At 44.8% G+C, this 72,089-nt stretch overlaps 1 protein-coding gene across 3 annotated transcripts; it reads right to left on the bottom strand.

The window, feature by feature from the left end:
• Window positions 1–39,907: 39,907 nt before the first annotated feature.
• LOC121578391 (RNA-binding protein 5) lies at window positions 39,908–58,485 on the bottom strand. Of its 3 annotated transcripts, none has more exons than XM_045223920.1 (21): window positions 58,421–58,485; window positions 57,546–57,621; window positions 54,415–56,071; window positions 54,161–54,250; window positions 53,960–54,029; window positions 52,716–52,789; window positions 48,151–48,225; window positions 47,584–47,899; window positions 47,268–47,425; window positions 47,013–47,113; window positions 46,843–46,912; window positions 46,685–46,751; window positions 46,415–46,497; window positions 45,838–45,958; window positions 45,608–45,705; window positions 45,133–45,507; window positions 44,868–45,023; window positions 43,026–43,088; window positions 42,555–42,854; window positions 41,200–41,340; window positions 39,908–40,904 (listed from the first exon to the last, which is right to left on the bottom strand). In XM_045223920.1, the coding sequence occupies exons 2-21, from the start codon at window positions 57,590–57,592 to the stop codon at window positions 40,812–40,814; spliced, it is 4,155 nt and encodes a 1,384-aa protein (XP_045079855.1). In that variant the 5' UTR covers window positions 57,593–57,621; window positions 58,421–58,485; the 3' UTR covers window positions 39,908–40,811. The 3 variants fall into 3 exon arrangements, with proteins under 3 accessions (XP_045079855.1, XP_045079856.1, XP_045079857.1); XM_045223921.1 differs by having other exon boundaries at window positions 42,555–42,851; XM_045223922.1 differs by lacking the exons at window positions 52,716–52,789; window positions 54,415–56,071; window positions 57,546–57,621; window positions 58,421–58,485.
• Between the last annotated feature and the right edge of the window lie 13,604 nt (window positions 58,486–72,089).

Genomic DNA, 72,089 nt, shown 5'->3' with positions numbered 1-72,089 from the left:
ACGACCCTACCTTACACAGGAAGCGGCACAGGTCCTAATCCAGGCACTTGTCATCTCCCGTCTGGATTACTGCAACTCGCTGTTGGCTGGGCTCCCTGCCAGTGCCAATAAACCCCTACAACTCATCCAGAACGCTGCAGCTCGTCTGGTGTTCAACCTTCCCAAGTTATCTCACGTCACCCCGCTCCTCCATACACTCCACTGGCTTCCAGTTGAAGCTCGCATCTGCTACAATACCATGGTGCTTGCCTACGGAGCTGTGAGGGGAACGGCACCTCCTTACCTTCAGGCTCTGATCAGTCCCTACACCCAAACGAGGGCATTGCGTTCTTCCACCTCTGGCCTGCTGGTCCCCCTACCTCTGCGGAAGCACAGTTCCCGCTCAGCCCAGTCAAAACTGTTCGCTGCTCTGGCACCCCAATGGTGGAACAAGCTCCCTCACAACGCCAGGACAGTGGAGTCACTGACCACCTTACGGAGACACTTTAAACCCTACCTCTTTAAGGAATAACTGGGATAGTATAAAATTAATCCTTCTACCCCACCCTCACCCCACCCCCCAAAAAAACAACAAAAAAATGTATAATTATAAAAATTATATAAAAAATAATAAAAATTGTAAAGTGCTTGTCCCACTGGCTATCATAAGGTGAATGCACCAATTTTTAAGTCGCTCTGGATAAGAGCGTCTGCTAAATGACGTAAATGTAAAAATGTAAATTCATATGTGCAAAGGCTTAAACATGTATACAAAGACACGCATCGCACCTTTACAGCTTTACTACCATTTTCTGAGACCTCCCAAGAGAGTTAGTAGTGTGTTTAAGTAGCCAGCTGTACATGTGAAAGCTGTCAGCCTCCCATCACCATGTGTACTTCCACATGTAGAGATTGAGAACAACAAATCACTCACACTGAAACGCTCAGAGCTGCCTCTCACACGCACACACAGGTGCACATCTTCAGTCCATCTAACAAAATGGTGTGTTCCACACACAATCACTTCTTCCCTTACTAAATTGACATTTTAGTAATATAGCAGACACTCTTATCCAGAGTGATTTATGGTAGTGAGTGCATACATTTTAGTACTATCACAGACATCTTAAAAATGTCCTATCCCATAGAGAACTGGGGGGCAGTATCAAAGGAAATCAGGACAGGAAATGTATTTAGAGGAAAGCTGAGCTTATCTAGAGGCCTGGACAGACACCTCATTACAATCGTCCCATAGCATGTGGCACCTGGGAACCACACCAGGGAGACATTACAGGAAACCACTCAACTGGCCACATTCCAATATAAAAAATATGCTCATGTAAAAACAATCACTATTGAAACATTGGCTAATTATCAGTATTTAAAGTGTTTATGAAATGATCATTCCCTTTAGTGAAGACACAATAATTATAAGGATATATACTGTTGTCCATTAGCTCAAGTCCCAGTGACCATTCAGCATGAACTCAGTCCTGCAACACCTCACCAGGTTCACTCCAGCTCCTTCACATTAGCCATGCCTCTCTATGTAATGGCCCCTTTGGGACCACTCGGTACCCCTGTACCACCAGCACTGTCTCCTTGTCCTCTCTCCTGCATCCAGATGTTTCTAGTGCCAGCAAGTAGGTCTCAGTCTCAGCTGAGGAGGATGCAAATGGCTTTGCCAGACTCTCCTTTCAGTGCAGGAAATCAGGCCTCTCTGAGTCGACTGGTGTTCTCTCTCTCGCCCAATGGGTTACAGCTCTGTGACCCCTGATCTGTGTGGAACGTCTGGAGACAGATCCAGGTGTGCTGTGAACGTACGTAAAATCAGCAATTTTTTTGGTTTTCAAATTAGGACCCACTATTTAATGCATGCAAACATCCAACATGTCTGCATGCAGCTACTTCTTGAAGTAATCAGAGAAAAGACACAAAACTGTCAACAGCTAACACAGCTGGGGAGCCGTGCGGTGCTCTGGTTGAGTGAGGTATGACGGATGCAGAGGGGAAATGGTTACAGACACATTTCACACGGGAAAGGAACACACCGCCCAATGGTCTGGCTCGGCCTACCTCTCTGCTTTCCTCTTTCTCTCCTCTCCCCGGTCTGAGAGACTGTGAGGCCAGAAAGTGATAGAAAACACTCACCTGTGAGATAGCATCCATTAAAGCACTGATAGATAGACAGGGTCCATAGGGGGAGAGGAGTGTGAGGGGAGAGGAGACGAGGGCCAGATGTTGCTCCCTATCATCTCACTTCAAAAAATAAACCAGGAGACTTTCAACCATACTATTATGCTGGGGGTTTTCTTAGTGTAAAATTGTGGGTTAAAATTAGAAATGATTGTGTGTGTGCTTCAGAGGGAGGAGACAGTGTGAGGCTGTGAGAATACCCTGTCAACAAGTCTTACATTTTTGGACACACTTACACAATATCAGAACTTTCACTGTATCATCGACATGAAATGTAAGACAGCCAGAGACAAACGAGCAGACACTCTGCAGCTTGAGATCCATCACAAACATAGATTCCTCACATTTGAAACTGTGGAATTGGCCTCAACCTTCGACAACACGAAAAATAGCCTATTTCCCTTGGAACCAAACAATGTTGTTGATTTATGGGTATCAGATAACCTTGATAGATAGCTATCTCTGACAGTATGAGAGCTCCAGTAAACTGGGTCTCAGATTGTTTTTGATCAATTTAGTGATCAGTCCTTTCTCCTTTGCCCTGACAAATCTGAATTCTCTTCATCCAAGTTTGCGTCTAAAGACTGTGGCCAATGTGCAATGCTAAGAAAGGAATCCAAAGTTTTGGTAGTAAAACTCTCCCAGGTTTTGGTATTGTAGTATTAGTTGAGTCCTATTGGGATGGTAACTTAACTTATGTCCAGCCATGTAACGGTGTAGATGTAGAGCTGCAGCCAGCGGCTGGCTACTCATTAGCATGGGTCCTGCTCCACGGCTTCAGGGCTGTCTGGGGTGCTGCCTGAAGGGATTCAGTAACAAGCACAAGGACCTTTACTAGGTTCTTAAACTCTCCTGCAGAGTGGCATATGGATGGTTATGACAGGGCGTGCCCAGGGGGTCCTACTGGCCAGGCTGGCTTCATTAGCGTGTAAAGTAGATTAACTGCCTCCTACATGCACTGCTGTGCCCTCAAGTCTGTTATAGCTGAGGGGCTTTGGAACAAGCATTGTGTCAGACACACAGAGAGCAGAAGCAGCTAGGGCACAGCTAGCTGAGTGGCAGACAGACAGAGTCCCGCTGGGCAGCAGCTAAACTTGACTAAACTACAGGAACTAAGTGCCTTTGTTTCAAATAAAACTTTTTCCTGGTTGTTTGTATCGTGTGTGATTATTATTTTGAAACCACAATCAGCCTGCTTAAAATCCATTATTATACACAAGTATTGAATGAAAGGACTTGGGTAGACAAGTTTGCAGTTTAGCAAGTGCATCATTGAAGGCTAAAAAATACATTGGAAAGTCTCTTGGACAATGTCACACTGTGGGGGAAAAAACACAATAGTTGTCCCATGTCATAGGCCTATGTGATATGTTAAAGAACCCAGATGCCCCTGCTCCATCCTGCTCTGGTTCAAATATCCTAAAAGACTAGAGTTTCAGTCTCTAATGTGGGAAGTATGGGATGTTCTGAAACTAAATGAAAGAAGCTGTGGAATTTGTCAACATCGAAGTGCACGTATGTCAGGCCTGGTCTCAATCAGATGGCTTTCAGAGTCTTGTGTCAGGAACAATCCTGACTGACTGGCAACAGACTTCTTTCTCTCCACATCAAACTACAGCAAGGAAACTCCAGCTCTCTCTGGGATTATTTGTTTACATTAGTTGTACATGCCAGCCGTAAAGACACCAACATCTGGGGGACCCATAACATTGTGTGTAGCAGCCACATGGCTTTAGGATCCACCCATGCTCATCTAGATAACCTTAGGTGTAAGTAAGGAGGGAGGCCTTGTGTGCAGCCTGCTCACCTAGGTGTCACACTTTTACCTTCTTCATTTCCTCCCCAGCGTGCCCCTTGTCCTTTGTCAGACTCCTTCACGCTGTGCCCCTTGCCCCCCTCCACTAGCGAGAGACCTGATGAGGTCCAGATGTGGTCCAAATGGGGCTAATTTCCGAGGCATGTCACAGAGAGGAACCATAGACTCTAGGAGGGGGGCTCCATCAAACTGCCATTGGTTCTGCTCACTCACAACTATCCGGTCAGGACAGGGGTCTCTACCTCATTAAGGCCTGGGGATGAACACAATAAATCTCCCTGGACACAGACACAGGGGAGAAGCACCTCTTCCATCATTTCAACCATATTTTAATGTTACAGTATATTTACATAGAAATATGAAATATTAAGGAAATTGATAATTGCATGAGGTGGAGGGCAGTAGTGATGCTAACTTAGCCATATGCTACATTTGTCAGGATTTGTCAGGACACCCTCACAAGCAGCCAACCTTCCGTCAAGCAGACCAGAATTCCTCTCACAGAAGTCCATACTTATCCAATCAAAGGGCAGTGAGGGTGTTCCACCACCATAAACTGGTATACAGAGAGTCAGAAGGTTGGCTATTTTTGTCCTTTTCCAAGGAACTCATCTGGTCACCCAAATGTAGACCACAAATCCACAGACCTTAGCCTCTTAAACCCAATTATATCTTTATGCCATGTGGTCTAAACAACTTACTGTGATGATGTAAACCAACCACATAGTTCTATGGAGTGGGGCACGCACTCTCCATTGTATTGTGCTAGTCAGTGATTGACAGTGAGTGGATGGCAGCTGGGTCCAAAGAGAGCAGACATATTTAGGTCATATTAGCCCCTATGACACGGCACATGACATGTCAGCTCATGTGTGCACATGTGACACTTGGAGGATGGGGAGGATGGGTGGGTTGGGTGACCAGTTGGTTTCAGAGCGTTACTGTCACTGTTGTGATCGGACTGTGTGAATACTGAACTGAGGCATGCTGCAGTCCAGGAAAATAGTGCGCTGGGAGGACTCACCATGGCATCAACAGCTGCAGACAGTTGTCAGGTGTTAATTAGAGGTCGAACAGATGTGATGTTTTCAAGGTTGTTGGAGATTAATTATGTGGTACGGTGGATACACAGAGAGGGAGAGGAGAGGAATGTCTAGTGTGGTTTGGCAGGAAGAGGAGCTCCAGCTGGCCTTCCAGTCTTCCAGAGGAGATAAGGATGTAAAAACACAATGACACAGCCAGCAGAATTACAATCACCACTGAGGATCAAATGACTAGATAATCTGAAGAAAGGAGTGAAAAAATGTAAATAGTTCCTGTCATTAAATAAAGAGTTAAGAAGAATCAGAAAAGAAATATCTGCTATGTGCAAGAAGCTTTGCTGAGCCTACTTTGTCTGACCTGCCTGGTAGATATCGGGTGTGATGGGTTCATCTATCAAAGTACATTAAGCTCATTCGTGGGTGAATACAGTATCCACCTCATTTCCCTGGATTCAATAGCCTATGTTTTGGGCTGAGGTCCTGTCTGCTCCATAACACCTCAGGAAGTGCACACACACCGGGGTCTCTCTGCGCGTGGTGTTAATTCAACTTTACCGGGAAATAACCGAGGATGTCATTTTCCTTAGGAAAAAGTCAGAGGGTAAGAATTTTCGGAAATAAGTAGAGCCCATCTCGGGGCCATGTGAGATCCATGGCTTAGGCCTCAGTATCCCGGAGGACTCCAGAACGGAGAAGCGCCATGCAGAAGGACCACGGAACTGGTTTAGTTTGGCACCTTGTCTGATGAATCAGAGGGACAGAGATATGGCTTTCTGCTCACTATTCAACTGTCCTGTCATTCTCACTCTCCAGTGTATATTTCTCAGCTGCAAAAGCTCTCAGCTGCAAAGTCCCATTAGGGAGAGAGACAAGTAGAGAATGAATGTTGCTAAGGGAATTTGTTTGACCAAATATAGACATTATGAGTCAGCTAGAACGTTTTGACTACGCAACTATCAAGGCACATCTAATAATGAAAGTTTTCATTTCATTTAGCAAAGATGTGTCATGATTACAAGTGATTCATATGGCACAAAGTCACTAAAATGTAGTATGATATCGAACTGGCGGTTTCCCAGACCCAGATCAAACCTATCCCTGAACTAAAAAACACGTTCATTGAAGAATCTCCATTGAGCATGCTTTTTGGTCCAAGAGTATACTCCTATAGGCTTTTCTGGGTCTGGGAAACTGTCCCCCAGACCATCAACATATGGTGGATGAACTACCAAAGCATACTTTTACATATATTCTGACTATTATTAATGCGAAACAATGACTGAAGAGCGGATGGATCATGAAAATAGACCAGCAACTTTATGGGAACCAGAAGACAAATCACAAGATTGAATCATCACATGTAAGCTTGCCACAATTATGTTTTAAGCATGATGTTAGAGGCTGTCGGTGAACAGAGACTGCTCTGGATCCATGTTTCCATCCAGTCTCTGAACTGCATGACCTTCACCGGACTATGGGGTGACACACACAGCCCTCCTCAGCCCAGCAGGTGGGTTACTGTTGGACCAGCGCTCTGCGTCGTAGCCAATCTGTCAGCAAGAGGTCTGATGAACATCCCAGTCACCCCCCACTCCCGACCGCCCTCACACCTGGGACTAACATCCCTGTAAACGAGAAAGCAATTACAGCGCTGAGAGAGCTGTCCCTCCCCCCGTGCCCGGCATCGCTGCCAGGTCAGTCTGTCTGTTCACAGCCCCAAATCGTTTTTTGGGCCAGCTAGGGAAGATTAATTAATCTGAAGTGTCCCATGCTCTGTAATAGGATTCTGTTATCTGTTGGTATGGGTAGAAAGTTACCATGCTCCCACAGCACAGACCTTAAGCCTAATCAAGAGTACAGGTATTGTACTGTATCTGCAATGGTTTTCCCACAAGGTGCTATCTAGAACCTAAAATGGTTATTTTGCTGTCCCCATAGGAGAACCCTTTTAAGAACCCTTTTTGGTTCCAGGTAGAACTCTTTAAGGTTCCACGAAGAACCCTTTCCACAGAGGGCTCTACATGGAGCCCAAAAGGGTTCTACCTGCAACCAAAAAGTGTTCTCCTATGGGGACTACCGAAGAACCCTTTTTTAACCCTTTTTTGTTAGAGTGTACAGTATCAACTCTCCAGTGATGTTTAATTCTTGACATCTCTGTTATGGTAACATGAGTCAGCTTTCTAAACTGCTATTGCTCCAGGCGGGGGCCAGATAGACAGACTGATAGATGATAGACAGACGGCGAAGAGAGGAGATGGGGAAGGGGGGTGAAGAAGGAGAGTTGCTCAGACAAAGAATTTGTTTTTCTTATCATTATCTCAATTAATGGAGAATTTCCCTCCAGTGAGCGGGATGAGAGAGAAGTGAGAAGAGAGGTGTTTTCAGATGGAGGAGTCTCCATAGGGATGTTTTCTTTGGAGAGCTCTACTATGAATGTGTCTGTCATTCCTGTGTGCCATCAGCAACTTACTGTTTCAGGCGTTGGCTTGTTCCAACTCATTTTAGATTCCATCTGCCGTCTGTCTGGTACATCTCACTGTAAAGATAAAGAGGCCAGAAAACCGCTTTTCTAATGATCCTCCAGGGGGAGCAAACAGGCATTGTAGAGATTGAGATGCACTGTAGTTGCAAAGAACGGCTAACCAACAGACTGTTTTTTTTAACAGAGATTATTTCACATGATATTAGTTTACGGTAGTGTATGTGACATGTTAAAGAACTCCATTCAGTTGTTGATGCATGTGTGAGTATGGACTGTGCGTGCCTCCTGTATCCACAGCCTAACATCAACTTAGTTGTAATTGTATGGGTTGGGCCAATGTGGTGTCTCTAGGTTGGCTCAACTTTGTTGTGGTTGGCACCGACTCCACAGTTCAACTGAAACATAGTCCTGAGCTATTCTTTTATTTGGCTTGAGGAACAGAAAATTACCTATTCCCTTCAGGGCGAAACTCCTTGGAAACAGGTCTACACCATTGTATTAACAGCCTGTAGGAGATCCATTTGAGGCAGTAATTCATTCAACAACGGCCACAACTACATCCATATGCCTTATTAACGGTACCTCAAAGAGGGTCAAATGTCTCTGCATCTTTCACAGATTTTCAATGAGCCCCTTTCAATTCACATATCAGTGTACACTGTACATGTACCAGTCTATACTGACATATCTGTCAGTATCTATATGAAGGACAAAATCTTTATTTGTGACAACGTTTGTTCATAAACTGAACTGGAAGAAAGTCCAGACAGGAGTTCTAAGCTAGGAGGATGGGGGAAAAAAGAGGCAACTCATGATAATGATAATAAATACCTGTCACGGGACACGGGGCGGCAGCAGGACGATGACAGTTGATACATGAATTGCTGTGAAGTGCATGCAGTGTAATTTCAGACAGTTGGCGGCAACCTCACATGCAAGAGCAGGTCCCCTCTTGTAGAGCCTGACAGATGAGATTCACATATGAGCTGGGGCCAGGGAGATTAGACTTCCATTGTTGAACCCATCTTTATATGTCAAGGACAGAGAGACTAGCCTGGCTCAGAGCCTGTTGGTTGATTCTCCTCAGGATAGCCTGTAACCTCATGTAGCTGTCTCATTTCTGTGTCGGGGAGCCAGTGCAGAAAACGGATGGATGTGTTATTTAGTGACAGTGTCTCAACAGAAAGCTGTGAATCACAGAATAAAGCTTGCATCAGGTGGCTAAATGATTGTACTCCAGAAAGGCGACTGACTGTCTAATCTCAGACAGACTTAGGCCCATATAAATACTTTTGGACATGTCAAACAATAGCCATTGATGTTTTGACAGGAAGAGTATACGAGTGAAGACACTTTTAGTGAGAGAGGTTCCCCCCCCCCCCCAAACCCAGGTAACATTTGATTGATAAGTGAATCTGTGTGTAACAAACTGTTTGTGTCAGACAAAGACTCCAAATTCATTACTGAGGGCATTCATGGGCACCAGGAGTAGAGTATGTGCACCATGCTCGCCTGATCGAGTTTCTGAGTGTGATTTATACTGGAGCAGCTGCAGTGGTAGTGTGCCCACCACAAATCGGAATGCATTCACCACAAAGGTGGGCGAGCTGGGCTCTAACTGTGTAACACAATCCTGCCCTCCTGGACGACCCCAGTTATGATTCATGGAGGTGATTGAGCTCACATCAAGAGGAAGACATGCTGGGTCCTCACTGGAGATGGATCAAACCCAAGGATACTGTCTACGTGGCCTATTTGTTCACATTGTTGGCCAATAGCACAGCATGACTGATGGAATGTGCACTACCAGTCAAAAGTTTTAGAACATCTACTTTTTCAAGGGTTTTTCTTTATTTGTACTATTTTCTACATTGTAGAATAATAGTGAAGACATCAAAACTATGAAATAACACACATGGAATCATGTAGTAATCAAAAAAGTGTTCAACAAATCAGAATATATTTTATATTTGAGATTCTTAAAATAGCCACCCTTTGCCTTGATGACAGATTTGCACGCTCTTGGCATTCTCTCAGCCACCTTCACCTGGAAGGAGGTCCCACATATGCTGAGCACTTATTGGCTGCTTTTCCTCCACTCTGCGGTCCGACTCATCCCAAACCATCTCAATTTGGTTTAGGTTGGGGGATAGTGGAGGCCAGGTCATCTGATGCAGCACTCCATCACTCTCCTTCTTGGTAAAATAGTCCTTACACAGCCTGGAGGTGTGTTGGGTCATTGTCCTGTTGAAAAACAAATGATAGTCCCACTAAGCCCAAACCAGATGGGATGGCGTATCGCTGCAGAATGCTATGGTAGACATGCTGGTTAAGTGAATTCTAAATAAATCACAGACAGTGTCACCAGTAAAGCACCCCCACACCATCACACCTCCTCCTCCATGTTTTACGGTGGGAAATACACATGCAGAGATCATCCGTTCACCCACACGCGTCTCACAAAGACACTGCGGTTGGAACCAAAAATCTCACATTTGGAATCTAGACCAAACGACAGATTTCCACCGGTCTAATGTTGATTGCTCGTGTTTCTTGGCCCAAGCAAGTCTCTTCTTATTATTGGTGTCCTTTAGTAGTGGTTTCTTTGCAGCAATTCGACCATGAAGGCCTGATTCACACAGTCCCCTCTGAACAGTTGATGTTGAGATGTGTCTGTTACTTGAACTCTGTGAAGCATTTATTTGGGCTGCAATTTCTGAGGCTGGTAACCCATAGTTATCCTCTGCAGCAGAGATAACTCTGGGTCTTCCATTCCTGTGGCGGTCCTCATGAGAGCAAGTTTCATCATAGCACTAGAAAAAACGTTCAAAGTTCTTGAAATTTTCCGTATTGACTGACCTTCATGTCTTAAAGTAATGATGTACTGTCATTTCTCTTTGCTTATTTGAGCTGTTCTTGCCATAACATGGACTTGGTCTTTTACGAAATAGGGCTATCTTCCGTATACTACCTTGTCACAACACAACTGATTGGCTCAAACGCATTAAGAAGGAAAGAAATTCCACAAATTAACTTTTAAGAAGACACACCTGTTAATTGAAATGCATTCCAGGTGACTACCTCATGAAGCTGGTTGAGAGAATGCCAAGAGTGTGCAAAGCTGTCATCAAGGCAAAGGGTGGCTATTTGAAGAATCTCAAATATAAAATATATTTGTTTAACACTTTTTTGGTTACTACATGATTCCATATGTGTTATTTCATAGTTTTGATGTCTTCACTATTATTTTACAATGTAGAAAATAGTAAAAATAAAGAAAAACCCTTGAATCAGTAGGTGTTCTAAAACTTTTGATCGGTAGTGTACATCAATGGCTTGATGGAAGTTTCATTTCCTTTCCATTTCCTATAAGCCATATCTAGAGATTTCAAATTGAAAGCTTACCTAAAAACTCAGTCAGATATCCATTGCAGTGCAATACTAATCCATAAATCTCATCATGTGACTGGCACGTTCTCGGACACATAGTAATCACATATCACATATCTGGGGCCCACACTCAAACATGCATTCTTATCACGCATAAAACAATGTGATATGCCATGTAGGTCTATAAAGAGGTGGTCGATTAGCGAGAAATACTTAGGTCACAGCCACACGCATGGTCACTTTGAACCAAAACACAAGAGTTAAGACCATGACATGCCTGGTGCAAAGGGCACCATCTATCTATCCATTCGCCCCCTCTCCAGGTCTCCCTAGCCCCAAACACAGGGTAGCTTTCCTGCGCCTGGAAAACAAACAACTGCCAGACAACCAGAGACTGGTGACCCCCAACCCCAAGGGTCCACTTACTCTCACTGTTATCCCACAAAGCCCAGGTCTGGTTACACCACCCTGGGAGACCTCGGCCATGGCCAGGAAAAGTGGTGCCATTACTGTCCTCATTACCAACCCGACCCCGCCTGCCTCCATCACTCAGACCCTGCTGACAGCTCCCATTCACCAAGCAGGACCAGGGACCATGGATAGCAGCCATGCCTGCCCAGGCCCAGTGGACAGGAGAGGGTGGGTGTTGGCCCTGACAGGACCCCCCCATTGTGACCTCCATCAGCTCTGTGTGATTTACTGTTGCCTCGGTTGTGGGGAAATAGACACGTGGCCTCTGTTGTTTGTCTAGTAGATGTACTTTAGACAAGCCCTAGGGGATCACCCACACTGTGTGTTGAAGCTAGATGTATAGATATTTCGGAAAATACTCTCCTTTTGTGTTATTTCAAAGTAAAAAGAGTTACCTCTTTTTGACAGGGAGAGGAACAGAGAAAGAAGGTAAGAGAGGAAGACTTACTGTGTTGACACTAATTGCCAGGAGAAAACTGGAGCTGAAATAGACAGGATTGAAACAGTCTGGCATTTCAAAGGTAAACTTCACACTTCTGCCTTTAGAAATGGTGAAAAAAAGGTATTCACTGATGGACAGGAAGGGGAAACTTCAGTGACAGCACCCTTGAAAAAGGTTCTTATCTCAGCAGATTCCTCTTTGGTTTATTCTTTCTGCTTTTAAACATAAGAAGTGAAGGATCGCTTAATAACTTAAAAACAAGGGGAAAGCAGTTAGCACAGAGCTAACCAGAGCCTTTCAGTAACCAGGGAAAAACCACAATAAGGAAATCGATTTATTTGAACCAATATAAAGTATTGCAAAGATACGCAAGGACATACAGTACATCTATCACATTGAAGAGTTAATCAATCCAGTGAGTAGAAACCCAGAGCCCAACTTGAGCGGTAAACCTCAACACTCTCTAATAATATAGCATTCATTAAGGTTCTAATTACAGTAGAAGTCGGAAGTTTACATACACCTTAGCCAAATACATTTAAACTCAGTTTTTCACAATTCCTGACATTTAATACTAGTAAAAATTCCCTGTCTTAGGTCAGTTAGGATCATCACTTTATTTTAAGAATGTGAAATGTCAGAATAATAGTAGAGAGAATTATTGATTTCAGCTTTTATTTATTTCATCACATTCCCAGTGGGTCAGAAGTTTACATACACTCAATTAGTATTTGGTAGCATTGCCTTTCAATTGTTTAACTTGGGTCAAACGTTTCAGGTAGCCTGCCACAAGCTTCCCACAATAAGTTGGGTGAATTTTGGCCCATTCCTCCTGACAGAGCTGGTGTAACTGAGTCAGGTTTGTAGGCCTCCTTGCTCCCACACGCTCCTGCAGCAAAGCACCCCCACGGCATGATACTGCCACCCCCGTTCTTCACGGTTGGGATGGTGTTCTTCGGCTTGCGAGCATTCCCCTTTTTCCTACAAACATAACGATAGTCATTATGGCCAAACAGTTCTATTTTTGTTTCATCAGACCAGAGGACATTTCTCCAAATAGTAAGATCTTTGTCCCCATGTGCAGTTGCAAACCGTAGTCTGGCTTTTTTATGGTGGTTTTGGAGCAGTGGCTTCTTCTTGCTGAGCGGCCTTTCAGGTTATGTCGATATAGGACTCGTTTTACTGTGGGTATAGATACTTTTGTACCTGTTTCCTCCAGAATCTTCACAAGGTCCTTTGCTGTTGTTCTGGGATTGATTTGCACTTTTCGCACCAAAGTACGTCCATCTCTAGGAGACAGAACGCGTCTCCTTCCTGAGCGGTATGACGGCTGCGTGGTCCCATGGTGTTTATACTTGCATACTATTGTTTGCACAGATGAACATGGTACCTTCAGGCGTTTGGAAATTGCTCCCAAGGATGAACCAGACTTGTGGAGGTCTACCATTTCTTTGGCTGATTTCTTTAGATTTTCGCATGATGTCAAGCAAAGAGGCACTGAGTTTGAAGGTAGGCCTTGAAATACATCCACAGGTACACCTCCAATTGACTCAAATGATGTCAATCAGCCTATCAGAAGCTTCTAAATCCATGACATCATTTTCTGGAATTGTCCAAGCTGTTTAAAGGCATGCCTTTGTGCAGGGGTCAGCTTGGGCAGCTACTGCAAGCCTCTGTAGTTCTTTACACCCCCCATGTTTATAGGACATATCTCTCTACACAAAATAAGACTCTCCCTGTCAGCACCATGGAAAAGTCTGGAATTTTCCCACACCAGTTTTCGACTTGGCCACAACTTACAGTTCAACTAAGTCCTGTAATGTTTTTTGTGGCGGATTTCTATCATCCTCGTGAGGTTCTTTTGGTGGGTAGGTCCTGACAGACATGATTGGGGTTACCACAGTGGTCAGTGCTGCTCAGGGAAGAGTGCGCTGGGAAAGAAGCAGCCACTGTAGAATATGGGACAGGTGTCGGAGCCAAGCCTCCAGCAGTTGGGGGATGATAACATATTTACAGCTCCCAGTGCTACTCACATGTAGTCAGTAAGACCAGTGGAGACATGGCTTGATGGACAGACATGCGCTGTGGGTGGCAGACTGGAAAATACAGTAGGATGGGTATGTGAGGGGGTCGTGTGAGGAAACCCTTGCTATACTTCCTCAATGATGAAAGTATCACTCAATTAAATTTGCTATATGTTTATGAAACTATTTGAGATCTTCGAGTATTAGAAAATGGAGCATACTGTCAATGCAGGATCTTATAAATGATCAACTTAAGGATTTATTTTCAGTATGTTGGACCTGTTCCAATGTTTTAATAAATCATGAAGTGAGATTATAGGCATGTCTGTCTGATGTATCCAACAGAAAACTAGGATTTGCCACACAGGAATGCTTTCACAGTTTGAAGTTCTTTTTGTGTGAGCAGGCAACAAAAGTGCCTAAATTCTTGTCCTGACAGTTTTGCTTTAGAACTAGTTCAAAATGTCAAACGTTATAAGACTAACTCTTAAGGGTGTTTGAACAACCAACCAACCATTCACAGCTGTCCAATAACAGTGGATATCTACGGTGTGAATGTTTTCTTTTTCAATTCAAAGTCTGGTATTAGATAAACATTTATTTGGATGTGTTGCAAATTTGGCCTGTATTACAAAAGAATCCCAGAAATCAGCTCAGCACAAAGGCTTTATTTGACAAGGCTTCATTTTATGGCTCTTTAATACAAGGGACTCTGCTTCATTTAGCGCAGAGAATAGGCTGATTGATTGACCTGACGTCATTTGTTTTGTTTCAGCACAGTTGATTTCACAATGATGATGTGTTTCGATTGCTGCATTTTTTCATTTTGGTTTGATTACAGACTTATAGGCCTAACATTTGCCCTAAATTCTCAATGTGTTTAGTGCCTTATCAAAACCCCAGTTGTGAGATATTCTTCAGTTTGTGTTTTAAAGAGTCATCTGCTAACTCACTTAAAATAAAACTATTTAGAAACCCATCAACCTGTATCCTGTTGCCTGTTGTGGGCGGGAAAGGACAATCGTTTCGACATATTGACCAATAGGTCAGGTCAGGCGTGACATGGTTTAGGAAGTGGTCAGTGTGAAGACCAGGGTGTATACGGGTCAATGAGTCTCCATCATCGCTGATGACCAGAGGAACCCATTGACCTAGGAGAGAGGAGTGCCACATTACTGGCCAGTCTGCCCTACCCCATAGGTTAGGGGCACATTCCCTAAGAGGACACACACACACACACACACGATGCAAGCGCAAGCACACATACCTCTCTTCATACCTCGGTGGATGCTAGATCCTTCAATTCCCTCAAATACTGTGATGGAAAACATGACTCCTACCACCTTGCACAGACCTGGGCTAACCTATTTCTATGACTGACAGCCATAATGCAGGTCAAATGTGCATCAGTTCTCCTCCACCTCCTAGTCTAGACATAAGTCCTATTAGCCCTGACAGAGCACAGGGCAGGTTAGGGCAGCCAGGTTTAAAAGTAATCATCCACTCTGATGAGCCGAGCAGACAGTGTTATTGAAACACTGAGCATAATATAGAGGTGATGAGACCATCATGTCAATGTCATCAGGTTCATCTGGCTTAATATTGACTCTGCTTTGAAAGGCATGAGAGCAAGTTGCCAGTATTATAATGTAATACTAATGCAAAAGTACTGTATGTTTCAAAAACAAAATTGGAAAATAATTGCCAAGAGTACCAGGATATAAAAACAGAGGTAACACCTATGGACATGCCTCTTAGCATTAGAATAGTTAACAGCCTAAGGCTCCCAAACAGTGTTATTCCTTTGTTGAAAGACAAGCTGAATATTTAAAGAGATACGATAGTTAATCTTGTCCTGGGGTGAAGGTGGGCCTAAAACACCTTTCAACTAGGTAATGGAAACCCAAGAATATGTCAGAGAAGATTTTCTCTGTGTATGAAAGATGGAGAGCTGAAAGAATAATGCATGCACGTACGCACGCACGCACATCACCATGTGCACACACACATACAGACACAGGAACACATGGGCTGAAGAACACACATGTATTATGCCTCTGCCCTTCTCACACACACCGAGCACTCAAGGAGTGACTGTTCTTCTGATGACGGGCTGTCACCAACACTCTTATCCCCAGAGAGAGGAGTCTATCTCTGGTTAAGGATTACTCAGTAACATGAGTGTGGCATTGCTGTCTTTACAACGTTACAATTGTAAACCCGCTCAATCACTCAAACTTACGAGCTGACATAATTTGAAGCTCTGTGCTGCCGTGTGTAAACGTCTTCAATTGCTGTCTTTCTGCTGGTTTCCTATCTGTGTTTAGGTCTCTTTTAAGACAACCGATTTGAGTGATTTATGACCTCCATGTGTCACCCGTGGGGCATCTAGCCCTTCAACTGAAGACAAATGACACTAACTAGACACAGAGACCCCACTGTCTGGATCCCAAAGGCCAACATACAGCTATGGTTGTGGAAGACAAGGTGTTTTTATTGCAGGCGCTCCTATCTCCATCTAAGATGGCAATTGTGCCATTTTGCAACTGTCAAGTTAAGTTGCAAGCAATGGTTTTTCTTTACTAATGGAAGAGCAAAGGTGTAGCACTGAGGATATTATATTTGTCTCCTTCCACACACAAAAAAAAATCATTAAATCTGCCTGGTTTTCCAAACCCATTACATAGATTATCATCGGTAGAAAAAAACAAAAAAACAATGCAATCTGTCATGACAGTCACTGACAATTAAGGAGAGTGGATGGGAATTGTAGTGTACAAGAAAATAAGATGGCAACATTTGCATGTTTCATCCTGTTAGCATCCATTTTCATGTGTAAATCAATCTACATAAAACATTGCTGTAATACTTCAGAGGGAATGACAAATGAAAGATGAAAGGGAAGTCTACATAAGATTTCCTACATTCAATGTTGAATGTTCATCATTCAAGAAGAGGAAACGGTTAATATCTCGATAATAATTATTTTTGTTCAACTGAGGAAGATTCGCTCAATGATTCTCAATCAGAGCTAATAGAACTTCCACTGTTGAAGACACAGCCCCCCAGACTCTGATCATCCAACCGTCTGTTTTGACCGATAACTTAACAGTTGTTTACAGCCTGTAAACATGGATGACACCCCTGGCAGGGAGAGAGACTACAGAGACAACTGGATGAGATATGGTTTGTTTGCCACGTGTAGGCCTACCATAATATAGATCAAATTCATACATTAACACTCCCATGCTATCTGTTTAACATAAGTCCTTCTCTACTTTCCCTCCCCACAACTTGTGGTCCTCTGTAGCTCAGCTGGTAGAGCACAGCGCTTGTAACGCCAAGGTAGTGGGTTCGATCACCGGGACCACCCATACACAAAAATGTATGCACGCATGACTGTAAGTCGCTTTGGATAAAAGCGTCTGCTAAATGGCATATTATTATTATCTTCAGTGATACAATTACAGGGCATTCAGAAAGTATTCGGACCCCTTGACTTTTTCAACATTTTGTTACGTTACAGCCCTATTCTAAAATGGATTAAATAAATAAATGTCCTCATCAATCTACACACAATACCCCATAATGACAAAGCGAAAACAGGCTGTAGAAATGTTTCAAATGTTAAAAATATAAAATAAGTATTCAGACCCTTTGCTCTGAGACTCAAATCAAATCAAATTGTATTTGTCACATGCGCCAAGTCAATGTGCAGGGGCACTGGTTGGTCGAGGTAATTGAGGTAATATGTACATGTAGGTAGAGTTATTAAAGTGACTATGCATAGATAATAAACATTAACATTTTACATTTTAGTCATTTAGCAGATGCTCTTATCCAGAGCGACTTACAGTTAGTGAGTGCAGCTATTTAAAAGGTGTGTGTGGGGGGGGTAGACGCTGTTTAGAAGTCTTATGGCTTGGGGGTAGACGCTGTTTAGAAGCCTCTTGGACCTAGACTTGGCGCTCCGGTACCGCTTGCGTGCGGTAGCAGAGGGAACAGTCTATGACTAGGGTGGCTGGAGTCTTTGACAATTTTTAGGGCCTTCCTCTGACACTGCCTGGTATAGAGGTCCTGGATGAGAGGAAGCTTGGCCCCAGTGATGTACTGGGCCGTACGCACTACCCTCTGTAGTGCCTTGCGGTCGGAGGCCGAGCAGTTGCCATACCAGGCAGTGATGCAACCAGTCAGGATGCTCTCGATGGTGCAGCTGTAGAACCTTTTGAGGATCTGAGGACCAATGCCAAATCTTTTCAGTCTCCTTAGGGGAATAGGTTTTGTTGTGCCCTTTTCACGACTGTCTTGGTGTGCTTGGGCCATGTTAGTTTGTTGGTGATGTCGACACCAAGGAACTTGAAGCTCAACCTGCTCCACTACAGCCCTGTCGATGAGAATGGGGGCGTGCTCGGTCCTCTTCTTTTTCCTGTAGTCCACAATCATCTCCTTTGTCTTGATCACGTTGAGGGAGAGGTTGTTGTCCTGGCACCACACAGCCAGGCTGTCTCGTCGTTGTCGGTGATCAGGCCTACCACTGTTGTGTCATTGGCAAACTTAATCAATCAAATTGTATTTATAAAGCAGATGTCACAAAGTGCAATACAGAAACCCAGCCTAAAACCCCAAACAGCAAGCAATGCAGATGTAGAAGCACGGTGGCCAGGAACAACTCCCTAGAAAGGCAGAAATCTAGGAAGAAACATAGAGAGGAACTAGGCTGTGCTGGGTGGAGATTATAACAGTACATGGCCATTAAGGCCAGATTTTTCTCCAAGATGTTTAAATGTTCATAGATGACCAGCAGGGTCAAATAATAATCACAGTGGTTGTAGAGGTTGCAACAGGTCAGTACATCAGGAGTAAATGTCACTTGGCTATTTATTCATAGCTGGGCATTTAGAGGTTGAAATAGCAGGTGCGGTAGAGAGAGAGAGTTGAAAGCAGCAGGTCTGGGACAAGGTAGCACGTCCGGTGAACAGGTCAGGATTCCATAGCCGCAGGCAGAAGAGTGGAAACTGGAGCAGCAGCACGACCAGGTGGACTGGGGACAGCAAGGAATCATCAGGCCAGGTAGTCCTGAGGCATGGTCCTAGGGCTCAGGTCCTCTGGGATGGGAGAGAGAGAGGGAATTAGAATTAGAGAGAGAATACTTAAATTCACACAGGACACTATTGTAGCATAGATACTGGAGGCTGAGATGGAAAAAAACTGTCCTTGAAATATTATTGATATGTTCGTCAATGAGAGATCAGGGTCCAGAGTAAAGCTGAGGTCCCTCACAGCTGTTTATTTTTATTTTGGTGTTGGGGTCGTGCCTGGCCATGCAGTCATGAGTGAACAGGAAGTACAGGAGGGGACTGAGCACGCACCCCTGAGGGGTCCCCGTGTTGAGGATAAGCGTGGTGGATGTGTTGTTACCTACCCTTACCACCTGGGGGCGGCCCGTCAGGAAGTCCAGGATCCAATTGCAGAGGGAGGTGTATAGTCCTTAGCTTAGTGATGAAATTGAGCTCAATTGAGCACAGGTGCATCCTGTTCCCATTGATCATCCTTGAGATGTTTCTACAACTTGGAGTCCACCTGTGGTAAATTCAATTGATTGGACATGATTTGGAAAGGCACACACCTGTCTACTTAAGGTCCCACAGTTGACAGTGCATGTCAGAGCAAAAACCAAGCCATGAGGTCGAAGGAATTGTCCGTAGAGCTCCGAGACATGATTGTGTCGAGGCACAGATCTGGGGAAGGGTACCCAAAAATGTATGCAGCATTGAAGGTCCCCAAGAACACAGTGGCCTCCATCATTCTTAAATGGAAGAAGTTTGGAACCACCAAGACTCTTCATAGAGCTGGCCGCCCGGCCAAACTGAGCAATCAGGGGAGAAGGGCCTTGGTCAGGGAGGTGACCAAGAACCCGATGGTCACTCTGACAGAGCTCCAGAGTTCCTCTGTGGAGATGGGAGAAACTTCCAGAAGGACAACCATCTCTGTAGTATCCACCAATCAGGCCTTTATGGTAGAGTGGCCAGACAGAAGCCACTCCTCAGTAAAAGGCACATGACAGTCTGCTTGGAGTTTGCCAAAGGGTACCTAAAGGACTTTCAGACCATGAGAAACAAGATTCTCTGGTCTGATGAAACCAAGATTAAACTCTTTGGCCTGAATACCAAGAGTCACGCCTGGAGGAAACCTTGCACCATCCCAATGGTGAAGCATGGTGGTGGCAGCAACATGCAGTGGGCATGTTTTTCAGTGGCAGAGACTGAGGGACTAGTCAGGATCGAGGGAAAGATGAACGGAGCAAAGTACAGAGAGATCCTTGATGATGTCGTAGAAATATTTGACTCAAAAGTAGTCAACTCAAAAATATCTCTCAAGAGACTGGAGCTTGTGAATCCAAAAATTAGACTTTATTATTTGCATAACAAAGCTGAGCTTGCTCCATGGAGCAACTGCTTGCCCTGAACCGGAGCTCTCCTTTTATATAGACACAAATGCATAGTCAACATACATAGTTACTCCTCTTTATGTGAATGAATAACATCTTTCAGTATCACATGTTGGCTAATCACAGGAGCTACTTGCGCTTCTCTAAATGGGGATTCTGTATCTTATTAGTGGCGTGACTCAAAAAATTATGTACATACAGTGGGGAGAACAAGTATTTGATACACTGCCGATTTTGCAGGTTTTCCTACTTACAAAGCATGTAGAGGTCTGTAATTTTTATCATATGTACACTTCAACTGTGAGAGACGGAATTTAAAACAAAAATCCAGAAAATCACATTGTATGATTTTTTAAGTAATTAATTTGCATTTTATTGCATGCAGAATCAGAAAAGCAGAACTTAATATTTGGTACAGAAACCTTTGTTTGCAATTACAGAGATCATATGTTTCCTGTAGGTCTTGACCAGGTTTGCACACACTGCAGCAGGGATTTTTGCCCACTCCTCCATACAGACCTTCTACAGATCCTTCAGGTTTCGGGGCTGTCGCTGGGCAATACGGACTTTCAGCTCCCTCCAAAGATTTTCTATTGGGTTCAGGTCTGGAGACTGGCTAGGCCACTCCAGGACCTTGAGATGCTTCTTACGGAGCCACTCCTTAGTTGCCCTGGCTGTGTGTTTCGGGTCGTTGTCATGCTGGAAGACCCAGACACGACCCATCTTCAATGCTCATACTGAGGGAAGGAGGTTGTTGGCCAAGATCTCGCGATACATGGCCCCATCCATCCTCCCCTCAATATGGTGCAGTCGTCCTGTCCCCTTTGCAGAAAAGCATAGCCAAAGAATGACGTTTCCACCTCCATGCTTCATGGTTGGGATGGTGTTCTTGGGGTTGTACTCATCCTTCTTCTTCCTCCAAACACGTCGAGTGGAGTTTAGACCAAAAAGCTATATTTTTGTCTCATCAGACCACATTACCTTCTCCCATTCCTCCTCTGGATCATCCAGATGGTCATTGGCAAACTTCAGATGGGCCTGGACATGCACTGGCTTGAGCAGGGGGGCCTTGTGTAGTGTGTTACTAATGGTTTTCTTTGAGACTGTGGTCCCAACTCTCTTCAGGTCATTGACCAGGTCCTGCCATGTAGTTCTGGGCTGATCCATCACCTTCCTCATGATCATTGATGCCTCACGAGGTCAGATCTTGCATGGAGCCCCAGACCGAGAGTGATTGACCGTCATCTTGAACTTCTTCCATTTTCAAATAATTGCGCCAACAGTTGTTGCCTTCTCACCAAGCTGCTTGTCTATTGTCCTGTAGCCCATCCCAGCCTTGTGCAGGTCTACAATTTTATCCCTGATGTCCTTACACAGCTCTCTGGTCTTGGCCATTGTGGACAGGTTGGAGTCTGTTTGATTGAGTGTGTGGACAGGTGTCTTTTATACAGGTAACGAGTTCAAACAGGTGCAGTTAATACAGGTAATGACTGGAGAACAGGAGGGCTTCTTAAAGAAAAACTAACAGGTCTGTGAGAGCCGGAATTCTTACTGGTTGGTAGGTGATCAAATACTTATGTCATGCAATAAAATGCTAATTAATTACTTAAAAATCATACAATGTGATTTTCTGGATTTTGGAAAACTCAGCAGTGTATCAAATACTTGTTCTCCCCACTGTACGTACGTTAAAGAACAATCACACTCTGTATTGACTATATTCACTATCCAGACATATCTGGAGTACAACGTATCAATCATGTTCATTCTGTTTTACCTTTATCATTTCATAGCACATTATAAAACATATCATTTAATACTTAAAGATGGTTTAAACATGTCATCCGTAACCCATTCTCAACCACATACATTTAAGCATTTATCATTTACCATCCTCCCTGGCCCTTGAGATTATGTGCATGTGGCTATGTGTCAGGTCATAAGCACAAACAAATGATAACACTAGTTCCATTGTTACTCCAATCTCCACACAGCCACCATGAGGAGTTGTATCTCCATCACGTCATTGACATACCCAGACCAGCTGCATGGAGTTTATGAAAAGCACAGAAATGTCTCTGCTCTGTCTCAACCCTTCAACTGGTTCTCAATCCATAAGCATTTAAGGTATATAGGTGTTTCATTCTACCATAATGAAAACCTGCTCCAGAGCGCTCAGGACCTCAGACTGGGGCAAAGGTTCACCTTCCAACCTTCCAACAGGACAACGACCCTAAGCACACGGCCAAGACAACGCAGGAGTGGCTTCGGGACAAGTCTCTGAATGTCCTTGAGTGGCCAAGCCAGAGCCCGGACTTGAACGCGATCGAACATCTCTGGAGAGACCTGAAAATAGCTGTGCAGCGACGCTCCCCATCCAACCTGACAGAGCTTGAGAGGATCTGCAGAGAAGAATGGGAGAAACTCCCCAAAAACAGGTGTGCCAAGCTTGTAGCGTCATACCCAAGAAGACTCAAGGCTGTAATCGCTGCTAAATGTGCTTCAACAAAGTACTGAGTAAAGGGTCTGAATACTTATGTAAATTTGATATCAGTTTTTTATTATTATACATTTGCAAAACAATATATAAACCTGTTTTTGCTTTGTCATTATGGGGTATTGTGTGTATATTGATGATGGAAAAAAACGATTTAATCAATTTTAGAATAAGGCTGTAAAGTAACAAAATGTGGAAAAAGTCAAGGGGTCTGAATACTTTCCGAATGCACTGTAGGTGTCTATGCTGGTCATATATTTCTTTTCAAACGAGAGGTTAATCCTGCTGGCTGATTCAGGCCTTTGTTTTCAAGACTGGACACCTTTTACTATATATGCGATGGAAACAATCCATGCAGTGCTACAAAGCAGAGAGAATTTACATTTCTTAACCAAGGAAGATGACCAACAGAAAATGTTGTTTTCTTTTACATTTATGGAATGGCCCATTGAAGTCCCATAAAATATTATGAAGTTGCATGAAATGCTGACCTAATTGTGGTTAGTTTTATTGATTAGATGAGTCACATTCAAATGCCACTCCCAAATCATGAGGCTGGCTGTGTATGCTGTCACTTCTCCATGACAATGAATTCATAGCTTTTATGTGCTTATTTTCACACTCAGAGAAAATGCTGTAATTATGTGTAGTTAGGAACAACTGGCAGGACAATCCTAGGCCTGATATAGCTTCAAATAGACCTTACAAACACAGGAAGAAAAACATGGAATATCTGACTCTTTGCACATCAACCACTTGCTCGGTTTTACTGAATCCAGTGCCCCTGCTTGGTTCCATGACATATTTGCAGTCAGCAAATACTATTTATCACACTGTGTTAATTGTAAAGATAACAAGTAATATAAATAATTACAAAACCTATAGAAATATATACTGCTATGTTTCGGATGGAAACATTGTCAATAAAGAGGTGAATTGGGACCTTTAACAGTGTGCGGGCCTTCTTGTCCTACACTCATACTGCAACAGTACCAACTTTGCACAATCATTTCACAAAGCATGAGGTAGGGGACTGACATTGTCCCTAATAGGTCAACTAACAGATAATCAGTTCTCTTTAAATGGAAGGAGGGTAGGAGAGGGAAAATACAGTAAAAAAGAAATCTGTTTCACAATGCTGTGTGATGATAGGTTTATCTGCTGAGGAAAACATGTACTGTAAACGGCTGATTGTGAAACCAACCATGTGTTCTATGGTGTCAGAGTCACGGAGGAGAGGCCTAGGAGCAGAGAGCAGAGCAGGACTGGGAGAAATAGCTAGTGTTGTAAGCACCTTTCAACACCCCCCTGATTCAGTGCACATTTAGAGGGCTCGCTACACAGGTACTGCCCTATGAGCAGCATGAGACGGGCCAAAGGCATAGCCATTATTCTATCATCACAGGTTTATAATGCGGTTTACCAGCTGTTACTGTACTGTAGAAAACGCTTTATCAAGATCTACCCTCCCGGGTTTGACCTCCCAAACTTTCTAACACACCAGACACTTAACATGGACTCCACTCAACACCAATGGCTATAAGTGCTTCTCAGGCAATGAGAAAATGATGTGTATGGATCCCAAGACCACAGATCCACTACATGGCCAAAATGTTGTGTTAGATATTACTGCACAGTTGGAGCTAGGAACACAAGCATTTCTCTATATGCACAATAACATTTGCTAAATATGTGTATGCAACCAATACAATTTGATTTGATCTGTCCGTCGAACATCGCATTCCAAAATCATGGGCATTGATTTTGTTTGTCGGGAGCGTCATGAAATGGGTTTCCATGGCCGAGCAGCCGCACACCAGCATAAGATCACCATGTGCAATGCCAAGCATGGCTGGAGTGGTCTAAAGCTTGCCACCATTGGACTCTGGAGCAGTGGAAACGCATTCTCTGGAGTGATGAATCACGCTTCACCATCTGGCAGTCCGACAGACGAATCTGGGTTTGGCGGATGCCAGGAGAACGCTACCTGCCCCAATGCATAGTGCCAACTGTAAAGTTTGGTGGAGGAGGAATAATGTTCTGGGGCTGTATTTCATGGTTCAGACTAGGCCAATTAGTTCGAGTGAAGGGAAATCTTAATGCTACAGCATACAATGACATTCTAGACAATTCTGTGCTTCCAACTTTATGGCAACAGTTTGGGGAAGGCCCTTTCCTGTTTCAGCCTGACAATGCCCCCGTGCACAAAGTGAGGTTAATACAGAAATGGTTTGTCGAAATCGGTGTGGAAGAACTTGACTGGCCTGCACAGAGCCCTGACCTCAACCCCATCGAACACCTTTGGGATGAATTGGAACGCCGACGATGAGCCAGGCCTAATTGCCCAACATCAGTGCCGTAGCTCACTAATGCTCGTGGCTGATTGGAAGCAAGTCCCTGCAGCAATGTTCCAACATCTAGTGGAAAGCCTTCCCAGAAGAGTGGAGACTGTTATAGCAGCAAAGGTGGGGACGAACTCCATATTAATGCCCATGATTTTGGAATGAGATGTTCGATGAGCAGGTGTCTACATACCTTTGAATGTAGTGTAGTGTATGTAAAATAAAGAGCATGAGTGGAGAGAGAGTACAACAGGCTGTATAACATTATTCCGGCATTGCTCTCTGTGCCCTCTTATCCACTCCCAAGGTGCATATGTTCCCACACAGAAACCTGGCAGCTGGACAAAACCAGGAAAGACCAGATACTACAGAGAAGGATCTGCCTCTGGGCCTGCCAGGCATAGATCATCCTTCCCTGAACATAGACTCATCCTCCACCCTACCTACCTGCTGCTGCCCCAGGGTCCGAGAGAGGGCTGACATAAATCTCCTGTGGTGAGAGATTACAGTATATTAGGAGAAGTCAAGTCAGGTTAACCAGAGGCCTGAACCTCAGGAGGATTTAGATGCTGCTGAGATAGAGTCTTCGGTCTTTGTGGACGCATGCAGCTTTATCTTCCAGGGTAGATCCTACATCTGACACATTGAACAGGCCTGGTGATGACCACAGATTGATATTCAATCCCCATCCTTTTTAACCTTCCACAGATTCTTAGACAAACACATAATTTCATCAGGTAATTTAGGAAAATATATGTTTATTTCTATAAATGTCCATCAAAGCATAATGCCATGGAAAATCCAGAATATAAGTATTACACCCAATAAATTAAGAGCTAAGAATGCAAGGCACGTTTAGGATCAACTAGTTCTAACGGGAGTCGGGCACCACCTTACAGACTGGGGATGGATAGAGAGCACACGGTAGGGGTTGGGTATTTCCTGATCTAATGGGGAGTCTGTGCACTGTGCTCAATAACGGCAAACCCTCACTAAGAATTAAAACACTCATGTGGAATTTGCCTATACAGTGAGGGAAAAAAGTATTTGATCCCCTGCGGATTTTGCACGTTTGCCCACTGACAAAGAAATTATCAGTCTATAATTGTAATGGTAGGTTTATTTGAACAGTGAGAGACAGAATAACAACAAAAATATCCAGAAATATGCATGTCAAAAATGTTACCAAAGAGCTCTCCAAGGATGTCAGGGACAAGATTGTAGACCTACACAAGGCTGGAATGGGCTACAAGACCATCGCCAAGCAGCTTGGTGAGAAGGTGACAACAGTTGGTGCGATTATTCGCAGATGGAAGAAACACAAAATAAATGTCAATCTCCCTCGGCCTGGGTCTCCATGCAAGATCTCACCTTGTGGAGTTGCAATGATCATGAGAATGGTGAGGAATCAGCCCAGAACTACACGGGAGGATCTTGTCAATGATCTCAAGGCAGCTGGGACCATAGTCACCAAGAAAACAATTGGTAACACACTACGCTGTGAAGGACTGAAATCCTGCAGCGCCCGCAAGGTCCCCCTGCTCAAGAAAGCACATATACAGGCCCGTCTGAAGTTTGCCAATGAACATCTGAATGATTCAGAGGAGAACTGGGTGAAAGTGTTGTGGTCAGATGAGACCAAAATGGAGCTCTTTGGCATCAACTCACTCTCGCCGTGTTTGGAGGAGGAGGAATGCTGCCTATGACCCCAAGAACACCATCCCCACCATCAAACATGGAGGTGGAAACATTATGGTTTGGGGGTGTTTTTCTGCTAAGGGGACAGGACAACTTCACTGCATCAAAGGGACGATGGACGGGGCCATGTATCGTCAAATCTTGGGTGAGAACCTCCTTCCCTCAGCCAGGGCATTGAAAATGGGTCGTGGATGGGTATTCCAGCACGACAATGACCAAAAACACACGGCCAAGGCAACAAAGGAGTGGCTCAAGAAGAAGCACATTAAGGTCCTGGAGTGGCCTAGCCAGTCTCCATACCTTTAATCCCATAGAAAATCTGTGGAGGGAGCTGAAGGTTCGAGTTGCCAAACGTCAGCCTCGAAACCTTAATGACTTGGAGAAGATCTGCAAAGAGGAGTGGGACAAAATCCCTCCTGAGATGTGTGCAAACCTGGTAGCCAACTACAAGAAACATCTGACCTCTGTGATTGCCAACAAGGGTTTTGCTACCAAGTACTAAGTCATGTTTTGCAGAGGGGTCAAATACTTATTTCCCTCATTAAAATGCAAATCAATTTATAACATTCTTGACATGCGTTTTTCTGGATTTTTTTTTCGTTATTCTGTCTCTCACTGTTAAAAATAAACCTACCATTAAAATTATAGACTGATCATTTCTTTGTCAGTGGGCAAACGTACAAAATCAGCAGGGGATCAAATAATTTTTTCCCTCACTGTATGAAGAGAAAAGTGTGCAACAAAATCAGAGAAAAGGAGAGAGAGAAGTGAGGCTGTGGGTGATAGAGCGCACTATTATTTATTTTTTGAAAGAAATAAAAAGAGTGGAAGAATGGGAGGGAGGAAGACTGAAAGATATACAAATAACTAAGGACAAACTGGGATGGTTAGAATAAGAGAGAGGTGGAATAGTGGTCAGGTAGCCTAGCGGTTAAGCACGTTGGGCCAGTAACCGAAAGGTCGCTGGTTCGAATCCCAGAGCCGACTAAGTGAAAAATATGTTGTTGTGCCCTTAAGCAAGGTGCTTAATCTAACTGCTCCTGCATGTCGCTCTGGATAAGAGCGTCAACTAAAATGTAAAAATGCCAGACCATGACTGAGGTGGAATCTATTCACTCACATGACCTGGTCATAACTCAGTATCAGTCAAGGCCAAATACAATTAGAGAGTGGAAACAAACATAAGAGTAATTATCTTATTACCTCAAGCTAATAGGTATGCTAATACAACATAGAAGCACCCTGGTACACACGAACACAACAACCCTGTTGCATTCATCCCATCAAACCATAATTGCTGTGGTCTCTCTTCACAGTTGCCATGGAGGCACTTTGTTGTTGTCATGCTTCTCCCTCCCTTGATGATGGAGGGGAGCTGGTAAATAACACCATCAGATAAGTAGTGGCTGTACAGTAGCCTAGCCTAGGTAGTCTAAACGCAGTGGCTATCCCATAGTTCCTGGCCTTTGTGAAACCTGCTCTCAGCTCCTGCAATGGAAGCATGGCTAATATGTAAATTGTTCAGAAGATAATGATTTATGGAGCGTTAAAAAATGTCTAGCTTCATGACAGCTGACATTAATATTATCAATTACAAAAATATGAACTTTCTGGCGTCTGGATGCAGTATATGATAGGATCTGTAATGAAGCATAGGTTCAGGTGACGTTTCGTAAATCACCGATATGGAGCTTGAGGAGCCGTTTTGTACAGTATGTTTAGAGAGGCGTTGTGAAATGAGTGATGAATGTGAACGAGATCAGTGAACGGTCACTCATAACCTCCTCCCAGTGTCAGACACTCACCTCTGTGACGCTAAGAAAACACAGACAGAAGAGGCCAAGGCCAACACTTCACAGAACCACACTTCACCTCTCCTTGAGCTACAACCCCAACGTACAGAGAACGGAGTGGTGGCTTGACAGCAAAATTATGATCCAAGCGGCTTGCTTCAAAATAACTTTTAGAGAAGTTAAAATCCTTTTTTTGTCTCTCTATTTCTTTCTTGAAAGTTCTCTTCATCAACTATTTGAGAGTGTGCGCTGGAGAGCTCAATCAGCAAAGGAAATGGTTCCAAACTCCTGTTTTACATATTTGTTCAAGGCTGTCACTCCTGTCTTTTCTCATGTCTGAGCTGAGGCGAAGACCCATGACATCACCATCTCCAAGCATCCCCATCGTTTATAATGTTCTCAGTGACAGTCCAGACAACGGATCCAGTCCTGCTATACCAGCCACTGGCACTGTCTCTGGAATCAAAGCTGCCCTTTGAAGCCCGGTCCCTTTGACAACCAGGACATTTTTAAGATGTCATATGGATAAGATCAATGGTACACTCAATCATTTTTTTTACTTACACTTGAAAGGAAAAACACCAGGGAGATTATGTAGAGACAAGCATGGTCAGGCTTTTCTCTTTGTCCGGTTGCTAGACATTCAGTACTCTGTTTGCACGGACAGACTACAAAAAACACATGCTACTATTTAAGGTGAATCGTTTACATGAGGCGTACATGTGACCATCAGTCATAAAACAAAATAGATTGACATTTGTGGTTTAGTTACATACTTGAATTCCTGAAGTAAATCCAGTATGTCCTCTGGAATACTGTATAAATGGATTTTCGCTTGCATCAATTTTGCAGTGAGGAAATCTGAAACTCTGAAAGTGGACATGAAAAGTAGAATTTACCCTAGGCCGTTTAAGGCAAACTACTCTATACACTAATATTCCAATAATTATTTGGGAGTACTGAAGGAAGGCGGAAGGCCCTCAAAATTGTCAAAGACTCCAGTCACCCTAGTCATAGACTGTTCTCTCTGCTACCGCACGGCAAGCGGTACCGGAGTGCCAAGTCTAGGTCCAAAAGACTTCTCAACAGCTTCTACCCCCAAGCCATAAGACTCCTGAACAGCTAATCATGGCTACCCGGACTATTTGCACTGCCCCCCCACCCCATACTTTTTACGCTGCTGCTACTCTGTTAAGTATTTATGCATAGTCACTTTAACTCTACCCACATGTACATATTACCTCAACTACCTCAACTAGCCGGTGCCCCCGCACATTGACTATGCAACGGTACCCCCCTGTATATATAGCCTCCCTACTGTCACTTTATTCTATTGTATATATAGCCTCCCTACTGTCACTTTATTTTTTACTTCTGCTCTTTTTTTCTCTCAACACTTTTTTGTTGTTGTTTTATTCTTACTTTTTTTGTTTAAAATAAATGCACTGTTGGTTAAGGGCTGTAAGTAAGCATTTCACTGTAATGTCTGCACCTGTTGTATTCGGCGCATGTGACCAATAAAATTTGATTTGATTTGATTTGATTTGATTTGAAGGGCAGAAAATGGCTAATGAAGACCACATTTACAGTGACTTCAGGCCTACTAAAAAACCATATACTGTAGTTACACCCAGCACTATTCACAAGGAGCCACATAGCTGTTTGTCACATGAATAAAAACATGGAGTGCTCACATCATTTATACTTCTCATTGGACATTTTAATTAGTTTTGCACATAATGTGCTGCATGGTTGCCTATCTGGAACTGCTGCAGTTTCAAAACCTGAATTCATGGTGATCAAAAGAGTCTCTTCCCGCCTCTCGCTGCTTTGCAGACTGACAAAACATCTAAATATCCGAGGGTCCTGCTCCCTCTCCTCCCGCTCCACCCATCTGCTGTCCGACTGGGATAATTGGGCCCCCTGAGCAACATCCCTGCCACCCCTGATGCCTAAAAGCTCCCACAGCACGTGAATGGATTACAAAATGGTGACTCGCCAACCTTGGACCCCACCACCTCTATGTTTGGTCCCTCATCAAGTCGCTCTCGCATTCATTTTATATCAAATCAACTGTGACACTATGGCACTGGCCGTCGGTCAGTAATGATGACATCTGTCACACCGGGGGCTTGTGACAGACGGGAGATAAAGAGGAATGGAAATCAGACCATGAATCACAAAGGAAACCGTGAGATGCCCCTTTTCAAAGCCATCTAATGCAAGATAGTAAATTAATGGATTCTGACTGGGTTTAATTGAGAGATATCTGCATAATACAAACCCCTTAGACGAACAACAAGTTGATAAATAATATATGTCATGTTGTCAAATTGCAAACAATTATGACCTCTCATTGCAAGCCACAGCTCCAAATAACTATTTCCTTGGTATTATGCTTTTTTAATCTGTAAATGAAATAAGAGCTCATAAACTAAGGGCTCACAATCTAATGCCCCCTAGAAGGAGTCATACATAATATGCTATTATTTATTCATCAGCATAAGATGTCCCAAGAGCAGTGGCGGTCAGTGCCATTTAAGATGAGGGAGGATTATTCCTTTTTTTTATGAGCATGGCCTTATTTCTATCACAGAATATTGGATGACTGTCATTCATATTCCATTCACCCAGCTCAATCTAACATCGATAGGTTTAGGCTACTACATGATACTCAAAATGTCCCTGTACCCATCATGAGGTTTCTACAACCTAGCCTATGAATGAAAGTTTACAATGTAGAGAATTTTGAGTAATCAAGGTGACAGACAGTGACACAGTCAATACTGCATTGCACACTCTAGCCTGCATCTAGCTGATCTAGGGTGTAGTCATTCGTCCAACAGTCGCAAATGAGAGTTCTATTGGACAAATTCAGGTATATTTATCCCCTTTTCATTTTGTTTTCTTCTGTTTAAGAAACGTTTTAACAGAATCAGCAGAATTAATACACCCCTGATCACGCGCAAACACTTTCACTTTCATAGCAGCCACATAAAAACAGCATGATCACTTTGCTCGTTGTATATGTAATTCCTTCTTGCCGCTATCTACGCACTCTCCTCCTCTCACCTTATCCCTTCACTTGTGGACTTCAGTGCACATCACATCAGCTGTATGTGACCAAGCAAAAGAAAACGTTCCAAGCAAACCTTCATATCATGACCGCTAACTGCTACACACAGCCTACATCGTTGTCAACTCATAGTCAACATAGCTACTAGAACTAACGCGTTAGTAAACCCGCTACAATCATGCAGTACAGTGTACAGTCAGAAAGCAGTTCAGCAGTTACACCGGTGGGCCCCGGTGGCAATAAATTAATAAAACCAAAAATGTACCTTGACTTGGAAGAGTTCCAGTGTTGGATAGCCATAGCCAGCTAGCTAACATAGCATCCCTGCTCTGTTTGAGCCGGGTGTTTGAGTAGGCTAAACTAGCCAGCTGCATTTGCTAGCTATTTTTTTTTTTTTTTAAATACAACGAAATTTAGCTAGCTCTTTCGCTCTCGCTTCTCCTTAATTTTGGAAGAAATTGATTTGTTCAAAACTGTTAAAACTATTGTCTTTCTTTGAGTCAACCACATTTTATGCACTGCAGTGCTAGCTAGCTGCTGTAGCTTATGCTTTCAGTACTAGATTCATTCTCTGATCCTTTGATTGGGTGGACAACATGTCAGTTAATGCTGCAAGAGCTCTGATAGGTTGGAAGACGTCCCCCAGAAGTTTCTGTAAAAGTCTATGGAAGGGGGTGAGAACCATGAGCCTCTTAGGTTTTGTATTGAAGTCAATGTACCCAGAACATGACAGAAGCTAGCTGTTCTCCCAGTACACCATGGTGCTAGGCTACTGTAGACCAACACTGCAAAACAGTGTGTTTTAATCAATTACTTGGTGATGTGAATATATTTATTATAGTTCTAAGGATAACTTTAATGTTTCACCATTTTTATGAAATTCACTGAGGATGGTCCTCCCCTTCCTCCTCTGAGGAGCTTCCACTGCCCAAGATGCATTTTCAACAGCAATGTATTTTAAAGGACAGTCTATTAGTATGCGCACCTTCTCGTCTTATAGCACTAACAACATTTGTGCTTTAGCTTAAAGCTTGCTGTATTGCCATTGTCCAACTATAACACCATTCATACACAGATCTTCCAGACAATTACACTTTCGTTCTAGACGTCTCTTTATTGATCCTTCAGTTCAGAGTCCAAGTCATACCTTATTCAAGAAAATGATCAATTCTCAATCTACATGCAAATAGAGATGAAAATAAATGAATACAAGTGTGGCATTGACAATATTCATTTGATCAGTGCCACTGGTTACATACATTTCTCAATGGAAATATGCCTATGTGCAGATTGATTCATGGGGGAATCTACAGGGATGAACAACATGGGTGAATCAAAGAACCTGCCCTTGAGAAGATCAAACCTTTGCAATAGAGAAATAACATCAGGACACCTCAGTATAATCCTTTCAATGTCCATCTGGAAACAAAGCTCGTATTAAAAGGAGGATGGGATCTACCCAAATAATTTGGGTTCCTGGACCCTTTCACAGCATTATAAGGCTGCGTTGAGACAATGACTTATCAATGACCCAAGCCCAGCTCATTTAATCCCTACCATTGTGTCGCTGAGATGTCATAATGCTTCACCAAATGTACATTATCTCAGGGGCGTTGGAAGACACAATGTAAGTAACCTAATTTTCTAGTAACAGATGACATTCATATTCTGACTATCTCTGACTCACTTAGATGATACAGTGGTTGCAATACATGGTTATAACATAGACCTGAAAATAGCTGTGCAGCGACGCGCCCCATCCAACCTGACAGAGCTTGAGAGGATCTGCAGAGAAGAATGGGAGAAACTCCACAAATACAGGTGTGCCAAGCTTGTAGCGTCATACCCAAGAAGACTCAAGGCTGTAATCGCTGCCGAAGGTGCTTCAAGAAACTACTGAGTAAAAGGTATGAATACTTATGTAAATGTGATATCCGTTATTTGTAATACATTTGCAAAAAAATCTAAAAACCAGTTTTTGCTTTGTCATTATGGGGTATTGTGTGTAGATTGATGAGGAAAAAAACAATTTAATCAATTTTAGAATAAGGCTGTAACGTAACAAAATGTGGAAAAAGTCAAGGGGTCTGAATTCTTTCCGAATGCACTATATGTAACCTAAGAAACAAGGTTCATGAAGTCAATAACTTGCTTGTAACAGATTACATTAATATTCTGACTATCTCTGAAACTCACCTTTGATGATACAGTGGTAGCAATACATGGTTATAACATCTCCCGAAAAGACATAAATGCCAACGGGGTGGTGTTGCGGTCTATATTCAGAACCATATTCCTGTAAAGCTTAGAGAGGATCTCATGTTAAATACTGTTGAAGTAATATGGCCTCAGGTTCATCTGCCTCACCTAAAGCCCATTTTGGTGGGAAGTTGCTATAGACCAAGTGCTAACAGTCAGTATCTGGATTACATGTGTGAAATGCTTGATAATGTATGTGATCAACAGAGGTATATTTTCTGGGTGATTTAAATATTGACTGGCTTTCATCAGGCAGCCCACTCAAGAAAAAGCTTCAAACTGTAACTAGTGCCTGCAACCTGGTTGAGGTTGGTCAACCTACCAGGGTAATTACAAACAGCAGAGGAATTAAATCATCAACATGTATTGATCACATCTTTATTAATGCTGCAGAAATTTGCTTTAAAGCAGTATCCAAATCCATCGGATGTAGTGATCACAATATAGTAGCCATATCTAGGAAAACCAAAGTTCCAAAGGCTGGGCCGAATATAGTGTATAAGCGGTCATACAATACGTTTTGTAGTGATTCCTATGTTGTTGATGTAAAGAATATTTGTTGGTGTAATATTTGTGGTGTATAATTAAAAGCAACCAGATGCTGCACTTGACACATTTATGAAGTTGCTTATCCCAGTCACTAATAAGCATGGACCAATTAAGAAAATGACTGTAAAAACTGTTAAATCCCTGTGGATTGATGAGGAATTGAAAAATGGTATAGTTGAGAGGGATGAGGCTAAACAAATGGAAAATAAGTCTGGCTGCACAACCGATTGGCAAACGTACTGCAAATTGAGAAATCATGTGACTAAACTGAATAAAAAGGAAGAAACTACACAATGAAACAAAGATAAATGACAAAGAATTATTGTAAAATTCTTTAGAGCGCCTTAAATGAAATTTTCGGCAAAAAGGCAAACACAGCTCCATCATTCATCACAAAAATCCACTGATTCTACCAATTACTTTAATTATTTTTTCATTGGCAAGATTAGCAAACTTAGGCATGACATGCCAGCAACAAACGCTGGCACTACACATCCAAGTATATCTGACCAAATTATGAAAGACAAGCATTGTAATTTTGAATTCCGTAAAGTGAGTGTGGAAGAGGTGAAAAAATGGTTGTCTATCAACAATGACAAGCCACTGGGGTCTGACAACTTGGATGGAAAATTATTGAGGATAATAGCGGACGATATTGCCACTCCTATTTGCCATATCTTCAATTTAAGCCTACTAGAATGTGTGTGCTCTCAGGCCTGGAGGGAAGCAAAAGTCATTCCGCTACCTTAGAATAGTAAAGCCCCCTTTACTGGCTCACATAGCCGACCAATCAGCCTGTTACCAACCCTTAGTAAACTATTGAAAAAAAAATTGTGTTTGACCAGATACAATGCTATTTCACAGTAAACTAATTGACAACAAACTTTCAGCATGCTTATAGGAAAGGACATTCAACAAGCACAGCACTTACACAAATGACTGATGATTGGCTGAGAGAAATTGATGATCAAAAAATTGTGGGGGCTGTTTTGTTAGTCTTCAGCGTGGCTTTGAGTAAAGCCAGTGTGTCTATGTATACGGATGCCTCAACAGTATACACGTCAGCTACTACAGCGATTGAAATGACTGCAACACTTAAAGAGCTACAGTTAGTTTCAGAATAAGTTAGTCCTAAATAATTTTTTTTACTAAAAGCATTGTATTTGGGACAAATCATTCACTAAACCTCAACTAAATCTTGTAATGAATAATGTGGAATTTGAGCAAGTTGAGGTGACTAAACTGCTTGGAGTAACCCTGGATTGTAAACTGTCATGGTCAAAACATATTGATTCAACAGTAGCTAAGATGGGGAGAAGTCTGTCCATAATAAAGCGCCGCTCTGCCTTCTTAACAGCACTATCAACAAGGCAGGTCCTACAGGCCCTAGTTTTGTTGCACCTGGACTACTGTTCAGTCGTGGGGTCAGGTGCCACAAAGAGGGCCTTAGAAAATTGCACACAAAGAGGGACTTAGGAAAATTGCAATTGGCTCAGAACAGGGCAGCACAGCTGGTCCTATGATGTACACAGAGAGCTAACAATAATAATATGCATGTCAATCTCTCCTGGCTCAAAGTGGAGGAGAGATTGACTTCATCACTACTTGTATTTGTGAGAGGTATTGACATGTTGAATGCACCGAGCTGTCTGTTTGAACTACTGGCACACAGCTCGGACACCCATGAGGAACCAGAGGTCTCTTCACAGTCCCCAAGTCCAGAACAGACTATGGGAGGCGCACAGGTGGAGCCATGACTACATGGAACTCTATTCCACAACAAGAAAATTATGGAAGCAGTAAAATAAGATTTAAAAAATTAAAAATACACCTTATGGAACAGAGGGGACTGTGAAGCAACACAAACATAGGCACAGACACATGCATACACACGATAACTTACGCACTATACACACACGTACACATGGATATTGTGTTGTAGATATGTGGTAGTAGAGTATGGGCTTGAGGACACACAATGTGTTGTGGAATCTGTTATGACTGTATTGTAATGTTTTTAAAATTGTATAACTGCCTTAATTTTGCTGGACCCCAGGAAGAGTAGCTGTTGCCTTGGCAGCAACTAATGGGGATCCATAATAAATACAAATACAAATGTGTTGAGTCAGTGGAGCTTTGGTGAGGGGATAAGCAGGAACATTAGTTAATTTACACTAAGAATACAAGCAGAGACATGCGCCATAGCGGTGTGCATGCATACTTTGATGAAGGAGCACACTAATGAATTGACTTTAATGAATTGACATAAAAATAAATTGTGATTTGTTGTACTGTATAACTTACACCCCAAGGACTCAAAATCGCAACATAGCTTTTTAGATTTTACACTTAATTAAAAGTGTAGTGTAATGTGTCGATATCAGAGGGGAAATGTAAATGTAAACGTTTGATGCTTGTCCCTTCTGTTAGGCCTACTGCTGCTAGGTAGCTCTCTCTCTGCTCTCCCCCTCCCCTCTGTCTGTCCTTGATTGCAGGAGTGAAGTCTGGTGTGCGGGAGTCAGGGTTCCAGCTGCAGCTCATTCACCATAATCACCTCAGCCTTTAAGACCCGGTCAAACTTGCCACTCATCGTCAGATCATAGTCAAGACGACCATGTTAGTTTCGCTGTTGACTCAACCTGCTTGTTTTCGCCCTTTATGTTTTTGGCCTGTTCTAGTTACTTTTCTCCTGTGCCACAGATTATTGGAACCTGACTCCTGCCACCACCATCCTGCTTTCCACTACCGGACCTCCCTTTTGGACTCACCACGGACACTAGGACATTACGGTACCACACCTGCTCGGAACCTGGATCTGTTACCCTCCCTGTAACCTGGACTTGCTCTTCCCCTATTATTGGAAACCTGGACATATTGAACTTTGTAAATAAACCTGTTAAACCTTCTCTGGCTCGGTGTAGTTGGGTTCAAATCCAGTTAAATCATGACACCTTCCTCTGTACTGCTGCAAAGAGCTATACTTGACATAGCACAAATCTCGCTATTAGAACTACAGATAGACCAGACAGAAAAACTGCTGAAACGCTCGTCTCACATCGAATTAAAATGAGTTTCCACAACTCTTTTCAAGAGTCAGGTACGAAATAGTCAGCTCCAAAAAAATGGGACTTCATATTTATAGACAAGTTTGTCTTGTAAGAAAGGTTGACTTGTTTGATTCTACAAAGTGTGAATGTTGAACTGCACTTGGTGTGCATGTGAGACAGTGCTTGGAATAGCAGAGGTCAGTCTTGCAGACAAAGTCAGTCAGACATTTTGCCCAACACAGACACTCAAGTATGAACAAAGTAATGTAGCCTTCGCCTTTTCACAAAGAAGGACATGATGGAGAGGGTGGTTCTCTTGTCCACAGGGAGATGAGAGAGCCATGGCAGGCCAGAGGACAGTGATTTATGACTAGCCTATGGTGGGGCAACGCTGGGATCACTCTGCAGCTGTCAGCCTCCTGACAATGCCTACCATGGTGGGTTACCCATGGAGTGTCTGTTGATCCAGCTTGGCATGACCAATCATACCCTTACCACCTCTACTTCTATCCGACCACACAGGAGCGATGAGGATGCTGTTCTGCCATCAGCTCTGACATAATCAAACACTTGGCTACGTCACCATGAACAAAATGATAGAGGGATAAGAGTTGCAATTGAAAGTATGTAAATTACTCAACCATAGCACTTTCCAAAAACAAATGTTGGACAGCAAGTCGCGTGATTTCAAGTTCCATGGCTTTTTTTTCCTTGCCATTATTGGTGGGGTTGTTTTGTTGTGTTTGTGGCCATGCACTCGCCTTGTTTCCCTGCCAAGCCACAGAGCAGGGTTTCTAGTGAGTTGCCTCCCTGCCTGCCCTGTATGTCTGTCTCCAGACTTACAGACTCCTCCACTGTCAATGCCTCTGGTTAGAAACTGCATTAACCACTCCTTGTTGGAGCAACCTAAGAGAAAAGGAGCAGGTTGGATGGCAGACAGTAAAGTTGAGTCAAAGGTAACCTGCTGAAATCACAAAACAATGGGTTTTCCCCTGAGTGGGGAGTCTTGTAATGTACAGACTCAGATACAGTAAGATGGGGTTTGCACAATATTAAAACACAAATTAAATCTTCATGGCTTTTTTTAAACCTGGAAATTCCCTTAAAATGTCATCTCTCTAGTCACAAATTTGACCATACCCAGCAAAAATAATGTTGCAGCAATATTGTGTCTGATTTTGTTTATGCCACTGGACAGATGAGTAATTTTTTGCCATTCTCGGTGCTCATATAATGATTCAGTTTCTACTGTTTAAAAGGAAAAACCAAAAACCCGTAGACACTCGGCCCTCCATGGAATGAGTTTGATATCGCTGGTTTAAACCAAGAGGGAAAAAATCCAATGACAGAAAACTACGAAGTCGGACTACCATCAGTGGGATTAAGCAGCCCCTACGTTCAGTTGTGATCCTGCTGTTCTGCTCTGCATTGACTTCCTGTGGCCCCTGGGGCTCCACCATGGTCTGGTTCCTCTTGTGAGTACACTAAATCCAGGTAATCTCCAATTATGGCGCCAAACCCACATGGGGTGGAGCCCATATTCTGACAGCTGTAGAGCAGGAATGGGGCAAACAGGAAATTATAGAAAACATACCAAATATTAGCTTAATCACCCGATTCTACACTGACCCTCTGGACTCAAGACAGGATGGTTTAGTCATCCTAACCTAAACAAAACAGAAACAAATTAGACATCATTCAGGGAGGCTAAGAGAGTTTTTGTTCCTACCTTGTAGCACCATTGCTACCGGATGATATAGGTAATACCGATGTTTAACAAAATGAACATCCTCATGATGTTCTACCTCAGCCAAACGACATCCTTTTCACATTACCTTCAACAAATCACCTAGACCAATAAACATAGAGATCATTGCACCAATTCCCTAACAAGCATGTTTTATTCAAACAATGAAACACATTCCAGTTCATTGTATTATCTTAAGGGTTAACCATATAACATCATGGGAAGGTACAACACTATTCAGGTTTAGTGACAGTACACATTTCTAAAGAACACTCCTACCACCCAATGGAGAGTTGCTGAATATCATTTCTGTCTGACAGATACTAGTCTCGTAAACCCGACCCTAGGCAACAGCAGTGACTGAATAGGGTCTGGTTTCAATGACGGACTCTTTTCGCTACTTCGATAAGGGGAAACAATTTGTTCCGGGGTGGGAGTGACGTAGTTCCTCTATGCCTAACTGACGTTTGATTACGTACAGATGTGTTAAGATCGAACATTTGAAAATTGTGGGGGGCAACCCGGATGTCTAGAGAGACAGAAAGTAAATCACTGCACACATTCCTAATCTAACAGTACACACATCCTTTCACATAAATAAACCAGGCTCAAATTCTAGTTGATTTATTTTTTACTTAAAAATGTGTACACATAATACAGAGTATAAACCAAACAGGGCAAGGAATAAGTCCATATAAAAACATCTGTTAAAATAAATGACAGTGTGTAGCTGGAACCAGCTGGTGGCATACAGGGATTCTACAATGGCAGATATGGCTGCTGAGTACACATCACAATAATACTACACATCAGCCATCCACAACACATTGCAAGACAAAAAGCTACATCCCTAAAAGGATTGATTAGGAGCCAGTCAAAGCCAGCTTGATGTTTGGGGTGAGTCTGTGAAGCAGCTTAGCCTCAACACCACTGGTTCTGCCTCGCTCCTGCAGTCAGTACAGCGGAGGGATAGGGATGGGTGAACGTCTGCAGAAATACTGCAGAAACGTGGAGGCCCTAGCGGTCTCCCTACAGCTCCATGGCCTCAACAGTTGAGCTTAGCGGGCGGGCTACGGCCTGATTTCATTGCTGGTGAGTCAAAGTCCTTGTTGTACAGTGAAGTGGGGCCACAGGTACAGTAAGAGGTGAGCTCAGTCCAAAAGCTCTCCTGAGGCATTGCAGGTCCATTATGTTGACCAACACTCCCCACAGACAAACACAGGGACACGGGCAGGAGTGTGTGATCTGGGGTGCGTTAAGTAGAACAGAGCGTGGTGCAACGTTTGATTCCACGGAAACGGTGCAGTTCTGAACGACCAGTTTGTTGTGTTATGGTGACACAGGAAGATTGTGTACGGTGTGTGCTGCATTCGTTTTGGGATTTTTCGAACGGTCACATCCATATTGATCAGGCCACAACCACCACCAGGAAACATACCTCAAAGACTGTTGAAGAACGGTGAGCACAAAACGTACTGAACTGAATGCACCCCTGGAGTTCACAGGAAGAGGTCAGTCCAGCTCTTTGAAGCGTGCGAACATGGACTTGCGCACAGCTTGTTTGTAGGTGGCATGGTTCCAGACAACAGGCTCCTTCTTCTTCCTCTGTGAGACAAGAGGAGGAGAGAGGAAACAACACAAAGGGTTAAAATCACCAAGAAACCCATCTGGTGGACTAGACAGAAACATTAAAATGTTATAGTCCAGGGCTCTCCAACTCTGTTCCTGGAGAGCTACCCTCCTGTAGGTTTACGCTCCAACCCCAGTTGTAACTAACCTGATTCAGCGTATCAACCAGCTAATTATTAGAATCAGGTGTGCTAGATTAAGGGTTGGAGTGAAAGCCTACAGGACGGTAGTTCTCCAGGAACAGGGTTGGAGAGCTGAGTTAGAGACGTACCTCAACAGGTTCAGAGCCTAAGCCAGGTCTCTCGCTGCCTTTATGTATGTCCCTGGAGCCAGCAGCCCAGCTATTCTGGTATTGATGTTGGTGTTTCCTTCTCTTCTGTTCTGGGGAGCCGTTGGACTCTCCGGTACTCAGCTGTGGGACAGATTACAGACATGACTACATCACTCATAATGTAAAGATGGCGCCGGAGGGGATGGCTGCCGTTTTATGGACTCTTAACCAACCGTGCGTGCTATTTTGTTAGTTTTTTCGCATCGTGTGTAACTTATTTTATACATAATGTTGCTGCTACTGTCTCTTATGACCGAAAAGAGCTTCTGGACCTCAGAACAGCGATGACTTCATACTATTTATATTGTTGTTTTTTTTGTATTCTTTCTTAAAACTGCATTATTGGTTAAGGGCTTGTAAGTAAGCATTTCACTGTAAGGTCTACACTTGCTGTATTCAGCGCATGTGACAAATAAAATTTGATTTGATTTAAAGAACACTTATTGAACATACTTGCATTTACTTTTTAGGATCCCCATAGTCTTCCTGGGGTCCGACACGTAACGAAAAAGACATTACAGACAAAGACTACAATTTACATACATTAAAAAAACATTAACAAGTAGATATTACAGACATTTAAAATACCTGAAAGTTAACATTTAACAAGCATATTCAGGGATCAGTATCTGTCCAGTCATATCTCATTAGATGTCTTTAATGTTTTCTTGAATGTGAATGTACTTTTCGCTTGGGAAATATGAGTTGGTAATAGAGCTGGGTTATTTGGACAAAAATCCATATCGCGATAAATTGACTGAATTATCACGATGAACCATAAATTGAACGATAAATTCATAACATTAATGTGCACCAGTTACTTTTTTTTTATATAACCCTTAAAACTACTACTACTTTGAACGTTGTAGCCATCATTTGTCCAGTTAGTAATAGCCCATTCAACTTAATTTCAAACTTCACATTCCTTTAGTAAAGGCTACTTATCGTTATTATCGATATCAGTGAAATTATTATCAATATCAATTAAATGTTCTTGATAAATGGTCGGTTTCACTCATTTTGGTTTGTCGTCACCAGCTCTAGTAGGTAAGGCGTTCCATTCAATGATGGGTCTGTATTTAACTGTTGATTTGTGGCGATTTCTCCTAAGTCTGGGGGGTATCAGATGACCCAAACTCCCGTCTGGTTTGGTGATTATGTCTAAGTGCCAGTATACACTAATTGGCAACTATAATTTAGCTATTCACGACTATTGAACTGCTTTACGACTACATATCAAATGTGTATGTACATCAGATGTGCAAAAGGTGATGAAAAATCAAGCCTCCACTGACCTCTTTCTCCTGGTTCTCCAAAGCCTCCAACTCCTTCTTTGACCTCTTGATCTTCATGTGGATCTCCATGTTTTGCTTGTGAAGGTCAGAGAGCTGCTGGTGGCGCACCAGGCCATCCTTATTGGGGAACTGTCTCCTACACAGCAGGCAGGCCATCTTCTTCCAGTCTGTTAGTTTGTCCTCCTCGTCCTGGGACTGGCTCCTAGAAGCCTGAGGAGCCTCGTGCTGCACCTCCTCCTCCTCGTCACTGCCTGTAGCTGCGTAGTCTGAAGCCAGCAGGCCCAGAGAGCCAATGGACTGCTGGGTAGGGTGGAGAGAGCAGGAAGTTCGGGAACAAGGTCACCAGGGAGTGAGGAAAACAGCCCAGACATCACGGATTGGAATCAAATTCATGCGTTCTTTCACCAGCTCACACACCACAGAACATTGTAGGCATTTGGCGGTGACCTCTCACCAATTAACCAACCTCACCTTTGAGCCCTTCCCCTCTTTCTTGGGAGGAGCCATAGGCTTCTTGAAGAGGTCGTCTCCGCCCTGTATGGGGAAACAGCAGAATCAATCAAATCATTGTAAATAAATACATACATCTAGAAGTGACTTATCAGATGTATGCAATAATTTCCTGTGTTCTTAGGAATTCAGCCTTCTCTGTGTTGATCTTCCCAACCCCCATTGTTACACCTTTGAGACGCAGTTCTGTTGTGTAGGTCTGACATCTGATTGGAGGTTAACGGTACAGTAACACTATTGGTCAACTCAGATTTTGAATCCAAACAACGCAGATGCTTGTAAAAAGGGCCTTCGAGAGCTCTCCCTCTCTCCTAGAATGCCTGTTATTGCTTTGTAACTTAAGCTTTATGCCTTGTATGCGAATCCAATCATTTTACAAAGTAAGATTATATTTAGAATTCCATTCAGACATTTCTTCATTGCCTATTACTGTAACTCAACTATGGTGTTCTTGCATATTGCTAAATAATCTTTATGGAGTCAGACAATTCATTAAAATGGGCTAAATGCATATTCTTATTACGAGGCGCATGTGAGGTATACTACATGACCAAGAGTATACGGCCATCTCATTCCAAAATACTGGGCATTAATATGGAGTTGTTCCCCCCTTTTGCTGCTATAACAGCCGCCACTCTTCTAGGAAGGCTTTCCACTAGATGTTGGAACATTGCTGCAGGGACTTGCTTCCATTCAGCCACAAGAGCATTAGTGAGGTCGGGCACTGATGTTGGGCAATTAGGCCTGGCTCGCAGTCTGCGTTCCAATTCATCCCAAAGGTGTTCGATGGGGTTGAGGTCAGGGCTCTGCGCAGGCCAGTCAAGTTCTTCCACATCGATCTCGACAAACCATTTCTGTATGGATCTCGCTTTGTGTACGGGGGCATTGTCATGCTGAAACAGGAAAGGGCCTTCCCCAAACTGTTGCCACAAAGTTGGAAGCACAGAATCGTCTAAAATGTCATTGCACGCTGTAGCGTTAAGATTTCCCTTCATTGGAACTAAGGGGCCCAGTCTGAACCATGAAAACAGCCCCAAATCATTACTCTCCTGGCATCCGCCAAATCCCGATTCGTCCATCAGACCACCAGATGTTGAAGCATGATTCATCACTCCAGAGAACGCATTTCCACTGCTCCAGAGTCCAATGGCGGTGAGCTTTACACCACTCCAGCCGATGCTTGGCATTGCGCATGGTGATCTTAGGCTTGTGTACGGCTGCTCGGCCATGGAAACCCATTTCATGAAGCTACCGACAAACAGTTATTGTTCTGACATTGCTTCCAGAGGCAGTTTGGAACTCGGTAGTGAGTGTTGCAACCGAGGACAGACGATTTTTACGTGCTGCACGCTTCAGCACTCGGTGGTTCCGTTCTGTGAGCTTGTGTGGCCTACCACTTCGCGGATGAGCCGTTGTTGCTCCTAGACGTTTCCACTTCACATTACAGCACTTGCCCAGTTGACCGGGGCAGCTCTAGCAGGGCAGAAATTTGACGAACTGACTTGTGGAAAGGTGACATCCTATGACGGTTCCACGTTGAAAGTCACTGAGCTCTTCAGTAAGGCCATTCTATTGCCAATGTTTGTCTATGGAGATTGCATGGCTGTGTGCTCGATTTTATACACCTGTCAGCAACGGGTACGGCTGAAATAGCCGAATCCACTAATTTGAAGGGGTGTCCACACACTTTTGTATATATAGTGTATATATAAAATACTGTATATACATGTCAAATATTACTGCCCACTACACATGTAGAGTGAAAATAACAAAGCAAATGCATTTGCAAGTCTCTCCACCCACCTTCCTCTCGAAGATGGCAAAGGCTGCATCAGCTGCTTTGGAGGTCTTCCTGTCATCCAGCCCGCCCCCGGAGGTCTTCAGTACGGGGGACGGGGAACGGACGCTGTCCTTCTGACGGTTCTGGATCTTAGCCCAGCGCTCCATATCCTTCATGACCTGAGACAGACACATATGTATTAACCATCTATGAAGTGGTGTATTTGGGCAAGAGGGTTGTTCCTATAGCTTCATTGTACATGAGTGTAATGTGGTAATGTGGGTTTACCTTGGAGGCAGCTAGGCTCCTGGGTTTCTCCTCTTTCTCTCCTGGTTTGTCTTTGTCTTTCTTGTCAAGGCTGTGAGGGGCAGTGTCCTCCTCCTCTCTCTTCTCAGGGGAAGGGTTGGGCATGGGGTTCAAGGCAGGAGTAGGGTTTAGGACCCGGGGAGGGTCGACGTGAGGGGTTGGCTCTGGTTTCTTCATGTCCAGTGGAGCGTCTGCTACTGGATTGGCCAGAATGGCCTGTACGTCAGGTGCCATGGCAACACTAGACTGGGCCATGGGGGGCTGGGTGTCTGCAGAGTGTCCTCCGGGCACGGGGATGTACGTCTTAGACACACCGTCCCAGTAAAGGTACTGCTGGGACTGGGCATTGTAGAAATACTGCACAAACAGACACAGGACATGAAGCACAGATACACAAAGATAATGATTTCAAGAGCATGTATCAGATCATATATGAGCTGCTGTGTAGCACACTTACCCTAGAGGCAGGGTCATAGTACAAGGTAGTTTGGGGATCGTAGTAGAACCCAGAAGTGGCATCATACAGGTAGTTAGCCATGTCAGGAGATTCAGTAGCTAGAGAAATGAGAAGGTCAGTTATTGCAAGAGTATGACAAGATGAGACTGATAAAATGCCTGTCTATTCGCATTCTTTCCACTGCTGCATTTCCCCTGATGTCTGAGAGGGGCATTATTGCTTGGCCTTACCATAGCTGTAGCCATCAGTGGCATGGTCTCCTGTAGCTGCCATTACTCCTGCAGAGGAGACCTGGGGGTCCAGAGCCTGTTGGTAGGGATCAACTAGTGGAGGTTCACCATAGCCACCTCCCTGGGATGTGGGAGAGGGAAGCATTGGTTACCTGGGCATTTCACACTGACACTCACTCACGCATTTCCTCTGTTTAAACTGTCAATCATTATCAATGCTTCAAGTATGTACAGGATACACATGGTATACATCGTCCAACGAAATGCTTACTTGCAGGTTCCTTCTTGACAATGCAACAACAATAAGAAATAATACAAGATAAGAATACGAACATGAAGTAAATGGCTCAGTATAATAGAATAAACATATTAGCATAAGTATAATACAGGAAGGCAACAATTTATAGTCAAATATTGACACGTGTTTTCGGGAGTTATTATTGCTAAATACTGCACAATGTAAAGACGAAGAGTCTGGTAGCAGCAGTTGTGATGTGTGTGTAGCATGAATGGATGTGTGTGAGTGTCTTTCCTTTTGAATAAAGTGGTTTATAATAGTCTGATGGTGGTATCTCACCTGAGCCATGCTGGAATTCAAGTGAGAGACAGATGAATGGGAGTGAGGGATGTCTGAGCTCATCGATCCACCCATATGGTCTCCTAGGTAAAAAATGATAAAATGTATTCTTCCTCGTCATTTTTACCCAACATTACCTGATGATTGAAGCATGTTGAGCTGAAAGATACACAAAACCAGACCACGACAAAATGTGTCGTCTCTTCATGTACAAATCCTCAGGCAGAATAGTGTTTGAATGTGGATACTGACTGAGGAGAGAGGACTCACCTTGCATGTTAGGTGGGGGGGCTCCTGGTGGCTGCTTGTGGGGTTGGGATGAATAGTACTGCTGCGGCTGGAATTAAAGCACAAAACAACACGTTACGTTTTCTAACCAACACACTAACTAACTCAAAACCCAAAATGAGACCAAACCCCTAACTTACCTCCATCATACTGGCCTCAGGTGGGTACCCCAGGAGAGAAGTGTTGGATTTATCAAACTCTCTTCTGTAGCTAGCAGGAGAAAAGACCATCAAATCCTCAGTAGTGCAAAACATCACACGTTTCAGCGTAAGAACAGTGGTTACATGATATAACATGCTATAAGACTCACTTTTGATTCTTCAGAGGCTTGGCGACCTCAGCGTAAACCCGGACCCCGTCGATAGAGAGAGGCCTGGGCTTGGTGAGCAGGTCAACTAGACGGGTCACTTGCTAGGATGGAAAAAGGCCACGTCATGACATCCATTAAGCAGGGTACAACTCTCAGACATTCATCCATTTCAAATCCACATATCAGGTGGAAATGGGAGTGTGATAAACCATGAAAAAACAGCTTAATTGACATGTTATGGCAGCTATGTGATACCTCATGAGAGTCCATGTCAATGAAGCAGAAGCATTTGGTACCCGGGGGTTTGCCTCTAACCAAACGGACGTTCCTCTCGTCCAGGTAGGCAAAGGGGTCTAGGGCTTTTAGGATGGTCTCCACTGTCGTGGTGGGCTTCACATTCTTTATGATCATGGCTGTAGGGCAACAGAGGGGAGAACAAGCATACTGATCTATAAACTTGGAGCTATAATACCACATCAAAGTTTTAACAGTTATCCATAGAGACAAACACATGTATTATTATCCAGTCACACCTCAAACCAACTACTACAATATTGCCCAGCTCACTCACTCTTGCTCTCCTTAAAGATGGGGTCCATCTGATGAGGGCCGGGGCCTTGGCGAGGGGGGTTGCGGTTGGCCCAGGACTCTGCCTGCTGCTCAGCCTCTTGCCGTCTGAGCTGCTGGTCCACCTGCTGCTGCCAGGCCTCTGGGGTGAGGTCTGAGCTTCGCTGCCACGAACCCTGCTGGGACAGGGGGTCCACTGGGGACTTGGCCTGGGAGCCATTCTGGTCTTGGTGGTCGCTCTTGGCCTTGTTGACCAGGAGCTGGCCTGGGCTTGGCAGCAGGGGTTCCTGGGCCGGAGGGCCTGCCTTGTGGCCTGGTTCCTAACGCAGCGAGAGAAGGCACATCAATTACTTAGTGGCGGTTGTCTCAACAACCTATGGCTTTAAAAAAAAAAAAGAATACAGGCAAAACATATCTCCCACGCATACAAATCTTGGGGTAAATAATACCAAGCATAAAAAGACCTATGCAACTAGCATTCTAAAAATTGACAAGGTCTATGGACCAAGGTAAAGGGAATAAATCACTACCATCCACAACAGGCCCTTCCTGTGTGACATACAACACTTACTTGAGCTTCCTTGACACTTCTGTCCGGCTGGACGTATCTCATTAGAGCCGTTTTAGTGCCAACCTTCAGCGATCCCTGAAAAACAGGAAGAGAGTGCACTAGATCCAAACTGAGGAATCTGCTTCCCTGCCAACCAAGTGACTCACAATTCTAAATGTTCCAAGAGAACAGACTCCCATCATGCACTGTGGCAGGTTTAGTCCTCCTCAGTGGAGAGGGTAATAGGACAAACATCATAGTTCTGACAGAAATACGGAAGCCATATCGACCAATATCTTCCAAAGAATTTCCTCCATGCAATTGCATTACTGTTTGCCAGGAGGAAACGCAACCTTTTCTTATGTGCAGTACTACCAAAAGCACTTTGGGGAGGAGATTATGAATTTCATATTACTGGTCTTCCTAGATACATTTACAAATCTATTATTCTTTGATTGTGTAGGAGTCAAATTTGTACATTTAAAATCTGTACTTCAAAAATGTGAAATTCAATAGACCATTGTGTTGGCAGTGCACTGTAAATGTGTGACACTTATTTGCCTCAAGGCATGACTGTGCTGGATCAGACATGCAAGCTGTTGGTTTATAGACAAAAAAATCTCAGGTTTAACTAGTCATGGTCAAAAGTTTTGAGAATGACACAGTATTGGTCTTCACAAAGTTTGCTGCTTCAGTGTTTTTAGATATTTTTGTCAGATGTTACTATGGTATACTGAAGTATAATTACAAGCATTCCATAAGTGTCAAAGGCTTTTATTGACAATTACATTAAGTTTATGCAAAGAGCCAATATTTGCAGTGTTGACCCTTCTTTTTCAAGACCTCTGCAATCCGCCATGGCATGCTGTCAATTAACTTCTGGGCCACATCCTGAGTGATGGCAGCCCATTCTTGCATAATCAATGCTTGGAGTTTGTCAGAATTTGTGGGTTTTTGTTTGTCCACCAGCCTCTTTATGATTGACCACAAGTACTCAATGGGATTAAGGTCTGGGGAGTTTCCTGGCCATGGACCCAAAATGTCGATGTTTTGTTCCCCGAGCCACTTAGTTATCACTTCTGCCTTATGGCAAGGTGCTCCATCATGCTGGAAAAGGCATTGTTCGTCATCAAACTGTTCTTGGATGATTGGGAGAAGTTGCTCTCGGAGGACGTGTTGGTACCATTCTTTATTCATGGCTGTGTTTAGGCAAAATTGTGAGTGAGCCCACTCCCTTGGCTGAGAAGCAACCCCACACATGAATGGTCTCAGGATGCTTTACTGTTGGCATGACACAGGACTGATGGTAGCGCTCACCTTGTCTTCTCCAGACAAGCTTTTTTCCAGATGCCCCAAACAATCGGAAAGGGGATTCATCAGAGAAAATGACTTTACCACAGCCCTCGCTGCCCTTCTTGACACCAGGCCATCCTCCAAAAGTCTTCGCCTCACTATGCGTGCAGATGCACTCACACCTGCCTGCTGCCATTCCTGAGCAAGCACTGCACTGGTGGTGCCCCGATCCCGCAGCTGAATCAACTTTAGGAGACGGTCCTTGCGTTTGCTGGACTTTCTTGGGCGCCCTGAAGCCTTCTTCACAACAATTGAATCTCTCTCCTTGAAGATCCGATAAATGGTTGATTTAGGTGCAATCTTACTAGCAGCAATATCTTTGCCTGTGAAGACCTTTTTGTGCAAAGCAATGATGACGGCACGTTTCCTTGCAGGTAACCATGGTTAACAGAGATTTAACAATGATTTCAAGCACCACCCTCCTTTTAGAGCTTCCAGTATGTTAGTCTAACTTAATCAGCATGACAGAGTGATCTCCAGCCTTGTCAACACTCTCACCTGTGTTAACGAGAGAATCACTGACATGATGTCAGCTGGTCCTTTTGTGGCAGGGCTGAAATGCAGTGGAAATGTTTTTGGGGGATCAAGTTCATTTTCATGGCAAAGAGGGACTTTGCAATTAATCTGATCACTCTTCATAACATTCTGGAATATATGCAAATTGCCATCATAAAAACTGAGGCAGCAGACTTTGTGAAAATTAATGTGTGTCATTCTCAAAACTTTTGACCACGACATTCGGAAAGTATTCAGACCCCTCGACTTTTTCCACATTGTTATGTTACAGCCTTATTCTAAAATTGATTACATTTACACACAACACCCCATAATGACAAAGCAAAAACAGGTTTTTAGAAACTGAAATTTCACATTTACATAAGTAAATCAGACCCTTTACTTAGTACTTTTTTGAAGCACCTTTGAAGCACGATTACAGCCTCAAGTCTTCGTGGATATGACGCTACAAGCTTGGCACACCTGTATTTGGGGAGTTTCTCCCATTCTTCTCTGCAGATCCTCTCAAGCTCTGTTTTCGCTTTGTCATTATGGGGTATTGTGTGTAGATTGATGTGGGAAAACATATTTAATCCATTTTAGAATAAGGCTGTAACATAACAAAATGTGGAAAAAGTCAAGGGGTCTGAATACTTTCCGAATGCACTGCAAGTACATCTAAAATGGTGAGTGGCAGTTATATCTACAATAACCCCCACTTGCCGAGACAAGTATACTTTAAACGTTTTCTGTTGTTGATGGGTAAAAAGATACAGCCGAATGGATTACATTTTTTTATAGAGGGAACGCATGCCTTTAAAATCTAATGTAACCAAATGATTTTTACAAAATCCAAAACCATTCTACCAACCAGCTACCCAATTAGTAAATTAACATAGAGGACAGATCAAAGGAACATGTAACACCTGTTACTAATTCTGCATCGTTCCAGCCTTTATCAGAGCCAGATATAGCTCTGGCCTTGATGATCATCTGTTGCTTAACATTGTAGTGAGTCACAAATTCTTCAATATGGTGCGCCATGACTCCTTCAATATGGGTACCAGATTCGGCCAACATGGTTGGAAGAATATCAGTTATACTATACTGGTGGCGTGCACCACTGACATTGACCTGTGCTACCATGGCTAAAAACCAACCACTGCAGGCTTCTGATACTCTACATGAACCTATACCAATGTGACCAAAAGGAAGGCCTCACAGTCACCAAAAGGAAAAAGTGAGCAAAGAACTGTGATCAAGAGAAAAGACTCCTCAAGTGTCAAGTGAATGGGTGTCGAGCAGATTTATACTTGTATTTCGCAGGCAAGAGTGGATGTGATGTGGAGGACGCATTTAGGCATGGAGTCTATCCATTCAGCACTGCGAAATAATACCATGGTTGCTGCACAGCTCTCTATGTGTAGAGAAAGATGAATGGAATAGAACATTACTGTCCACTTGTTGAGAACAAGGAATGAGCAAAACCCCCAACAAACAGTCAGAGTATTCTAGAATGTAGTACCCCAGAGTAATTGGGGTAAAGTTGGGCTCGTAGATAGCCAAAGGTTAAGGCAAGATATTGCCAAAAAGGCATAAGTCAACGGGACACAGCAATCAGAAGCATAAAGAGATCAACTTTCCAATATTGCCACCAAAGGACTGATAAAAGGAAAATGGCTTTCACCAAAATTAAAAGCAACTCTCGTATGTTAAAGTTCTGTGCAAAGATGAGAAAGAACGGAACAAACCCTAAGATGGACTTGAATGCTAGCTCAGAAATGGCTGCCTTACTCACCTTGACATTGCCATCTAACAATGAACAGAGATATCACTAAAGAAAACCAATCCAACTAAGGACTTCGATGGACAGAGGATCAAGAATGCAGGAACCAGACACATTATGTACTATGCCCATGGGCTTAGACATACACTGAGTGCGCAAAACATTAAGAACACCTTCCTAATATTGAGCAGCACCCTCCCCCTTTGCCCTCAGAACAGCCTTAATTCGTCGGGCGGACTCTACAAGGTGTCTAAAGCGTTCCACAGGGAGGCTGGCCGATGTTGACTCCATTGCTTCCTACAGTGGTCTCAAATTGGCGGGATGTCCTTTGAGTGGTGGACCAGTCTTAACACACACGGGAAACGGTTGAGCGTGAAAAACCCAGCAGCGTTGCTGTTCTTGACAAACCGGTGTGCCTGGCACGGCCATAGCCCGTTCAAAGGCACTTAAATAATTTGTCTTGCCCATTCACCCTCAATGGCACACATACACAATCCATGTCTCAAGGCTTAAAAATCCTTCTTTAACCTGTCTCCTCCCCTTCATCTACACTGATTGAAGTGGATTTAAAAAGTGACATCAATAACGGTTCATAACTTTCACCTGGATTCACCTGGTCAGTCTGTCATGGAAAGAGCAGGTGTTCTTAATGTTTTGTACCCTCAGTGTACAATGCACCAGACGCACGCCTCCTCGACCTAGTATTATTAAAATATTATGCAAAGTCTAATTTTTGCCCAAAAGCTATTCTCAGCATCCCTGAACCTACACCAACAGGGTAAATTCACACACACCCACACGTAGGGAGTAACTACGACAAATTACCCAAACAATAACCAACCCTGCTCCCACCTCTCCCTCCCCTAAACCCCTTATAAAATGCCAGCCCCCCAGCCCAAGCCTTCTTCCTGCCCGAAGGCACAGTCGACGTAGAGAGACGAGGATGGGCCACCTGGTTGGATTCCATGAAGTGGACTGCATCCTCGAGGTTTAAAAACTCCACATAGGCCGTATCGTAGCTGTAACCTGGGGACAGCATTTGAAATACAGATGGGTTTGAGTTAGTCAATGCCAGTAAGGACAGCAGTTCAAGAGCACATCACGAAAGGAGATCACATTCAGCATATTTGTGGTGATGTTGTTGCATTTCGATGACTACATTGGGGGGGAGAACATTGTCCTAATTATTCATGTTTTGACATGCATGTCAATGTCTCCACTGCCACTAATACAGCACCTTTGCAGAATATGCATTTTTGTAATTTATCTTGTATTTGAGTTGGCAATGTTGTCCTTATTTAATGCTAGTACCAACATATTTTCCTGATCCAACTATGGACTGAATGTTGTCTCTAAACAAGTATGCCAACTACAGCTTAATTTCCCTAAAAAAGGTAAGTTCCTACAAGCATAGCATAAAGGTATGACCTATGTGCTACTAAGGCATAGGCGTACGGTGTATGAAATAAACTATTTCACATGAAATATAGGCTATGCCATTGATGGATTGTCTTGCTGACATATCAAAACTTTGTCACTGAGAAACATGGTATTGTAGCGTCTCAGGGATCTGAAATGTAACACTTTACATTGCATGAGCACAGCCCTTTTCAACTGAACACAGTTTAAACTCATCTTGCAGCATTTATGAATGTGATGTTCTTTGGTATGCATATGAATAAACAGTTGGGAGTAGATGGCTGAAGCAGTCTTACAATCAAACTTTCGGTCTAAGCTGAATGACAAGAAACGCAACACCAAGAACCTGAAGCCTCAGCAAAGCACTTAGAGTTGTCTGTAATACAGGCTTGCTGCCTATATTCGTATGTAATCAATGAGTTATTTGTTTAAAAAAAAAATAGGAACTTGTGTATAATGAAATAAATGGTGTGAACGCAAGAAATGCTGTGGTGACAGATAGTCACTGTCAAAGGCTGCTTCGTTGAGGATGAAAGCTTCTACAAAAATGTTTTGAAAGTGTTCCTACATCGTCAGGAATGAAAAACGCTAATGGATAAATACTAAGAAAACTTGGCTGTTGAACTGATGAGCGATTGCATCAAGATCGAGAACATCGGAGGCAACAAAGACACTTTGAAAAGAATATGAGCGTATGATTCGAATAGCGAAACAATTCGTAGGAGATTCGAGATATAGTTTGATTTGAGAATGTCCACACAGGGACTTTTGTCTCACCTGGCACAACATTCTTTATCTTCATGCCCTGCATTGGGACACCATCACGGACTGCAAAGGCACCAAGAATCTGCAAGAGTGAAATATTGTTAGGGTTTAACCTTTAAAAAAACACACCTATAGGTCTATAAACTGCCATCTTACTAGATGATTTTACGCAATCAAAAAAGTCAACAGCAAAATGTCTGTTTTGATTCCTACCTGCTCCATTGTGGCCGTCTTAGGAATTCCAGTGATGCAAATTGTATGAGTAACCTTGTCCTTCACAGTCGCACTCCTGTAATCCTGATCCTTTGGTTGACAGTTCAGAATTAAATAACAGGTTAAAGCAATTGAAAAATCACAAATGAAAAAGGGGAACACTCAACCAACAGATGTACAAGACAATTAGTATGGAATTTGATTTAGATTAATCAACAACAACAAAAAATTGTCTATACATTTGCTTAACTAACCTGGGAACCAGAGTCATTGAATTTGGGAGTCTGGACTGGTTTGGATTCCTTTGGAACTTCATCAGGTCCTTGCAGCGCCTCAGGTTTGTAGTGAAAGACTCTCCCTGGGCCTGTTCTGTAATCAATGTCCCTGTAGTCCTGGTCTTTGCCTTGGAAGTCTGGCCCTGGAACCAGCTTAACCCTCTCTGGGCCTTGTTCAAGCAATGCATCCTTCGGCCCTTTGAAACTAGTGTTATTGTTTGGCCCCTGGCCCAGTGGAGTTGGTAGAGTCTTCTCTAGGAGATATGGGGGCATGTCCATCTCTAATAGGTATGGGGGTCTGTCACCTCGATTTGGTGCATTTTGATTCTGCTTGGGATCTCTGTCTCCAGGCCAGCGCTGGCAGTTATTCTCTCTGTTCGGCAGGAGCCCAGGACCCATGGGTGGAAAGGGAGGATACTGGGGACCTCTAAGGCCAAAGGGTGGCAAATCGTTGACAGGAAAATCTGTGGGGGGCTTTTTATCCCAGTTCTGGGAACCTGGAGCTTCTCTGTCGTTGCGAGGGAAGCCAAAGGGAGGCCCATCCTTTTTCCCTGGGAATTCTGTGGATGATCTGTCTCTTTCTTTAAAGATTGGCGGCTCTCCAAGAAGACCGCCCCCTCTGGACATTGGAGGGAATCGCTGTCCCTGCACATCTAAGGTGAAAGGAGGAAGACCTCTGATCATAGGAGAAGGAAGAGTGTCCTTCATTTTTCGGTTCTTCCACTCCTCTGCAAGTGACACCTCTTCCATTTCTGGGAATTCACTATCTCTAAGGGTGCCTTCTGAATCTTTACCCATAAACTTGGGTCTGTTTGGGCCACCAAGATCTGGAGGGCAACCAGGACTTCCCCTGACATCCATTGGTGCACCTTCACTGTCGCCAAATCTTACAGGAGATCTGTCCCTTCCTCTGAATTCAGCCGGGGGTCCAACACGGTTTCTGAAGTCCATTTCAGACTCAAATCTTCCCCTTGGATTCAACGGCGAAGCACCCCTCCTGTCGAAGTCCTTCATTCCCCTGTCCCGGTCCCGTGGAGGCATGTCCATATTAAACCCATCAATGTCATCCATGCCCATCGGGGGCCTGTCCATTGGAGGCCTGTCTCTATCACGCATGTCTCGGAACCCCTCATTTCTACCCATAGGCTCATTGGAAAATCCTCCTCGCCTTCCATCCATTTTGGGATTGTTGAAACCTGGCATATCCTTGCGGAACATCTCCCCGTCTCTCATATCCATAAATCTGTCATTTGGCTCTCGTAGATCTCGTGGTGGCATGCCTCTCCCTCCCATGCCTGGGCCTGGCCCCTTGAAACCACCACTAGCTGCTGCATTTAGCAGCTTGTCTCTGATTACCATTTCATACTGCCTTCGGAGGCCGAAGTCTGATTCCTCTCCAGGTCTCCCCAGGAAATCCCTGGGTGATTCTCCTCTCCCTCGTATGTCAAGTGGTTCCATATCATGGCCCCTCATATCAGACGGCCCCCTCATATCAGGTGGACAATCCATCCTCCTCATGTCCATAGGAGACCCCCGATCCTGTGGGCCCCTGGGACCAATGTTCATCCCATTTCTACCCCTGAAATCGGGCATAGCTCCACCTCGGTCCCCAAACATCTTTCCACGATTGCCAGCACTGGAATAAAAATCTGAATTAATTCATTGGTCTTTAACCACTAACCACGTTTCCATCCACAGTTTTTATGCGAGAAAAGTAATACCGTATAAAAAATATCCCAACAGCTGTGATGGAAACAGAGAGTTTTGGTACAATTGTATAAATGCCGACAGATAATTTGCTCGTTCCACACGGTGGGATCTTTTTGTGTTGGTAAAATGAATTATGCGAGAAATGGCCGTGATATAATAAGCATCATATCAAAGTAAACTTGGAGTCACGTGATGATATGGTGTGTGGTCCTCCCACTACGACTCAGGAAAACATGCAGTTTATTAGGCTACAGATGAAATAAGTTTGATGAACTTCACAGGGCGGTTAAAGTGCACGGTGATGAGCTTGATGCTCCATTCCATTAAATATAGAGGGTCTTATTCTGGTGACATGATGATCCATGCTTGACAAATAAATATTCTCACTGTTATCAATATTAATCTCGTGTAGACTAGCCTACCCGCACTGTATCTGGGAGCTGTCAGAGGAAGGCCCTCAAAATTGTCAAAGACTCCAGCCACCCTAGTCATAGACTGTTCTCTCTGCTACCGCACGGCAAGCGGTACCGGAGTGCCAAGTCTAGGTCCAAAAGACTTCTCAACAGCTTCTACCCCCAAGCCATAAGACTCCTGAACAGCTAATCATGGCTACCCGGACTATTTGCACTGCCCCCCCACCCCATCCTTTTTACGCTGCTGCTACTCTGTTAAGTATTTATGCATAGTCACTTTAACTCTACCCACATGTACATATTACCTCAACTACCTCAACTAGCCGGTGCCCCCGCACATTGACTCTGCAACGGTACCCCCCTGTATATATAGCCTCCCTACTGTCACTTTATTTTACTTCTGCTCTTTTTTTCTCAACACTTTTTTTGTTGTTGTTTTATTCTTACTTTTTTTGTTTAAAATAAATGCACTGTTGGTTAAGGGCTGTAAGTAAGCATTTCACTGTAATTTCTGCACCTGTTGTATTCGGCGCATGTGATTTGATTTGTTGGCTAGAGCGCACATGCCAAGACCAGAGTAGGCACATTTGTCGTTTTTTTGAGAAACTATCGGTAGAGTTGAAAATGAGATTAAAACACATTGAACTTTCGATTTTTATTCGGTACTTGAAAACTAAAAAAAAACTAAAAAGTACATTTTGTGTGCACTAAATCCTCAAGCACTGATTTTTATCCGCAAGAAGTCAGTTTGGTGGAAACACACCACTGGTGGGAAAATACACATTTTCTTTATGCGGATTTTAGAATATTTGCATGAAAATCTGTCGCCAATTGGATGGAAACCTAGCTACTGACAAACATTTTGAATTGAGCACCTCTTTCAAATCAAGTAACCAATGAAAGTAACTTTCAACTTTAGTGTTTATCATCTTGTATCAATATAAGAACATAGCTCTGTGGATACTGCCATTGCCACTGTCTGCTTACCGAAAGGGTGGTCCCCCTTGTGGTCCTCTCCTGGGTCCGTCCCACATATTTTTCCAAAATCCAATCACCAATTTATCTGACAGAGTAAAATGTTGTCATGTTAAATTCCAAACAATAGCTTGAATCCAATGCAGTGTTTCCTTCAGTATAGAAATAAACTACAGGGGCTTGATAAACATCTATAATTAGCTAATTTAAGGAAACAAATAACTACCAGTTTACCTTTTACAAAGGAAGATGGTATTGACACCATAGTCGGTATCGACAATGTTTAGCATCGCATGTTGTGCCAATGAATGGGTTAGCTAGCTAGCAATAGTTAGGACTAACAATTGTGAGTTAGCTAGCTAAATTAAGCTAGCTAGATAACGTTAGTTACTTACACTCAATATTTCCTCCACAATGTGGTTCAGTAGAAGATAGCTAACTATCTAGCTGTCAGGTATTTTGATAAACAATCAAGGTACGCTCTGGCGTGCATTGCAAAGCCAGATAAGCTAATGACGACGTTTCAGTTAGCTAGCCGTGCTGGCGACCTTTTCTAACTAGCTAAAGTCAGAGATACTGTGTATAATGACCAGATAGTCTTGTCCCATAGGCGGGAATACAGGCCAGGCGGTCTGCTCAACGTGGACAGATTTTCACGGGAGTAAACCCTCTCCCTTCGCCTCTTCCTCTCTGCTAACGTTAGCTAGCTAGCTGCCTCCAGATTTGTTTTCAAGCCACTAACCTTAGCGAGCTAATATCCTGGCAGGTAAGCGTCTGTTTTCAAAGTGTACGCGAGATAATATTTTTATTTGATGCTAGAGGTTGATATGAATGGTACATAACCATATTTAATCAATTTCTAAGTATTTATAATAGGGGAGACTCACCTTAAATCTCTTCTTAGATCTTCAATAAATCGGGAAGAAAATTGAGACCGGAAGTTTTAAAGAACAGTGATATCCGGGGAGGGGTAAAGTTTTGGTGGGAGTTGTAGTCCTCTGGCAATGTCAACTACAATCTCCACTGAGACAATAGGCTTGTTTGACATTGCAGCCTGACTGATCTAAAAATCAGCTTGCATCATAAATAAAGACTCATTATTATTTGTAGGTCAGTCAGTCACAATTTACCCATGATACAACACGGTTCTATATCGTGGAGCTCCGCCCCATAGGGGAGCTCTGCTCCTATTGGTTTACCCACTGCCCTAAGGTAGCATCAGCCTGAGACAAAATTATGCACACACCTGCAGCCAATAGGAGTACAGGTGTCCCTATAAGAGGGGATGCCTCCCCTCAATCAGCCTCCCTTTATCTTCAGCGACTGGACTAGACTGAAGAAGCCAAGAAGAGACGAAGAGAAGACTCAGGACGAAGAAAACGCAGTCGATTTTCCAGATCATCGACGTCGTCCTACAATGAGCACACCAAGCTTATCCACAGGGTAAGTATTTAACAAAGCTATTTTCAGAGCTCAATGTCGCTGTTCCCCTTGGTGGCTGTCGACCCCCCCCCCCCCCGACTTATGTTTTGTTGGTTGAGGGACACAACACGCCAGGGACGGCCTCATTAATCCCCCACTATGCGCCAGCTGCGTCCTCCTTTTTTGAAGGAGAGGAAGCAGCGTTGGGCATTTTTAGGGAGGATATTCCTCTTGAGGATGTGCTATCAGTGTTAGCCTCAGCTTCTGAGGCATCATCTGAAGGCGCTGACTCCGGAGATGACAGGGCTATTGGGGAAGAAATGAATATTCTATTGGAACAATTCATTACACTGACCCAGATTTTTAACACCCCTTTTCCCTCAGGAAAGTGTGAGGTCATTTACATCCCTGGATGATGACGCCACAACCTCTCTGTGCTCTGAATTTTCAGGTCTCATTGAGTGGGCTGCTAAACAGCGGGAGATTAAGCTGCCCCCCATTCCCTCCAACCCGGAAGTGGACATGATGGAGGGCGGCCGTTACTCTCGCTACAGCTTGGCGTCAGACGGCGGCCTCCAGCAGCAAGGGAGCGGGCCTCGCCCCCCCTCCTGCAGCGCCAGAGGTGCTGACCATTCCGCCGGCGAGAGAGGTCATTAAAGCGTCATCCTGGCATCACCCGAAGGGCGGCCAGAAGAGACGCCGTTTATGACATGGCGAGGGGGAGAGAACGGAAGACGGCGTAGCGCCTGGTGTGACTGAGCCCACTGTTCCCCCCCACCCTACCATTGAGTGTATGGAGGAGAATGTTTTTTGTTGATGTGTGTAATAAAGAGTTGGCTCTACCTGACTTTGTCAAAATAAGAGCCCCTTTTCCATAATACATCCGAGAGCGTTCGACCTTCCTCACTCTCGCTCTCTCTCTTACCACTCGAGTGCAGCTCAGCCCACCACGGTGCGTTGCTGAGCGCACACATAATTTAGGTATAAAAAGGATATTAATTTTAAGAGTTACCTTATGAAGACCTCACTTTACAGACTCCTAGGAGTGCTGTAGTGAGTGTCTCACATAGCAGGCTGCAGTCTCAGCCGGATAATGGCATGATGACGCGACCACTATTCGGGACGGCGCTCTGTCTCAGACTAAGGTCTCAGTCAGTGCAGTTCAGACCCGTGCTGCGTTCACGGAGGGCCGGAATACTGTGGTTACGAGTTTAACCAACATATCGGCGGCCCCGTTTCTCTCAGAATGTGCTGATGCTCACCACACTGAGTGTAGCTCAGCCCACCAGGGGTGCAGAGCTGAGCACACACAGGAGGTGAATATAAATAAGGTATCAAGGCGCCGCCTTGTGTTACCTCATAGAAACCTCACATTACAGACTCCTAGGAGTGCTGTAGTGAGTGTCTCACATAGCAGGCTGCAGTCTCGGTCAGACACTGACATGATGACACAGCCACTATTTGGGGATGGCGCACTATCGCAGACTAAGGTCTCTGTTAGTGCGATTCAGACCCATGCTGCGTTCACAGAGGGCCCAATTACCACGGTCACGAAAGTAACCAACGTATCGGCGCCCCCACCTCTCTTAGAACGTGCCAATGCTCACCACACTGAGTGTAATTCAGCCCACCAAAGGTGCAGAGCTGAGCACACACAGGAGGTGAAAGGGAAAAAGATACCAAGGCACCGTCTTAGGTTATCTCAAAGAGACCTCACATTACAGACTCCAAGGAGTACTGTAGTGAGTGCCTCTCATAGCAGACTGCAGTCTCAGTCAGGAGACATGATGACGCAGCCGCTATTTGGGCATGGCGCACTATCGCAGACTAAGGTCTCGGTTAGTGCGATTCAGACCCATGCTGCGTTCACAGAGGGCCCGATTACCACGGTCACGAAAGTAACCAACGTATCGGCGCCCCCACCTCTCTTAGAACGCGCCAATGCTCACCACACTGAGTGTAATTCAGCCCACCAAAGGTGCAGAGCTGAGCACACACAGGAGGTGAAAGGGAAAAAGATACCAAGGCACCGTCTTAGGTCATCTCAAAGAGACCTCACATTACAGACTCCAAGGAGTACTGTAGTGAGTGCCTCTCATAGCAGACTGCAGTCTCAGTCAGGAGACATGATGACGCAGCCGCTATTTGGGGATGGCGCACTATCGCAGACTAAGGTCTCGGTTAGTGCGATTCAGACCCATGCTGCGTTCACGGAGGGCCCGATTTACTAAGGTTATGGGAATAACCAACGTATCGGCGCCCCCACCTCTCACAGAACGCGCTAATACTCACCACACTGAGCGTGACTCAACCCACCAGAGGTGCAGAGTTGAACACACACAGAAGGTGAAGGTTAAGAAGGTATCAAGGCGCCGCCTTGTGTTACCTCATAGAGACCTCATATTACAGACTCCTAGGAGTATTGTAGTGAGGGGCTCTAATAGCGAATTGCAGTCATCTACGATGACGCAATCGCTTGCTGGGGATGGTGCCCTGTTGCAGGCTGTGGCCTCGGTCAGTGCAATTCAGACCCGCGCTGCGTTCACGGAGGGCAGGAATACGACGGTTATGGGTTTAACTGACGTCTCTGCCCCTCCTCCTGGTTCAGAACGCACTAATGTTTCCTCTCCCTTTCATGGGAGGCCCGCCTTGGGCTGTTCCACCACCTCAGTGTTGGGGAACAGCGGCGGCAAGGGCCATAGAGGAATACAGGTCCTTCCTACTGAATGTACCACAGCTTCGCGCTCGGCCGCTTTCTCTGTATTGCTGGCAGTGGCAGCGAAGCTGCACCCTCTCACGCTGGCTAGAACAGACGTTGCAGAAGGGTTATGCTCTCCAATTCCATCGGACCCCACCCCCATTCAGGGGAGTGGCAGTGACAGTGGTTCCCCAGGAGCAAAGGAACAAGGGGCTATATTCACCCTACTTCCTGGTGCCCAAAAAGACGGGGGGAATGAGGCCAATATTGGATTCACGCATTCTCAACGAGAGCGTAACCAAACGGCCCTTTCGAATGCTAACGACAAAACGTCTGCTGGAATGTGTCCAGAAAGGAGACTTTTGTACGAGCATAGACCTAAAGGACGCATGCTTTCATGTGCCGGTACAGCCGCGTCACAGGAAGTTTCTGCAATTCACCTTTCAAGGGGTGGCGTACGAATACACGAGGATGCCATTTGGGTATGCCCTGGCACCTCGCACGTTTTCCAAGTGTGTGGAGGCGGCATTGGAACCGTTGCGTCGTCAGGGAATACGGCTGCTAGCCTACCTAGACGACCTACTGGTTCTCGCCCCGTCAGCAGAGCTGGCGATCACTCACACAACACAGACAGTGATTCATCTCACACGTCTGGGGTTCGCTGTGAATTGGAAAAAGAGCGCGCCCTGGCCCAGTCATCAGATTGTCTACCTGGGGATACAGCTAGACACTGTAATGATGAGGGCTCGAATTTCGGACCCCCGAAGGGTAGCCTTGTTGCTAGCCCTGAGGAAGTGTCGTCCGAATCACACAGTGACGGCGTTGTCAATCATGTCACTCTTGGGTCTCATGTCGTCAGCCCACTCTGTGGTTCCGCTGGGACTCCTGCACATGCGAGTCAGATGTTGATTGCGCCACCTTGGCCAATTCCACATCGACGGGACGCGTTGTCTCAGGCGGGGGGCACGATAGGGCAGTTGCCCATAATCGGCCAACCACTGAAGGCCTGGCTGCTGAGAGGGACAGGCTAGAGCGCCGTGGGTTATCTGATGCAGTAATCAGGACCATACAGGGTTCACGTGCCAGTTCCACTTCTAAGATGCCAGTAGATGGAACGTGTTTTCACATTGGTGTGTCACACAAGGTGTAGACCCCATGAGCTGTCAGGTTGAGAGTATTCTCTCTTTCCTACAGCTTATGTTTGACAAGCAGAGATCACCGATTTCAGCTTGTCACGAGGGGTTTGGCAGAGACAAATGTCTTTAGCCACCCTCTAGTGAAACGTTTCCTATTAGGAACGCGGCGGCTTAGGTGTGACACTCTGGCTCTATGGACTTTTATTTTGAGCCAGGGTTGTTATTTTTCTGTTGGGTGTATTTCTATGTTTGCTTTTCTGTTGGGTTGGTTTCTATGTTTGGTCATTGACTCCCAATCGGAGGTAGCGAGTGTCAGCTGTCGGCTCGTTATCTCTGATTGGGAGCCATATTTAAACTGTTGTGTTTCACTGTGTGTTTGTGGGTTTTTGTTCCTGGTTCAGTCGTGTACTGTTGGACTTCACGTTTCGTCAGTGTTTATTGTTTTGGTTAGTGTACTTTATTCTTAATAAAGTCATGTTCACTCAACGCGCTGCGCTTTGGTCTGCTCCTTTCGACGATCGTGACAGAAAAACCCACCATAGAAGGACCAAGCAGCGTGTCCAGGAGCAAGACAGCTGGACATGGGAGGAAGCGCCTGGTAAGGAGATCGAGAGGCTGGCGATGGCCCAGGTGGGCAAATCGTGGTCCTGGGAGGACATGCTCGGGGGCAAGGGACCTTGGGGGAAGATCAAGGCCCTGGCGAGAGAGGAGCAACGGCGTCAGCAGGGCCATCATCGTTGGAAGGACGAGAGGCAACCCCAAAAAGTTTTTTGGGGGGGGCACATGGCTTGGGCGGCTGGGCAGCAGGAGGCTGCTACAGGGAGACGTGGAGAGAAGGCTATCGGATTACGGGAGCCATTGGCGAGTAGAGGAAGGGAAGTTGTTGCGGCACGGCGTGAGAGACTGATGTGTGTTACCAGTCCGGTCCGGCCCGTTCCTGATCCCCAGTTAAAGCCAGTGGTGTGTGTTCCCAGTACGGACCGGCCTGTTCCTACTCCACGCATCAAGCCCACGGTGTGCGTCGCCAGCCCAGCCCGGCCTGTTCCTGCTCCACGCACAGAACCTACGGTGTGCGTCGCCAGCCCAGCCCGGCCTGTTCCTGCTCCACGCACCAAGGATACGGTGTGCGTCGACAGCCCTGCCCGGCCTGTTCCTGCTCCACGCACCAGGCCCGCGGTGTGCGTCGCCAGCCCAGCCCGGTCTGTTCCTGCTCCACGCACAGAACCTACGGTGTGCGTCGCCAGCCCAGTCCGGCCTGTTCCTGCTCCACGCACAGAACCTACGGTGTGCGTCGCCAGCCCAGCCCGGCCTGTTCCTGCTCCACGCACAGACCCTATGGTGTGCGTCGCCAGTACGGACCGGCCTGTTCCTGCTCCACGCACCAAGGATACGGTGTGCGTCGACAGCCCTGCCCGGCCTGTTCCTGCTCCACGCACCAAGGATACGGTGTGCGTCGACAGCCCTGCCCGGCCTGTTCCTGCTCCACGCACCAAGGATACGGTGTGCGTCGACAGCCCTGCCCGGCCTGTTCCTGCTCCACGCACCAAGGATACGGTGTGCGTCGACAGCCCGGCCCGGCCTGTTCCTGCCACCCGCACCAAGTCTACGGTGCGCGTCCTCAGCCTGGGACCACCAGTTCCGGCACCACGCATCAGGCCTACGGTGCGTCCCCAGGGCCCAGCATGCCCTGTTCCTTCTCCCCGCACTAGCCCTGAGATGCGTGTCCTCAGCCCGGTACCTCCAGTTCCGGCACCACGCATCAGGCCTACGATGCGTCCCCAGGGCCAAGCATGCCCTGTTGCTGCTTCCCGCACTAGCCCTGAGATGCGTGTCCTCAGCCCGGTACCTCCAGTTCCGGCACCACGCATCAGGCCTACGGTGCGTCCCCAGGGCCAAGCATGCCCTGTTGCTTCTCCCCGCACTAGCCCTGAGATGCGTGTCCTCAGCCCGGTACCTCCAGTTCCGGCACCACGCACCAGGCCTACGGTGCGCCTCAGACGGCCAGAGTCTGCCGTCTGCCCAACGGGGCCTGAACTGTCCGTCTGCCCAACGCCGTCTGAACTGCCCGTCTGCCCAACGGCGCCTGAACTGTCCGTCTGCCCAACGCCGTCTGAACTGCCCGTCTGCCCAACGGCGCCTGAACTGCCCGTCTGCCCAACGCCCGTCTGAACTGTCCGTCTGCCCAACGCCGTCTGAACTGCCCGTCTGTACTGAGCCTGCAAAGCCGCCCGTCTGCCATGAGCCTTCAGAGCCGTCCGCCAGACCGGAGCCGCTAGAGCTCTCCGCCGGACAGGATCAGCCAGAGCCTTCCGCCAGACAGGATCAGCCAGAGCCTTCCGCCAGACAGGATCAGCCAGAGCCTTCCGCCAGACAGGAGCCAGAGCCGTCCGCCAGACAGGATCAGCCAGAGCCTTCCGCCAGACAGGATCAGCCAGAGCCTTCCGCCAGACAGGATCAGCCAGAGCCTTCCGCCAGACAGGATCAGCCAGAGCCTTCCGCCAGCCAGGATCCGCCAGAGCCGTCCAGCCGGGATCCGCCAGCCAGCCAGGATCCGCCAGAGCCAGCCAGCCAGGATCCGCCATTTAGTCCGGTACTGCCACTTAGCCCGGTGCTGTCCCTTATCCTGGTGCTGCCCCTTATCCTGGTGCTGTCCCTTATCCTGGTGCTGTCCCTTATCCTGGTGCTGCCCCTTAGTCCGGTGCTGCCCCTTAGTCCGGTGCTGCCCCTTAGTCCGGTGCTGCCCCTGAGTCCGGTACTGCCCCTTAGCCCGGTGCTGCCCCTTAGTCCGGTGCTGCCCCTGAGTCCGGTGCTGCCTCTTAGTCCAGTGCTGCCCCTTAATCCTGTGGGTTTTAGTGGGGGGGTGGTCATTTGGAGGAGGCTACGTAAGCAGGTAGTGACTATGGTGGGGTGGGGACCACGACCAGTGCCAGAGCCGCCACCATGGACAGACGCCCACCCAGACCCTCCCCTAGACTGTATGCTGGTGCGCCCGGAGTTCGCACCTTTAGGGGGGGGTACTGTGACACTCTGGCTCTATGGACTTTTATTTTGAGCCAGGGTTGTTATTTTTCTGTTGGGTGTATTTCTATGTTTGCTTTTCTGTTGGGTTGGTTTCTATGTTTGGTCATTGACTCCCAATCGGAGGTAACGAGTGTCAGCTGTCGGCTCGTTATCTCTGATTGGGAGCCATATTTAAACTGTTGTGTTTCACTGTGTGTTTGTGGGTTTTTGTTCCTGGTTCAGTCGTGTACTGTTGGACTTCACGTTTCGTCAGTGTTTATTGTTTTGGTTAGTGTACTTTATTCTTAATAAAGTCATGTTCACTCAACGCGCTGCGCTTTGGTCTGCTCCTTTCGACGATCGTGACATTAGGCCAACACCTAGAGCCACGCTTCCTCAGTGGGATTTGGTTTGGTACTCGAAGCGCTATGTAAGTCGCCGTTCGAGCCATTGAATCAAATACCCCTCAAGATGCTGTCTTTGAAGACAGCACTGTTGCTCGCTTTGACTACGGCAAAGCGTGTTAGTGATTTGTGTGCTCTTTCGACGAGACCCGACTGCCTGGCCATTAATGGCGATCTGAGCAGAGCGGTGTTACGTCCTAACCCGGCATTTGTGCCGAAGGTTATTAGGAGTTCATATAGATCACAGACCGTGGAGCTGTGGGCTTTTTCACCTCCTCCTCATAGAGAGAGGAGTGAGGAAAGGCTCCATCGCCTGTGCCCACTACGCGCCTTGGCGTGTTACGTCGAGCGCACAGCAGCGATTAGGTCATCGCCTCAGCTGTTTGTGTGTCATGGTGCTGCTGCACTAGGTAGACCACTTTCGAAACAGCGTCTGTCTCATTGGCTCTGTGAGGGCATTGAGACAGCTTATGAGGCAGCGGGGCGACAATTGCCTCAGGGTATCAGAGCTCACTCCACTCGTGGAGTAGCAGCTTCTACTGCCCTTTTCAGAGGAACAGGGGTAGAGGATATATGTAGAGCGGCATCATGGTCAACACCGTCTCCATTTATCCGTTTCTATCTCTTGGATATGTCTTCTAACTCTTTGGCTCAGTCTGTACTCAGCGTGGCTGAAGGGAGACTTTGAGCTAGGAGGAGAGGAATGCAGGACTGTGGAGACAGGGTCTCTATCAGGTCCGCTTCTGATAGAAGGACATATTTTTTGCATGACTCCTGACTGACAGGTTCAGTACAGTAGAGGGCATGTATTGATCTGCCCACCAGTGATTCACTGGAGTGAGGCGGAATGATGGGGGATAATAGTAGTAACTTGGTTACGATACTATTAGACCGGTCATGACAATTTGACGGAATGTGACGTCATCTATCTGCTTGTTCAGATTAGTATGGGATCTGCCCACTAATCTCTGGGGTTCCATTGATTGAGTGAGGCGGCCTACCGTGTACACAATGTAGAGTGACACTTTGTGTCATTCCATTAGTGGTCGGTAGTATTGTAACAGGATATTGAGGTACCATCTATCTGCTAGTACAGATTAGTATGGCCGGTATTCTGGTGATCTGCCCACTAGTCATTGGTGTTGCCATTGGACTAGGTGGGGCGGGTTTTTAACCGATGACGCAGTATATTGTGACACTTGTAGGGTGACAGTGGTTACAGTACTGCGGGAATTGGTTGCAGCCATTGCTAGGCCTGACCTTTTCATTTTGATGGGAAGTGTTGGGCTCGGCAGGGAGTACATTTTGGAGCGCTACGCTCCGCCCTAAACCAATAGGAGCAGAGCTCCCTTATGGGGCGGAGCTCCACGATATAGAACGATTAGTTACCGGAGTGTAACTCCAGTTCTATGAGTGGAGCGGAGCCCCATAGGACTTAAGGCCCTGCCGACCCTCTCTAGTCTCGCTGAAGATAAATATCTCGGGAGGCTGATTGAGGGGAGGCATCCCCTCTTATAGGGACACCTGTGCTCCTATTGGCTGCAGGTGTGTACATCATTTTGTCTCAGGCTGATGCTGCCTTAGGGCAGTGGGTAAACCAATAGGAGCAGAGCTCCCCTATGGGGCTCCGCTCCACTCATAGAACTGGAGTTACACTCCGGTAACTAATCGTTTTGATGGTCTGGAACACCGGCAGTGGGTGAGTTCCAGACCGACTAAGTAAGGCGCATGTGGCCTACACAGTTGGCCCTCCATCGCATGCTGCCTGCCTCTGCCTCTGCCTCCCCTGCACAACTTTAGAGATCCCTGTTTTTCTACAGTCAAAAGACTACAATAACCACAAGGCTGTTGACAACCAAAGCAAACATAAGAGTATTTGCTAAATTACTAAACTGTAAATGTAGATCTGCTTGTGAACAACAGGCCATAGAGACTTATAAGAGGACTCGTCTTTGTATCTGTGACAGCATGGGCAGCGCCATTGAGGCAATCGCCATTTTAAAGTAGTCAGTTTTCTTCTTCTTCATTGGCTGATTGCTCCCAACTCATAGGAATCTAGTTTTAATGTCACATACACAAGTACAGTGAAATGCCTTTCTTGCAAACTCAAAACCCAACAATGCAATAATCAATAACAATGTATTACTAGAAAATAACACACAAGAAATAAGAATAGGAAAATAAAGTAAGTTAGTAAGCATAATATATACAGGAAATATTTAAAAAGTCAGTTCCAATACTATATATATAGACATACACTACCAGTGAAAAGTTTGGACACACCTACTCATTCAAAATAAAATATATTTTATATTTGAGATTCTTCAAATAGCCACCCTTTTCCTTGATGACAGCTTTGCACGCTATTGGCATTCTCTCAACCAGATTCATGAGGTAGTCACCTGGAATGCATTTCAATTAACAGGTGTGCCTTCTTAAAAGTTAATTGTGGAATTTATTTCCTTCTTAATGCGTTTGAGCCAATCAGTTGTGTTGTGACAAGTTAAGGGGGTATACAGAAGATAGCCCTATTTGGTTAAAGACCAAGTCCATATTATGGCAAGAACAGCTCAAATAAGCAAAGACAAACGACAGTCCATCATTACTTTAAGACGTGAAGGTCAGTCAATCGGGAAAATTTCAAGAACATTGAACGTTTCTTCAAGTGCAGTCGCAAAAAACATTAAGCCCTATGATGAAACGGGCTCTCATGAGGACCGCCACAGGAATGGAAGGCCCTGATTTACCTCTGCTGCAGAGAACAAGTCCATTAGAGTTACCAGCCTCAGAAATTGCAGCACAAATAAATGCTTCACAGAGTTCAAGTCAAAGACACATCTCAACATAAACTGTTCAGAGGGGACTGTGTGAATCAGGCCTTCATGGTCGAATTGTTGCAAATAAACCACTACTAAAGGACACCAATAAGAAGAAGTGACTTGCTTGGGCCAAGAAACACGAGCAATGGACATTAGACCGGTGGAAATCTGTCCTTTGGTCTGGAGTCCAAATTTGAGATTTTTGGTTCCAACCGCCATCTCTTTGTGAGACGCAGAGTAGGTGAATGGATGATCTCCGCATGTGTGGTTCCCACTGTGAAGCATGGAGGAGGAGGTGTGATGGTGTGGGGGTTCTTTGCTGGTGACACTGTCTGTGATTTATTTAGAATTCAAGGCACACTTAACCAGCATGGCTACCACAGCATTCTGCAGCGATACGCCATCCCATTTGGTTTGCGATAGTGGGACTATCATTTGTTTTTCAACAGGACAATGACCCAACACACCTCCAGAGTGCTGGAGTGCTGCATCAGATGACCTGGCCTCTACAATCACCCGACCTCAACCCAATTGAGATGGTTTGGACCGCAGAGTGAAGGAAAAGCAGCCAACAAGTGCTCAGCATATGTGGGAACTCCTTCAAGACTGTTGGAAAAGCATTCCAGGTGAAGCTGGTTGAGAGAATGCCAAGAGTGTGCAAAGCTGTCATCAAGGCAAAGGTTGGCTACTTTGAAGAATCTAAAATCTAAAATCTTTTGATTTGTTTGACACTTTTTGGGTTACTACATGATTCCATATGTGTTATTTCATAGTTTTGATGTCTTAACTATTATTCTACAATGTTGAAAATAGTCAAAATAAAGAAAAACCCTTGAATGAGTAGGTTTGTCCAAACTTTTGACTGTTACTGTATATACAGTGGGGAGAACAAGTATTTGATACACTGCCGATTTTGCAGGTTTTCCTTCTTACAAAGCATGTAGAGGTCTGTAATTTTTATCATAGGTACACTTCAACTGTGAGAGACGGAATCTAAAACAAAAATCCAGAAAATCACATTGTATGATTTTTAAGTAATTAATTTGCATTTTATTGCATGACATAAGTATTTGATCACCTACCAACCAGTAACAATTCCGTCTCTCACAGGACTGTTAGTTTTTCTTTAGGAAGCCCTCCTGTTCTCCACTCATTACCTGTATTAACTGCACCTGTTTGAACTAGTTACCTGTATAAAAGACACCTGTCCACACACTCAATCAAACAGACTCCAACCTCTCCACAATGGCCAAGACCAGAGAGCTGTGTAAGGACATCAGGGATAAAATTGTAGACCTGCACAAGGCTGGGATGGGCTACAGGACAATAGGCAAGCAGCTTGGTGAGAAGGCAACAACTGTTGGCGCAATTATTAGAAAATAGAAGAAGTTCAAGATGACGGTCAATCACCCTCGGTCTGGGGCTCCATGCAAGATCTCACCTTGTGGGGCATCAATGATCATGAGGAAGGTGAGGGATCAGCCCAGAACTACACAGCAGGACCTGGTCAATGACCTGAAGAGAGCTGGGACCACAGTCTCAAAGAAAACCATTAGTAACACACTACGCCGTCATGGATTAAAATCCTGCAGCGCACGTAAGGTCCCCCTGCTCAAGCCAGCACATGTCCAGGCCCGTCTGAAGTTTGCCAATGACTATCTGGATGATCCAGAGGAGGAATGGGAGAAGGTCATGTGGTCTGATGAGACAAAAATAGAGCCTTTTGGTCTAAACTCCACTCGCCGAGTTTGGAGGAAGAAGAAGGATGAGTACAACCCCAAGAACACCATCCCAACCGTGAAGGATGGATGTGGAAACATCATTCTTTGGGGATGCTTTTCTGCAAAGGGGACAGGACGACTGCACCGTATAGAGGGGAGGATGGTGGGGCCATGTATCGCGAGATCTTGGCCAACAACCACCTTCCCTCAGTAAGAGCATTGAAGATGGGTCGTGTCTGGGTCTTCCAGCATGACAACGACCTGAAACACACAGCCAGGGCAACTAAGGAGTGGCTCCGTAAGAAGCATCTCAAGGTCCTGGAGTGGCCTAGCCAGTCTCCAGACCTCAACCCAATAGAACATCTTTGGAGGGAGTTGAAAGTCCGTATTGCCCAGCGACAGCCCCGAAACCTGAAGGATCTGGAGAAGGTCTGTATGGAGGAGTGGGCCAAAATCCCTGCTGCAGTGTGTGCAAACCTGGTCAAGACCTACAGGAAACTTATTATCTCTGTAATTGCAAACCAAGGTTTCTGTACCAAATATTAAGTTCTGCTTTTCTGATGTATCAAATACTTATGTCATGCAATAAAATGCAAATTAATTACTTAAATATCATACAATGTGATTTTCTGGATTTTTGTTTTAGATTCCGTCTCTCACAGTTGAAGTGTACCTATGATAAAAAGTACAGACCTCTACATGCTTTGTAAGTAGGAAAACCTGCAAAATCGGCAATGTATCAAATACTTGTTCTCCCCACTGTATATAAAGAATCCTGCGTATCTTAATTTCCATAATTAACAAATAATATTCTTAATAATCTAGGCAGTTAATGCAAAGAATTGTTACCTCTAACCAGGATTGCCATTACAAAAATAAATGTTTTGGCAAGCAATTATTATTTTAGCAAACAATTATTGTGATTCATCCTATATTGTCCCTAACATCATTACTCCCTAGCAACAGATGTGGGATACACACACACACTCACTCACTCACTCACTCACTCACTCACTCACTCACTCACTCACTCACTCACTCACTCACTCACTCACTCACTCACTCACTCACTCACTCACACACACACTCAACCCCTTTCCCCTACAAACAACCATTAATGCAGATGCTCAACAGTTGTTCCATCCCTGAGCTCAACTCAAGAAAGGACTTGATTTACGAATGCATATACAGTTGCAGCTGTTTGAGGAGGCATGCAGAATTGAGCAAAAACAGGCAAAAATTGGGAGATTTGATTAACCATTGTCAAGTCCTATGTGATGGAGATCAAATACACCCCCTTCCCCTTCAAATACCATATTTACATTTGCAGGGATATTGGAGTGATGGAGGTAGATA

Source organism: Coregonus clupeaformis, chromosome 12 (assembly GCF_020615455.1).
Source record: "Coregonus clupeaformis isolate EN_2021a chromosome 12, ASM2061545v1, whole genome shotgun sequence".
Classification (NCBI taxonomy): domain Eukaryota; kingdom Metazoa; phylum Chordata; class Actinopteri; order Salmoniformes; family Salmonidae; genus Coregonus; species Coregonus clupeaformis.
The sequence above is the reverse complement of the archived record's forward strand: the minus strand, read 5'-3'. Positions and strand labels throughout refer to the sequence as shown.

Bases quoted from the DNA above. Each gene is read 5' to 3' on its own strand.
- LOC121578391 (XM_045223920.1), bottom strand. From the start codon at position 57,592: ATGTGGGACGGACCCAGGAGAGGACCACAAGGGGGACCACCCTTTCG. The intron at 54,251-54,414 runs GTTAGTTAAGCA...TGTCAACCAAAG, and splicing joins TCAATGACTCTGGTTCCCAG to GATCAGGATTACAGGAGTGC. The intron at 41,341-42,554 runs GTCAGTGGAGGC...TCTGTCCCACAG, and splicing joins TGGAGAACCAGGAGAAAGAG to CTGAGTACCGGAGAGTCCAA.